This window comes from Cebidichthys violaceus, unplaced genomic scaffold, assembly GCF_023349555.1.
Source record: "Cebidichthys violaceus isolate CVI_PGR_0920_01 unplaced genomic scaffold, fCebVio1.0.p SCAF_33, whole genome shotgun sequence".
In the NCBI taxonomy this organism is placed as follows: domain Eukaryota; kingdom Metazoa; phylum Chordata; class Actinopteri; order Perciformes; family Stichaeidae; genus Cebidichthys; species Cebidichthys violaceus.
Genome location: NW_027176517.1, coordinates 1,187,357 through 1,255,332, shown reverse-complemented (window position 1 = coordinate 1,255,332; position 67,976 = coordinate 1,187,357). Strand labels below are relative to the sequence as shown.

The following is a 67,976-nucleotide window of genomic DNA, read 5'->3' as shown; positions in this document are numbered from 1 at the left end:
CCTCGTTTTCTCTTTCATGTGTTTTTGAGTTCCACTTTTGTCGGATGACGACTCATCATATACGAGATGACGAGAGGAAGAAATATGAACTCTTTGTGACTTTAACTTTATCAAGATATGAACTGAAAGAGGAACTCTTGCCGCTACGTTCAGACATCGAGGGTGTGTTTGTTACATTCCTTTATGAAATTTAATGCATTTGAAGTCACCCCAGCTTATTAATGCTGATACAGTGTGTGTGTGTGTGTGTGTGTGTGTGTTTACATTATGTCACAATGATCCTCTGCCCAGTGCAGGCAAATACATCAACTTCACAATCACAACAGAGATGCCATTCAATAATGCGTTGCCAACATTGCCGATCATGGCGGGTAATTGTTTCAGCGATCGTTGTTTGATTCCAGACATTTGTTTTAGCGTGAAGCCACACCTGCATGATGTCATCGCTGCAGGTGTTCCTCAGCTCCGTTTAGGTTGCGTGTGTTTTCTCAGATGGATATCTGTGGATGCATGTTTTGCATAATTATTGTGCACTTGAGTGCGTGACAGACTGAGCAGCATACTGTCGGTGCTTATCATATCGGTGCACCCTAATCACTTCCACGTGATTTTTTTTTTTGTTGTTGTCTTCGTTCGAGGCCGCTGGAGTCCCCCCGTCCCCCCCCCCTCGTGTTCGCCCCGTTAAAGCGTCCCTGCTGAAAGAGGACCCGGTCCAGTCCTGGACCTCTCAGCTTGTGTCCTTTTTAAACGGCGCCCCGGGGCTTTTACTGCCTCGGAGCTCGACCCGCTCACTCCGGTGGTCCACGAGCCTGGGAACCAGCTTCTCTGCTCACACACACACACACACACACACACACACACACACACACTGAGGTAATAAAAAAAATAATAATGCTGGAGATCGTGTTTCTTTTGTTCAGAATGATCTCCTTTCATTTGTATTTTGGTAGAAGGCAGAGCTGCAGATTGTGAGTGTGTGTTTAATTTGGCGTGGATTATTATTCTGCCTAATTGGCTTTTAACGAGGTTTCAACTCAAGTATGAAAAGAAGCCGGTCTGCTGCTTACCACCCACCCACAAGGTCCTCACAGTTAACCCCATCCAGATCTGCAGCTCTGACCCCCCCCCCCCCCCCTTATCCTTCTCAAATCTGCTTCAATGGCACAATGACAATGAATACAGTCTTTCCAAAGCAGGTTGTAACTAGTGACAGTTTTGACAGAATACAGAAAATAAAAAAATTAAATTGGTACTTTTACTCATTTTTCTATCTATTTCTTTTACCTGTTCTTCTATAAATGAAAGAAAATCTTTGAAAAGTAAATCACATAAAAAAGACATTCTTTCCTATGGGGGGGGGGGTTGTTAAAGGTATTTAAATCCACTCTGCACCTGTAAAGGGAGTATCCCTCTAGTTCAACCTCACAGATCGTCATCACACTCAATAGCTGCTGGTAATTATAAGGTGAACCCCTGTGTTCAACGAGAGGTGCAGCTCGTAACAATAGAGCTATTGTTTCATCAGCAGTAAGCAATGTCACAACATGCCATATCGATGTGGTTATAATACCGCAGGTCAATATCCCTTTACAGTTACATACCATTACAGGCGTTTCAGCAGAAGTGTTTACCGTTGTCAGTGAGGCAGTGTGCCAGCAGCTCTGATTTAGGAGAGATGACTTCACGTGATCCTGATGGTGACGGTAATGAAGGCTATGAAGGTAATGAAGGTAATGAAGGCTCTGGCTTGTAATGGAAATCTGTGGTCACGGGTGACTTACAGTACGACCAAAACAAATGTGTGGAGCAGCGGAGAAGCTGGACGTCACACAGGCAGGAAACGACGACGAGCCTTTTTATCACAGTTTACTGATACAAAAAGACAAATTGTTGTTGTTGCATGAGCGCTGCCTCCCTCTGCGGCTAAACTGTTATCTTATCAAAACAAAGGATTCTTTGAATATTTACATGCAGGGAAAACACCCTCAGGCAATTGTGTGTGTGTGTGTGTGTGTGTGTGTGTGTGTGTGTGTGTGTGTGTGTGTGTGTGTGTGTGTGTGTGTGTGTGTGTGTGTGTGTGTGTGTGATAGGAAGGAAAATATTTCCCACTAAGTCTTCGGCGAGTGCGCCCGGGGGGGAAATTCAAAACACTCGTGCCGTTTGTTCTGAGCAGCGCTCCCTGCCAACTGTCGCTGCAGCGAGCAGAAAGTGCTTTTGTTTTCTGGGTCTTTGTGGAGCGCTAGGAGCGCTGCAGCGCGTTCCTGTACGGGAGTGCACAGACAGACACACAGTGTGTGTGTGTGTGTGTGTGTGTGTGTGTGTGTGTGTGTGTGTGTGTGTGTGTGTTTTATATTTAGGAAAGAGAACGTCAATGAGAATGACAGAACATTACTTTTTTTCATAGCACACACATCAGATCACACTGGCTCTATTGTTCAGAGGGATGAATCGTTTAACCCCGTCTCACCACACTGCTGGATCGACTTCGTAGTCTGTTTTTTAATGTGTGTGTGTGTGCGTGTTTATGATGTGCTGTGTGTGTGCAGGTGCATGTTTTCATAACTCTGAATGTTTATGCATGCTCATACAGCTGAAACGCTGGAAATTCACGGCGCTGGTTGCCAAGGCCTTTGGCCAGCAGCAGCAGATGAAATATTAAGTGGTTCCGCTGATTTATGCAGCATTACTGAGAGTTTGACGGAGGTTTTACTCCACCGTGATGAAGATAGAATGAGGTTCCTGGATGCAACTTGCTGGTACAACACATCCACCACATGCACTGAACACACGGCCGCCCACCTGTTCTTCTGCCCAGCCGCTCACCTTTTTAAAAAAATCAAGGCCCTGAATTTAGTCTGGCCTCCTTCAGAGATTACCCGCTGATCTGTTCTCTGGCTCCACAGCCCTGTAACGCCACCAGTTACCATCACTGTTGATCAGAATCTCAAGCGCATCCAGTGCCAATTGTGGCTGCCAGGGCAGGACACGGTGTGCTTTTTTTGTTTTACTGTAAAGAATAAAGGTGTGAAGGGCGTAGTGGCATCAGGGCTCGTAGAAACATCTGGAATTTCATGCAGGTCATCGACGTTCGTGTCCAACAACCTGTTTTCTTAACTTCAACTGCAACCTTTCCCCAAAATGTACCAATCGGGTTTCGATTGGCCAACCTTAACCGCACCTTAACCATACTGTAGTCGCCATGAACTGATCGTTTTAGAGGTTATTTCATTGATCGTGACAGCTTGTTGAGGACGAGGAAATACAATGGCTGCTTTGCTAGAAACGATGCCGGTATTTTGGAGCTACTGTCTGAAAACCTTTCATGAATAAAGTGTATCTGTCTAAAACACAGAGGTCTTTTCTTTGGTCAGGTGGCTCGTTCTGTAGTTCTCTCCCTCTCGACCCTCAACTCCGTCCGGCTTTCTCGGGGAGGAAGCGGGCTGTCCTCCCGAGACGAAGACTTCCTTCAGTGACTCCCCCACTGCAGCTCCACAGGAAGAGCCGGAGCAGAAGTGTGAGGGCAGAGTTAGTGCACCCTCAGGCACCGGCACAGGGATGGATCCATTTAGTTTGAAAAGGGGTTGGGGGGGATGGGATTTACAGAATGAGATACGGGTGAGTGAAGATAACTGAGAGGGAGAACGTGTGAGAGATGGATGAGGGGAAGGGAGGGAGGAAGAGATGGATGGACACCAGAGAAATAGGAGTTCCTGGTTTGTACTGCGGTAGATAACATCATAATAGTGACTCACCTGCTGACTATGCAAATGTTCCTGCCGTTGAGGAGCAGATTCTCCTGAACTCCAGCGTCTCACTCCTCGCTGCGTTGCCTTAAACTGTATTTTTTTCCGTTGTCGTCTGCCAGATATCTTGTTGTTCGGCTCAAAGTGTCGAATTGCCCTGAAGTGCGTCGAAGTGTAAAGCGTTACTGGCGTGAGTGGAGTTGTCACAGTCACATGAACAGTTTGTATACAGGTGAAGGCACACTTGGCGGCCGAGTGTTTAAAGTTTCACTGTGTCACTGTGTGTCCGTGTAGCTGTTCCACATTAACTCTACACGGCTACTGTTCCATTCTGACTTTCCGTGGTGTATTTCGTGGACTTTGAGGACCTTTGACACACATAGTATTGCCATGTGTAAAGAATTTGCAAAGGTCAGCGTGAACCACTGAAAATGGCCGAACTTCACCACCGCTTTATTATCCTCGTTCCCTCTGGGTGTCTGACTGTGGAACCATGTGGACCAACAGCCTCAAGACTGCAGAGTCCTGCTGAAAAGCTCCAATACAAACATCTCTCTCTGTCTCTGTCTGTCTCTCTGTCTCTGTCTGTCTCTCTCTCTGTCTCTTTCTCTCTCTCTCTCTCTTTGTCTCTTTCTCTCTGTCTGTGTGTGTGTGTGTGTGTGTGTGTGTGTGTGTGTGTGTGTGTGTGTCTCTCTCTTTCTGTCTCTCTGTCTCTTTCTCTTTCTTTCTCTTGTCTCTCTCTCTCTCTCTCTCTCTCTCTCTCTCTCTCTCTCTCTCTCTCTCTCTCTCATAGCCAGAGGGGTGAGGCATCTGTTTCCTATGCTCAACATGTTGGAGGCACTGCGTTCAATACACACTCTACTGTTTACACTGCTCCTGTCTTATCTTACACATTGGACACACTACAGGAACATTTCAGAAACACACACCTCTGTTGGGTTCAGAGAGAGAGAGAGAGAGAGAGAGAGGTGTGTGTGTGTGTGTGTGTGTGTGTGTGTGTGTGTGTGTGTGTGTGTGTGTGTGTGTGTGTGTGTGTGTGTGTGTGTGTGTGTGTGTGTGTGTGTGTGTGTGTGTGAGAGACCGTGGAGTGACCATGTGCAGTGTTTTGATGACACCGACTGGTTTTCAGTGTCATTTGGCCCTGAATCTTTGTGTTAATGTCCAGATGTTATCGCGTCAGTATCAACAGCGGCGGCGCTCTCATCTGATCTGGTTTCCCTGCTGATAACACCAGCGAGGTGTGTGTGTGTGTGTGTGTGTGTGTGTGTGTGGAAAAAAATCAAATGACCAAAATACATAAGAAAGACTCAGTAATTCAATTTAAAAAAGACTGTTTTGGGCAAGTAATTTCACTAAAACAGTTTTATGTGTTTCCTGACTAAAGTATCTATTTTAGGAATATGTAAATTAGTAACAAAAACTGGAATGGAACTGCCAAAATCAACGCTGGTGTGTTTGCTTCCAGTCATCTGTGTGACGGTTGTAACTGATCTCGAACACTCAGAGTGGATTAGATGGCTGATTTCCCAGGTGTGCCTCGCTCATCTCGACGCGTTGCCCTCCTCGGCTCATTTTTCACGTCACAACTTGTCCTCCTCTGAAACCTTCCAGTTTTCCCTCTTTTTGTCCCCGCGGCCCTCGCCGTCTTTCTGGTTTCTGTATCGCTCCATGATGTTCTAATGACGTCGTAGAAGCGGCAGCAGCAGGCGATCTCAGATAGCTGCTTTGAAAGTGAATTCCCACAGGAAAGGTGTGTGTGTGTGTGTACCTGTGTGTTTCAGGAAGCGGCGAGTGCGCTTCACGGCTCCCTCTGCTCCTGCTGCGGTGGTCAGATAACGTTAATGAATCAATAGTCAGCGGGAAGGGATTTTTATCTGCTTCTACAATATTATGTTGTGTCCACTTCATGTTTTGTGAAAGTGATGAATGTGCAGTTTCCCAGCTGTCCCCAAAGACCCCGACCGTCTCACGGCCGTCATGTTTCTCTGCCCGTCACCCGGTGCTCTATCAGTGTTGTCTCAGCATAGGACCACAGCGCTGATTCAGGATGAGTCTGCGAAACACACATTTTCATCCCTTTAATGTCTGCGTGGGGGGGGGGGTCAAAACAAAGTCTGGTTCTTCATGTAAATCTGTACTTTGTGTCCACTCAGCACTCCGACACCCAGGAAACTCAAGTTGTCTTCAATAGGAATAAAGTCAGAAAGAATGATGACATCTCTTTGTCGTCCAGTGTCCATTGATGCCCGTGTAAGATCTGCCCCTTAACAGACTGCCTAATCAATCCAGCGTGGCCCTCGTTTGGCCGGCAGCCCGCGGAGGCCCCGTGGCCCCTGCACCTCCATGAATACGCTCACAGCTTTCTTAAATATGTGACAAAACCACCGTTAAAAGTTTACAGACCTGGCGTTCTGTGCGCACCCTGCTGTCACCAGGGGGAGGAGTCACCCGTCCACCTGCAGTGGAGGAAGGGGAGAGGACGTAGTTCCACCAAAAAGTCAAACGGGTTTAGTCGTTCACACACAGACACACACACACACACACACACACACACACACACACACACACACACACACCTGCTCTTGATTGTCCAATTTGTAAGCGATGTAGCGGCCGCAGGGGAGCATAACAACGGTAAACAGGCTGATAGCATCTCATATGAGATCACTGCGTCTGGAACCGAATCCTAAGCAGAGAGACTGAGCCCAGCGCACGCGCACACACACACACACACACACACACACACACACACACACACACACCCTGTGAAGAGGAAAGCAGGCATCGGTGTGAGTGACAGACGAGCAGCAGCGCAGCGTCTATGAGCCTTCACAGTGTAAACGGAGTCTTCCTCTAGCGGTCCTGATCCTGGTCTCAGCCTCGGGGTCAGGGGTCATGTGTCACTGGGTCAAAGTTCAAACTTAACCCATGAAGGAAGTCTGGAAATTCACTCCACAAAGAAAGCTTGAGCTGACCCCCGTACGGTTTACCCGCTGTCCTCTGCTCCTGGTTTCTCACTTAAACTCTTCTTCTACTTCCTCTCTTCTCTTTTGTTCCACAAACAAACAGGCATCACTCATCTCTTCATCTGATCTCTTGATTCCAGTTTCCCATGGCGTTATCTCTTTTCAGTTTTTGTGGAAAGACTAAAAATATTACAACTCCCATCATCTGTCTCCTGCTATCAGACTCACTGCTGCAGCCAATCGCATCACTGACACCAGCCATCGCTGATAACGAAACATGCGCACAGTTTGCTTCCTGTGTTTTGTGTGTGTGTGTGTGTGTGTGTGTGTGTGTGTGTGTGTGTGTGTGTGTGTGTGTGTGTGTGTGTGTGTGTGTGTGTGTGTGTGTGTGTGTGTGTGTGTGTGGCGTTATCTGCACTTTACACAAACTCCAGGCTCCATTTCAGGGAGGAGGAAAATGATGAATGCAGAATTGATTTATAATTGACTGATTGATTGAACATAATACACTAAATAAGCTATTTCCCCCTCACTTCTTCTGAAAAATTTAACCAAAATTCCCAGAGTTGTTGTTGTTCCATGTGAATCATACTGAGGTACTGATTTAAAGGTAAAATAAGATAAGTTATGGCTCCAACTCCCAACTATTTTCAACATCACTTAACCGGTCAGTTTGGCTTTTTCCTCTCCTTGATTAAATTAAAGTACAGAGCCGAAGAAACAGCCTGAAACCCCAAAATGTTCAATTTACAATATAATACTAAAAATCTTCACAGAGATCCTTGAAAGGCTGGAATGTTTATTCTCTCCATAAACAATATTAGCAGTTAGTGTTGACAACATTGCTGATTGACTCCTCGACCCTGTTCCCTGTCCTCTCCCATCGGAGTCCAGCGCTCCCCCTTTGAAACTCTCCCTCTCTAGGAGGCGCGTCTTCTGATTCTGCAGGCAGTTTGTGGTGCAAGGTGAGAGATGTGTCGATAGCATCAGTGGGTTCGTTAAGTCCAGACTTCATGTGGCTCTCCTCTTCCTCCTCCTGCTCCTCCTCCTCCTTCTCTGCTGTTTGTTTTCCTTCCTGCTTGTTCAAAGAGGGCAAAATAAATAAAGTGCTTTTCTGGCCCTGCATCACTCATCCGCCCGCTATTGATACCCTGTCTCCGACAGCCGAGGATGTGTGCGTGTGTGTGTGTGTGTGTGTGTGTGTGTGTGTGTGTGTGTGTGTACATACATGCATGTGGGATTATACTGGGTTACAGTACAGTTAAATAAAGTCCAGAGACGTGTATTTAAAAAGCCTTTCACGTCCTCTTTAGCCCCTGTGTGCTGCCTATTCATAACCCAGCTATGACATATTGGCATAGCTACTATATTTAACTTGACTTCTAACTTAACTGGTCTGCATGTGTGTGTTCCTGACCCCCACCCCCACCCCCAAAAATGGTAACACACCCACGGCAAATGAGAGGGCTCCTTTGAGAAATGTGTTTCTCATGTTCTCACGGTGTAAAAATGACGCTATCGCCGAGCTCCAAGAATCAGCAGCTCTGTCCACGCTACGTGGAGCCGAGCCCGACCGTGTGTGTGTGTGTGTGTGTGTGTGTGTGTGTGTGTGTGTGTGTGTGTGTGTGTGTGTGTGTGTGTGTGTGTGTGTGTGTGTGTGTGTGTGTGTGTGTGTGTGTGTGTGTGTGTGCGGTTTAGCTTTGCAGCGTGTGTTTTAACGTTAAATGGTGAATGACAGTCTTTATGAGACTCTGGTGAAAACATGGAAAGACTGTTTACTGAGGACTCACTGTTCACGCAGCCCAGAGGTCACAGTCGAGTTGAAGCGTGTGTGAATCGGTGGACTTCCCCGTAGCATGCAGCTATGTTTAGATGTCCAAACACGCCGATCGTATCAAAGGAGCGGGTGCAGGCTTGATTGATCGCATGAACATTAGCTCGACTTGGGCCGGGGGAATGTTGTGTTTTTTTAATATATATCTGTCTCTGTGTTTCCTCTAATGTTGTCATCAGCAGAAGGGTACAGTTGAAAGCCATTTGTCTGATGAAGACATGGAGGATCCAACACGATGACATGGTGACCGCTTGTTATCAGAGATTTCATAAAATACTGAAGGAAAAGCCCCAAAATCAAATCATGTCTCTGCTGCAGATGTTAATAAAGCTTTCAGTATTTGAATGAAAAGAAACCAAAGTCAGTTCACTCCTTTATGTTTCTCTCTCAGACTAAAACCTCCGTGTTTGAGGTTTATTCATAAACAACAGTTTAAAGACTTTGCGCTGCGCTAACAAAGCTACATTCCTACGGTCGAATGCAAACAGGCGGAGAGATTTTTCTGCTGTTGACAGAAGTTCCAACCAGTGCATCCTTTCTGTTTGTGTTCCTAATCCCCTAAACATCACGCACAATTGAAAGGAAAACAAAAGTGCTGCAAGATCTAGTTTTGGAGCTTTGAGGATGGTGCTTTGTGTGTGTGTGTGTGTGTGTGTGTGTGTGTGTGTGTGTGTGTGTGTGTGTGTGTGTGTGTGTGTGTGCGTGTGCGTGTGCGTGTGTGTCCTCTGCTCAGGTTGGAGTTGGGCACCGTGACGCTGTGATTTATTTGAGTGAGGTGTTGAAGGTCCCTCGTGGAGAGCGTGATAAGTGTATCAGCGCTTTAATATATCGGTAGCTTGTAACTTAAGAACATGGTTTTTTTTTTTAGTTCAGCAATAGATTAACAAATCAGAATTCATAGGTCCACCCAGCTGGGAGAATCCGGGTGTAGCTCTCTGTACAGATATGATGGTACCAGACCTGGCAACCGCACTGTGTGGAAAGCTGCTGCTCCCAGCTGCCAAGACATGGTTCCAGCCTGTAACTAAAACCAGAAATTGTCATAATGTTTGTGTTTGTTCACAGATTAAACAAAGGCTCTGTTAGGAATGAGCCTTGCTGAGACTGATTGTGTCGTCTTGTGAGTAAAAGCCCTTTTTTTTTTTTTTTTAAATGTTCGTTGTTCCTTCTAAGTCGTCCTTCCCGTGGACACAGTCCAGGTTCAACATTGGACTCGCTGTGAGCGATGGCGATCTCCCTCGTCTGTCAGACCTCGCGACCTCTTCGTGGGTAACCGGTGATGTAGAGCATCCTCTGAGGTCAGCCGCCGCCGCCGCCGCCGTGAGGCACGGTCAGAGCGAAGGAGACGGCCGCTGGAGCTGCGGTCATCTGTGCGTCAACCCCCGACCATGCTACAGCAGCGTGCGTGTCTGTGTGCGTACGTCCGTTCGGGATGAAGTCACACCTTAAATATAGCCTCGTCTGTCTTCGACGTCCAGACGGTCTGTCTGACGAGGACACACGCCTGCAGTCTGTGACTCTTTTTTTTTGGGTCAAAACACAACAGGAGAGAGGAGAGCGGGAAGGAGAGGAGAGAGGAGGAGGAGGGTGGAGTGTGTGGGTGAAGGGGGGGGGGGGGTTCATAATTTCAGCCATCTCTAAAAATAGGAGGCTCAGTAACAGGAAGAAAAAAAAAAAAGCTGTTCTGCTAAAAATCACAGCTCCATAGCAGCAGGATGATGTGTGCTCCCTGAGGTGGAGCCTGGGAAAGTTAGCTGTGCATACTAGCATGTCACTCCGTGTGTGTGTGTGTGTGTGTGTGTGTGTGTGTGTGTGAATCCATGTCTGTGTGTACATGTAGACCTAAATTGAATGATTGAGGGTCTTACTTACATTTTTACGCAGAGTAGAGGTGGAAAAGCAAAGTCTCGTTTGTGCCGATAGGACCCGGTCTATCCCTGAGTTGGGTCTGGTTTGGCCCGGGCCTGCTCTAACCCAATTTGTCCCGGTCTGGTCTGGCTCAGGGTGCTGCCAAATCCACCCCTGCCCTTTACTGACTCACTACAAGACCATCAGGGATTGTGGGGATGCAGGCGGACACAGAAATGAAAGAAGAAAAAACCGCCTTGTCCTTATATGAGAAAAGAGACAAACAGAACCGAGTAAGTCACATCAAATATGTTGGAAAAGAACACTCTGCGATGAAACTCTACTCAGGAACTCCTGGAATGTCAGCCCACCGATCTCCATTTCACTGCTTCTTTAATTCCCGTGCTCTGTGGCCTCCTCTGACTGCCTGCTGAGAGGGTGCTGGCCTCCACCGCTGAACTGAGACTCACTTCATTGTTGTTGTTACGGACCGGGCTTCATAATGGACGGCAGGACTTAGTCACAGAGCCTCAGACTGAACGTCCCGGCAGGCCCAATTTGAGAAGCATGTGACTTTTGTGTTGTTATGTTGTTACGGGCGATCTCGAGGAGTGTCGCAGGAAACACTGTTTAATGCAACATCATTTCACGAAGTAGTCATGCTGGTTTCATAATGAGTATGATGTGTTGTTATTTTAAGGTCCAGTGCTCCGCTCCGCTCCTCTCATTGTTGTTACCGGGTCATTTTCTCTCCTTCTTTTTCCAGCGCAGATAGTCACCCCGCGGTGTGTTCAGGGTCTTCAGCTGATCATCATAGAGACACTTTGTGAAAATAATAAAATAAAAGGTGTCCCAAGTTCAACACTCTTCCTGATTTAGATTCTGAAATAACAAATCAAAAGTTTTAAAGTTTTTAAAAAACACTTTGATACTCGATACGGACACATTCTGGTCGGTTCTCAAGCAGTACTGAGGTCCAGTCCTCTCCTGACCGACCCACCCGCTGCTCTGCCGTGTCGCAGTGTTTGTACTGATGTGGGTTGTGTGTCAGTGTTGTGTGTCAGTGTTGTGTGTCAGTGTTGTGTGTCAGTGTTGTGGAGTCGTTATGTGATATGCAGTTTAGAGTGGCAGGGAGGACTTATAGCGCCTGGTTTATCAAATACCATTTAGCATGTTGTTAGAATTTCAAACACCTTGTCAGAGCCGTGTGTGTGTGTGTGTGTGTGTGTGTGTGTGTCACGGCAAGAACGCTGAAAGAACAAAAGGATCCTTTGAGAGCAGACTTTCAGAGGAAGCTGTCAGACGTGTCCATTCTTCTGTGAGCCGGTGTTTGGGATTATCCTGTGCTGTGGTGGAATGCTGCTCGACACACAGACAGACACACTCACAACCCGGTGTCAGTCACCCGAGTGTAGCTCCACACACTCTCCCGACGCGCTCGCCAAACGGCCGCGAGTGGAAGTGCTCTACGCGAGGGCCGATGGCGATCGAAACTGCGGATGACAACATGCAACACCGTTTTATATCCCCTTTGGACCACATTATCGGTTTCAAAATAGGTGTTATATAATTGGAAATAAATGAATGTTGAATACGTAAGCATCCTCAGTGGGAGGAGGTTATCTGGCCTCGGTGTGGTATCTGCTCTGGGGCCGATGTCATTTCTGGAGTCGTAATTTCAATACTATTTGCCTAATCTTAGTACAAGATGGCTGCAGACGATTGCCAGTGCATCCGGGAAGCATAGCGGCCTTGATGGATGTGGGTCCTGAGAGGCGAGCCGATAACGGCAACATGTGACGTACGCGAGCGAGACCGCGTCTGAGCCCCGAGTGTGACGTCTGAATGTCTTGTATCGCGGCTCATTAATCTCCGTATCGGTGGTGTGAGTCGGGGCCGAGTCAAGGCTTCCCTCTGATCCGCGCCAAAATAAGAGCACCAAAATAAGAGCGCTCGTCGTCTTATTTTTCGGGCTTTATTATTCTTGTCTGGCAGCTGTGCTAGCATGTTGCGGAACAGTCCCGAGTACCTCTTGAGCTACTAATGATGTGGAAAAGCCGCCTCTGGTCGAGGTCTGCAGCAGGGGAAGACGTGGAACCTGCAGCTCCTCCGAAACTCCAAAACCATCAGGGCCCCGAGTCAGAAAGTGTGTGTGTGTGTGTGTGTGTGTGTGTGTGTGTGTGTGTGTGTGTGTGTGTGTGTGTGTGTGTGTGTGTGTGTGTGTGTGTGTGTGTGTGTGTGTGTGTGAGAGAAACCCTGGGGTTAATGGCATTAGCAGGCTGTGATTGGGGCTGATGGCTTTCTGCGACCATAATAGCAGCTCTATTAAGTGTTTACCTTGAGCCATTCCACATGTCAGCTGTAGTCAAGCAGCCAGAGACGGGGGGGAGGGGACGGAGGGGTCAGTCGGCTGCGGAGGAAGCAGGTCCAGATAAGTCATCGTGGTCTGGAGTGTGGTCCGATGTGTTTTCTATAACATCCGCCTCGCTGAAGACACTTGTGTGTGTGTGTGTGTGTGTGTGTGTGTGTTTACTGGGAGATGTGGCGTGTAAAGTATGACATTCTGCTACGTTCACGGTAGCAGAATGTCGGGCATAAGCAACACGGCGCAGCGGTTTTGCAGCCGTTGGTATCGCCGTGGTGAGCCTGCACTGTGTGACCCACACAGAAGTACTGAGTCAGCAGACTTTGGTTTGTACCGTGGGGGGGGGGTTTTCCCCGCAGCCTCGTAGCTTTGGCTGTACTCTATCTGTGCTCTATCCGACCGGGCATATGGAAAGGATTAGATTAAATATAATACACCGGTAGTAGTAGAAGAAGAAGAAGAAGTGGCACCACAGCTGAACACTGAAGCCATGAACACTTCTACTGTATTAGTCTGTTTTTTGGTGCGTTCTCAAAGTCGCTGATTTGTGAAGAGTTGCTTTTTGATGTAATTGTAATTGTTTTATTTTGAAAATGACTAAGGAGATGTGAAAGCTATAGACGGTATGTTACAGCAGGTTTCAGCTGGGGATGAGGTTTGATGGCATTGTATCAAGTATCTTTATTTTTTAGGTTGTTTTTTGACTCATTCTGTGTTCAGATTCTATTCTTTATTTTGTGTTTTATGACTTTTTTTACATTTTGGGAACATGTTGTCACTTTATCATCTCATTCCTTTGAATGATGTATTTTTGTAGATCAATAATCACATATTTAGATATATTACCACAACATTTAGTGCTGAAACTCAGGTTTTACTAGATGGCCAGTATGGATAATCTTCTAGCATGGTGTGTATATTTTTGTATAATAATTCCAATAGATATAATACATGTTCTCAAAGGGTTTGGATAACAAACGCAGGTGGGAATGTGTTTTTGACTAATAACAAGTCCAGACATTTTACCAACTGACCAGATCTAAAGAGGTAACGGTGTCCTGTATTCAAACGTTCTGCTCCCCATCAGAAACGTACAAAGTCACAGACGTTACATGCATCCATGTTATTTCTGCCGTCTCTGAGCTTCGGTCACCACGTTCCCCCCCCTCGTGTGTGTGTGTGTGTGTGTGTGTGTGTGTGTCAGAATATAATTCAGGTGGAGGGGTTGCGGGTGGCTGCAGGGGTCAGTGTCTGCCGTGTGTGATGGGGGTCATCCTGTGGCCATGTGAACAGGAAGGTGCGGGTTCGGCGTGAAGGGCTGAACCTCCGAGCTGTTTATCAGATAGCTAATGAAGCAGAGAGACGCGGGGAGGGGGGGAGGAGGGGCACCTGAGGGGGGGGGAGAAAGGAAGGAGAAAGGGGCCTAAAGGTAAAAAAAAAAAAAAAAAAAAAAAAAAGGAGGGAGAGAAAGAAGAGTGGGCTGAAAAGAGAGTGAGAAAAAGATGAGTTAAATGTGGGAATACCCGCAGTGGAGCCAGCACTCTCCCCTTGGCTGTTATTAGAAGAGGAATGCACCACGGTCTCCCATGATTTCACGGAGCTTTATTCCCACTACAACGAGCAGAAAAGAACACATCGTGTTATTTATCACATTTCCTGGTCGAGACGCAGTAGAGGCCGTGTCACTCAGCTCCGGCCGTAAACATTTTCTCTGGCCGCGAGAGAAGCCGAGCTGCGTTCCCGACTCCCGTCATCACAGCCGTCCGGTCTGCTGCGGGCCTCGCATTCATCAGAGGGAAGAGGGAAGGAGCCCGCTTCATTACGACTACAATGTACCAAAGCCCAAAATGTGGGAACGATCGTGAGCGCGGACTGTAATGGCGCTCCGGTCGTGGAAAATTGAACACGCTTGGGTTCATTTGCTCTGCCGTCGGCGCTGCGCCGAGGTGCTGTTATTGGCTCGTGCGGCGGTGTGAGAATCTGGTGCGTTCATCAGGGGCCACGGGGTGAAGGGGGTCAGGCTCAGGGGAGCCATCAGCGTTGAGCGGTCAGCTGACCCTGAACGATCCTGAGATAGGATGGCCTCGCGCCCCCCCCCCCCCGAGGAGGAGCATTCCTTGCTGCTAGTGTGTGTGTGTGTGTGTGTGTGTCAGAGCAGGCATCCACTTATACTATACCACAATCAGCACACACACGGTACTTAAATGTCGCCAAAGCATAATCCCCCTCCCCCCCCTCCCTGTATTCCTGCTCCCCAGAGGATAAACATGTAACATCTACACTTCCCTTTGTAACGCCAACGCGTTAAGTGTCTAGTGGCCGTATTGACCCATGTCATGGTCCCAAGAAGGTCATTTTTTTATTATCTTCTAACCCTCCATCTGGTCCCGCTGTGAGGTCAAAGTGTCCCCCGTTGACCAATACCACGGTTCATGAGAAGGCAACCCAGAAACCAGCGTTAAAATTGCTCTGTATATTTATGGCGTTCATAGCATTCATGCTAATATTTTGGCTCCTGCACCGCTATATGGCACCACTTGTAATATCTATATCTAATGGGCAGTTTGCATTGCAACACATTCATGCTCTCAAGTGGATAAACCCTTTGTAGAATCTGTTCAGTGCATTTTATTGTGTGTGTGATGTTTGAAGCTTCTGGGAAGTTTGTTTTTTATTGGGGGGGTTTTTCTGTGTGTTTCTGCAAAAGACACACCTATGAGGACCGCTGCAGAGGGAACCCATAATCTGCTAAATGTGCAGAGGGAGACAGCCAGTCTCTGCTCTGTCCAACTGCATCACATAAAACATCCTGATGGAGCCGGATGGAACACATACACACACATGGAAAACACACACACATACACACACACACACACACAGTATTCAATGCAAACCAAGTAGAGCACATAAACTGCGCTGATGTGATCCTCTGAGAGCGAGACAGGCAAAGTGTTTAAGTAACCTCCGTAGAGACGGAGAGGAAACCAGCTCCATACCTGTCCACCGTCCCGCTGCAGAGGACAGACAGCAGCGGAGCGTCTGGACTCAATGACAGCAGAGCTGAAGGTGAAAGGTGTTGATGTTCACCCAAACTGTGAGCATTGAAAACCATGCTCGCTATTGTTGGTTCTTTATGGAGACATTTATGGAGACATTTTCCGTGCACCGAGGAGTTGCCGGTGTCAGTTGCTGAGACTACAGGATGCTGTAGCTGTGTCTCAACCAAAGCATCGGGACGGAGCCGTCGACGGGATCTGTCTGCGTCACGTTTAATGTTTTCAGGTTTCATGACTTATGGACTCGTCTTGTTTGAGATATTAAGGGTAGAGCTGAGGAGCTACACTATGTTGACAGTTTAAACACTAATCCATTGAAAGTAAACACATGTTGGTTTCTCTGTCGCTGTTCTTGTAGCTCAGATAGTTAACCAGAAAATATTTAAGAACTTAAATCTATCAGCAGAATCAATAAGTCTAAACATAACCTCATTTACTGTATGTAGCACTTCAAACATGCATGTGCTGCTGTGAGCATTTGACTGTCTGTCTTCCTGTCTCTCTGACTGTCTGTCTCTGTGTCTGTCTCTGTCTTCCTGTCTGTCTCTGTCTTCCTGTCTGTCTGTGTCTGTCTCTGTCTCTATGTTTTGTCTGTCTCTGTGTCTCTATGTCTGTCTCTGTGTCTGTCTCCGTGTCTGTGTCTGTGTCTGTCTCTATGTCTGTGTCTGTCTGACTGTCTCTCTGTGTCTGTTTCTGTCTCTGTGTCTCTCTGTCTCACTGTCTCTCTGTGTCTGTCTCTGTCTCACTGTGTCTGTCTGTGTCTGTCTCTGTCTCTCTCTGTGTCTCTGTGTCTGTCTGACTGTGTCTCCGTGTCTGTCTCTGTGTCTGTCTGACTGTCTCTCTGTCTCTGTGTCCCCTCCGAGTCTCTTCTAATCAGACTAGACGTGCCAGAGGTCAGCGGCTCTGACCTGCTGGCTCTGGTTCACCATAAATATTCTGGAGCCAGGGACAGACGTCCTCGCTGGCCGTTCAATGTAGCGCTGCAGACGATCACGGGATAATGATAATACTGCCTGCCTGCAGCGGCCAGTTACAAATACAAGTCACAACTTGACGCTGCTCTGCTTTTATTTCTGGAAGTTTGTTCTCTCCTTAACTTGTTTTATGAACTGTTGGTGTCCTTTAAAGCGGTGAGTGTTTGCGTGCATAGGTGCATGCTGTGTGTGCTTTGTGTGGGCCCGTGGGAGCCCTCTGTCCTCCGTTCCCACGGTATTTGTCCCACGAGTCCCCTGCGGTGACGTCAGGACAGAGGTACGCGCGAATGCCCCGCTCAGAGGTCGCAGGTTCACTTCCTGTCTGTCAGGACCGCACTGGGCAGGGTCCGGTGTGGAGCTGTCTTTACGATCGCTCAGCGGTTTAACCTCTCTGTCCCTGTCTCTGTCTCCGTCTCTTTCAGGCCATGTGGCTGATGCTGCAGGAGGAGCAGCCGGAGGATTACGTCATAGCGACAGGGGAGGTGCACAGCGTGAGGGAGTTTGTGGAGAAGGCCTTCCAACATGTGGGGAAGACCATTGTGTGAGTGTCCACAGATACTGTTCCAGACATCTACATCGATGTTTAGGCTTCCTTGCCTCTAAACGTATGCTATGCTTTGGTACTGTTTAAAGTCAGCACCAGATTTAAATATTCTATGAGACAAATTGTAACATGATTGAGACAATGTATTGTGGGATGTATAGATTTTCTTGGACTGAGAAACCAGCAGGATGGTCATCAGTGAAGCCATCAATGTAACAGGTTCCACGTCTGAAAGAGGCTATATTTTAGAAAACGACCTCCTGATCAATGCCACAGCTCAGTCCCCTCCTCTGTCTCACCTCTCATTCACCTCCTCCTTGTGTCCTGGAAGACACTGGCACATTGGGGAAGGTGTGTGTGTGTGTGTGTGTGTGTGTGTGTGTGTGTGTGTGTGTGTGTGTGTGTGAGACTGGTGGCATGTTTTGTCTGCACGAGACGTTAAAGAAACAAACTGCACGAGGAATAATCAGCGAGACGGAGGGAAGGAAAGCTGAACCTTCCAGCAGATGTGGGGAAAGTGTTCTGAAATGTGTGTCTCTCCAGGTGGGAGGGGAAGGATGAGAATGAGATCGGCCGTTGCCAGGAGACGGGAGTGGTCCATGTGAAAGTGGACTCTAAATACTACCGTCCCACCGAAGTGGTAAGTTCGATTTTTTTTCTCCCCAAATGTGAGTTCAGTGAGCCTCGCTCACTTACAGACCACCATGATCTTCACACGTTACTCCTTCCTTTTGTTCGTTTCTAGGAAACAAAGCGGTTCTTCCTCACGACTTGAGCCAACGCCAAGCTGTCACTTAATCACTGATAACTTGAGAACCACACTGGTGGTTTTAGCCGTATGTTACACATCATTATTGCCTACATTTCTTTGTCTCTGGAGCACTTGTTTCTTTCTGATCTGTTGCCCGCTGTGCCGTTTATCAGGCAGACTTGCAGACCACATCAACAAAACCACACTTCTATAATAATATGTAGTTCTGTATGGTTCTATAGAATCATGAAACGGCGTAGCGCGTATTGTTCCATACACCTGACCTTAACATGAATGTTGCATGTTTTCTCTGCATGCATCTGATTGCCGGTCATTGTGTCTGGGACCGTACCCTCGTCAGCCCCCGGACCGCTTATTGTATGCTTTTAAACCAGCCAGTCCGCCTCTTTAAGAGTAATGTGGGCTGCATCCTGCCAGTCGCTGCTAAACGGGGGGGGGTTCGTGTTCAGGCGAGCAACCTTGAAGCTTTCTACTTTAATAGCGATGGTGTGTGTTGAACTGTGCTTTGAAAGCACTGGAGGAAAGTCTCTTTTTTTGAATCGTGTGCCTGTGCTTAATAGCGGCGGTGAGCATCCAAAACCCCCCCCCTCCAAAAAATGAGCCATCATGTTCTCCCTCCGCCTCTCCCGTGGCGTGAAGTGTCTCTGATATTTGGGAGGTCTGTCTCTCATCGCCGTGGCCCTGGGGTATTGTGGCTGCTCCCCTGGGGAGGGTGTAGGGTTACCCCGGGGTGTTGTGGCCGAAGATTAGCTGTCAGGTTCTCGGTTTAAGGCCAGGAGCCCCCCCCCCCCTCTGCTGAGCTTTGGCCCGGCGAGATTAGAGCTGAGATCCAGTTGAGTGATGGCGGAGGATTAGCGAAGGACGCCCTGCTGACTGACTGCCGAGGCGATGGAAGCGCCGGTCGCACACCTGGACCCGTGTTCTTTGTGTGTGTGTGTGTCGGCTCATTCACTCAAGGTCTTAACCAAGAATCCGCACTGAAAACTACTCCGGACCCTGGTCCAATGGTGACTTATCAGAGGAACCGTTTGGTGTCTTTCACAAGAGCTTTTGTGATCCAAGAACAAAATGGACAATCCACTCTTTAGTGCTGATGCCTGCCTCACCTAATCAAGCAGCCCAGTCCATCATTGAAGCTGCAACATCTGCTTACAGACTTAAGCAGCTGATAGAATTTGTTAAGACAGCTTTGAAGTGGTTTGTGTGGAGATTTATGGTGACTTTGATGGATGCCAAATGACCTATTTTAACAATATTTTAGAGAGTTAAAGACCAGAAGGGATGAAACCTCTGTACAACAGCCTCGCTGCTGGTGTTTTGTGCTTTGTTTCTAAGATTTTGCTCCTTCATATGGTAAAACTGAGTGTTGTCCTTAGTTTGTTAGAGCTATAATAATCTTTTTTTTGTTAGTTTGCGCTTCACTGTCCAGGTTTCAGTGAATTAGCTATTAGCTGTTAGTTTCTATCACCATTGTCTGTGTGGCTCAGAGGTGAAGACTGCAGGGATAACGAGAGCGAAACGGTTGAATTGCAGCAGACGGTTTCTCTGCTCTGCCTCACTGTCTCTTCATTTCTGTGGTAGACTGAAGAGTGTTTAACCTCTGACCCCTTCAGACAGGAAGTGACTGACACCGGGCTCACAGCTCAGCATTGTGGCTCTCCTGAAGTGGAAATACCTGTCATCGTGTGTGTGTGTGTGTGTGTGTGTGTGTGTGTGTGTGTGTGTGTGTGTGTGTGTGTGTGTGTGTGTGTGTGCATTAAGAATCCAGCTTACTCGTACCTTTTTGGTTTTGCTGTTTGCTGTGTTGGTGCAAGAGAATGTGCGTGCGTGTGTGTGTGTGTGTGTGTGTGTGTGTGTGGGGGGCTGTACATAAGAAGAGTGAGTCCTCAGGCTGTGTGCTAATATATATGTAATTCATCATTATCCCTGTCAGTGTGTGTGTGTTTGACATGAGCTCATTTATCTCCCCAGCCCATTGGGACAGGGGCGAGCAACCCGGGCGGGGCAAGAGGGGGTTAAATATGCAGGTGTGCTTCACATGTGGTGTGTGTGTGTGTGTGTGTGTGTGTGTGTGTGTGTGTGTGTGTGTATAACCGTGCACTTGTCTCGTGTTTGTTTGGGAAACAAAGCCTCGAGGCTGCAGAGGTGATGGTGAGTTTTTACGGCTGTGGTTGTGGAAGCTGTTGACTGGATGCGAAACACCCTCATTAAATAGAAAATAAAATAAACCATTTTGTGCAGAACGTCGACACGCGGAAGCAAAAGACGTCGGTTGTTGAAGCTGTTGTTGTAAAGCTACAGCTAACAGCTCCAACCGCCGCGGCCGCCGCTTGGGTTCCATTGAATGGGCCTTGTCGAGCTGTCGGTCACACTTGTCAGCCTCTGGGTTTCTGCCAGCGCTGAGGTTTGACTCAGGTGAGCGGCCTCTACATGATCTCTGCAAAGGTGTGTCACCGCGTATGCTGTGTTGTGATTCGTTTTGGTTGCCAGGTGACATGCGCTGCCTCGGCCAAAGATATTTCGAGAGAGATCAGAGGGTTTTTTTTCGTCTGGTTCTCACGGTTGTGTTTAGACCTTGTTGAGAGATTTACACGGCTGGAACTACAGCAATGCTAACGTTGACAATAGGTACGTGAATTAGTCCGGCAATACCCATGAATTAGGTGGAGCAGCCTTGTGCTTCAGGGTGTGTGTGCGTACGTGTGCTGTTCTGCCGGTATATGCCAGAAAGAAATAAAGTGCAGTCATAGGGTCACTGCAGTCATGTTGCACTGCACAGTGCATGAAGTTGGGAGATTTTAGGGATTTGCGATAGAGGCCAACATGTCCTGTTTAATCCCGACAGGTCAAACACCAAGAATGCTGAATTCTACATTTCGTAATGCAGGTTTCTGTGTGAGCTCCTCCTCAGACGAAAGCAGGGTGAAAACTACAACTCCCAACATTAACACTGTTTCCATCGATACTGTCTGTGTCATAAACCTTATATCCGTGTCCACATTGGGTCTCTAGTAATGTGTGGTGCAATGCGACGCTTCCATTAGCTCGCACTTCTTTACAAATGGTGCACTGAGGCCGTTGCGAGGCGGAGAAACAAACAGCTGGATGTTCTGTTTATCATGTTTCTGTTTGGTTTGACTCCTGATGTTTCAAGCTGCAGTCAAACGTTGCTTCATTTTGCTACTTCAGGTACAAATACTTGTGAAATCTCAGATCATTTCCACAGTCGTAAATACTTCTTGACGTTTCTCTCTTTTCATTCCTTCAAATTTTAGCCTGAAGTATTTATTGCAGATCCTAATTTGTCCCAGTTAGCTTTGGACGCACTGATTGTTCATTATTTCTTTTTAGCTTTGGACTGCGGTGATCTACGTTTGTGCACAAGTCAGCATGTGCATGCATTGGTGTGTGCACACTTGCCATTTGCCATACTTCCAAGTTCACGTGTCGCTGCAGGGGATTAACTGCTGCAGGTTGAGTGACAGCGCTGCGGTTTGTGTCCGACCTCTCATGCGGTGGAGGAGGAGCAGGAGCGGTGATGAATGGGAAGTTGTCTGTCACTCTGTCTTCATCGCTCTCGGTCCTATCGGCGTTGCACAGAACTCCTCCGCTGTCATTCTCTCGGCCCACCTCCTCGCCCTTTTGCACTCAGCGTCTCGGTCGCGGTGAAGCAGCGAGCGCTGGTCGGAGACGCAGGAATGCCCTTCCAGGCGAGATTATCCTGCTGTCAGAAGAAGCAGACAGACGGATGCCCCCTTTATCACCTACCACCTACGCACTCTGTGGAGACCTGAATCCAAAAGTCACGACTTAGATCAAAATCATAAATCAACCGAAACTAATAATAGTATTCTTGTTTCGATCATTTTTTAAGAAAGTTACATTTACGTTTATTTTTGTCTAGTCATCATCTTTTTTTACTTAATCAAAAACAAAATGTTTGAACGTAGAAGGAAATGCACATCATTATGTCCCATCGTGACATCTTCAAATAAGAAGTTTGACAAATTACTCCAAAAGATTAATCGATTGTCAAAATAGTTTTGCGCCCGTCGATTAATCAACTACCTCAGCGCAAGATCGCCCACGCTGACATCACGGCGGCTCCCAGTAGCACGAGTTGGAGGCGATTGATTGACGCGGAGGAGTTGCTGTCAGATTGTTCCCATGTATCAGAACCAGTCTTTGTTACAGTCACGTAGCAGCATTCACAGCGCTGCAGTCATGCCCCGTCCATCATCCTTTTGTTTCAAACGTGCAAGTTTATTCTTGTGCGGCACAGACGAGTGTGTAAAGCGGGTGTGCTGCATACCGTGTGTGTGTGTGTGTGTGTGTGTGTGTGTGTGAGTGTGTGTGTGTGTGTGTGTGTGTGTGTGTGTGTGTGTGTGTGTGTGTGTGTGTGTGTGTGTGTGTGTGAGTGTGTGTGTGTGTGTGTGTGTGTGTGTGTGTGTGTGTGTGTGTGTGTGTGTGTGTGAGTGTGTGCTGCACATAATGCAGTTTGCTGTTTCAGAGTTTTTGTTTTTAGTTTCCTTAAATGCATAAATGAAGGAGTTCGTACAGAAACTAGTAAGAAATGTTAATTGTGGGTTGTGAGAAGCTGCCAGGCCTGTTTTTTTTAAATTTTTTTGTCATTTAGACTCCAGGTAAGAATCAAAAGCTCCCTCCTCACCCCTGAACAATGGCCCCGTTGACACGCCACGCCTCGGCATCTGTCAACCGTCTGTCTGCGAGGACGTGCAGCGCGTCTCGCCTCCGAGCTTCCTCCTTGCTCGGGATGGCTGTCATTCCAGCGGCGAGATGTGCGCAACCAATTCCACCAAAACACTCTGCTTCACGTTCTCCTACGTCACCGGCCCGTCGTCATCGGGAGGAGGAGCTCGCACAATAGCTCCAGTCATCCAGCGCGATAAAGGCAACGGGTGTTGTGGAAAGTATTTTTTATTAACAAATCAGTTGAGGTCATCAACGTGACGAAGACAAACCGGACTGATCCGGTTGCTTAATTATGTTTTTGCGTTGACGAGCTTCATTATGCTATTCCACACATACGATTCCACCCTTGGATACCGCAGGTAGATCTCATCGCCCTGCGATGCTGAATGCATTCCTTGTGCCTTTGTGGTGGAAGTGTTGCGACCTGCCTTCGCTACTTCAGTTAGTGATGTCATGAGTTTGCTTTGGTTGCTCAAACACATCACAGGCGATGCATGAACTGAGCAACAGCCGGACACGGGAAACCAAAGCCTTGTTCGCGAGCGGTGGCTTATTGAAGAGCTAAGTTAGAGGCTATCACAGAGTGAGCACAGGGCCCTGAGCACAGACGTGCATGAGCACAGACGTGCATGAGCACAGACGTGCATGAGCACAGACATCATTACTGAGCAACTAGCTAGTCTGGCTCACGGTGAAGATGCATGACTCAGTGTCATACAAGCACAGTTCAAAATAGTGTGCGTTAATATTAAAATATGAAATCAAAAGGAACAAACAAGCATGAAAGCTACACGTCTTATTCCAGTAATTATGCACTCTTTGTGTGTACTGCTCAGCCCATATAACTGTATTGTCACACACCCAAAACAGACGTGCACTCTTTAAATAGCATTGTGAATACGGTAAGCCGCATTGTCTCAGTGCTGCTATTTATAACAAAGAAAAGTAAGTCAATGAGCGTCCCGACCTGATCCTGTTTTCAGATGGAGCTGCGCTGTCTTTGTCCAGAGGACTTAGAAGAACACAATATGTGAGAGTGTGTCTGAGTGAAACTCTTTTCAACCTGAACCAGGCACTGTGTTTTAACTTGTAGTCCAGGTCTCAGGACTCGAGAGGTTTAATAAAATGTGTCGGACTAAAACGTGACAAGTGTGTAGAAAATCACACGACGCCTTGAACATTTCCAAAATGCTGTTATTGTGCAGCCATGAGAACATGGCGGGTTATATAACTCATTCGGTGCAAGCATCATATAGTTTCAATGAAGTGTTACAACTAGAGACATAATATATGCGATGTTGTCAGACAATGTGGAAAAGAGCTGTATTTTCTAGCGTCAAGGCTGCTTAAGAAGGAAAGTCAACGGGGGGAAAATCTGAGTTCAAGAGTTTAGAGCCACATGATATATTTAGCAGGTCTGCTAGCTGGTACCAGGCTGGATACACACTATAGATGGAGCTTAATTGTAGAACAACAAGCCTTAGTTTCATCACTCACTTTAACAAAAGAAGAACAGATAGCAAACCTGGCAGACTAGAACTGTGTCTTTACCCGTTTAAAAAAAACCTAAACTCGTATGTTGCATTGCAGCTGTAGGATTATGCAATCCGTTGCTCAATGGCGTTGGCACAACAAAGCAGCGGAGGAACGGCGTGCATCCAAAAAAGTGCTGCTTCCCTATCTGACGACAAGCTGAGGGGGAGCGGGTCCAGCTCGACGCGGTCGTGATGGAGGACGGAAGGGATATAAATACGCAGCAATATTAATCTATATTACCATGGAAACCAAGTGACAAAGAGCTCCTTAACACAACGTGACAAAGACCAAATGACAGATGAAGGGAGGTAGAGCGGGGACCTTGAACGGCAGTAGTCGGTTTAAGGTAAGAGGAGCAAAAGGTTTTGTAACCGTTCCAAATGGCTGAGGTCAAAGGTGAGCAGAGAGTGGCTTTAGTCATTCAAATGGAGATAACAGGGGGGGGGGGGGGGTTACAGACCATGCGACAAGCACTTTGTTGAAGCAGAGTGACACCTTTATAGTCCAAACGGTGTCTTTTGTAGCAGCAGACATTAGGTGCTTGGTTCTTAGGCCTCGCTGGAGAAGCAGAGCCGGTGTTGGGTTTCATTTGACTCCGTGCTGGCGGTCCAGACCTCATAAATCCACTCCCAGAATCCTTTAGTGCCGTTCTCCGTGCACAGAATGAGGTTTTACGGTTTCTTCGATTGGAGGAGGACGAGGCGAGCTCCGTCGTATAGCTGCTGTCCGGCGACTTAGTTTTTCAGCAGGTATCGTATAACCCCAAATAAATCCACACCGTTTATTTACCGCTCTGACTTTTCTCAGCACATAGCACCGCCGCCGGTGCACGACTCGTGCAGACGCAGAAAGATTGCAGCAACCACAGTGTCAGATCCTGCTGCGGAGCAAATTCTTTATCCTAACAATGAGAAAAACAGGAATGGCCCCACACACACACACACACACACACACACACACACACACACACACACACACACACACACACACACACACACACATAACGGCTCCTTGCAGGCAGTAACTCATACACTCCTGAGCCTGTGCCCCAGAGAAGATTTTAACAGTTGGCCTGCTTTGTTGCGTAATATCTGCTATTTAATGAAGCCTGAAATATCGTGGCTTTTTTACAGTTTCTCAGTATTCGGTTGGACTGCTCTTCAGACATCCAGTTGAGATGTTTTTGAAATCACAAGATGCTCTTCATCTTATCGGCTCTTTCATATTCTACTTCTTCAAGTCTTATTTTCATTCTTGTGGCCATTTTATTCCTTTTGGGTTAATAAACAGCATTTTAACCACCAGGTTTATTATAAAGATGCGGCAGCTTGGCGCCGCTGCAAGACAAAGCTCTGCAATGAAGAACACGCAGACGTCCCCATTAAAGAGACAATATCTCACCTGTAACCCACACCTGCCGACCTTCCTCTCATAAAAAGACAGCATGTAGTCTGGGTAATTATGATGAATCAACACTCTCAGCTTCACTGTGAATAGTGCTGAATCCCAAAAAAGCAAAAAGCAATCCAAATATTCATCATTAATGCAGTGACGTTTTGGGGGAAATGTCCTCCCAGAGTCACTAGTTTGCTGAAGCTGAAGCTGAAGCCTGAAACGTCCCTGCAGGGATACGTCAGTCCATTGGAGCTGCTTCTTGTCAAACGTTCAGCTCCTGTGGTGATGCTACTTGTACCCCTTCCATTGTAGATCGCACAGTTTTTGCCTTTTATTTTAACCTCCAAACGAGAAGTCTAAAGCGATAACTACACTATCATCATCACCGGAAGAAAAGATGGACAAAAATGACACCGACCGAGATCTCGTGACTTGCTAAATATGTTGAACCTGACGAGACGGACCTGATAGACTGAGGTGTTCACCTTTCATCATGCGGCTGGGTGTTTGGATTTGGACGGTGTGGGCCCGTCTGCTCGCTCGGTACGGGACAGCGAGGAATGAGCGGCTATTATTATCCTGCTTTATGTCTCTGGCAGTGCAGCGGTGTCGGTCAGGGGCCGGTCAGGACCGCCGGCTCTCCGATGGTGCCTCGCCTCGGGGGGGGCCGAGGCAGCGAGACCTCTGACTGAACCGCAGCCGTTTGGATGGAAGCGCTGAGGCAGCAAAGTTCAGCCCATTTCACTGGGTGGAGTGTATATACACACAGTGCTATAGGTCTTAAAACGAGAGGAGGCGGCGGCCGGGCCTCCGGGCCGGAGTATGACTTTATTATCACGCGAAACATCGTCCCAAAGCTCCGATTCACGCGTCATTGTCCATTATGTTGTTTTATTCCGCTCTTGCTTCTCAGCCGCAGTAGTTAGCGCCAGCATCTGTGATCAATTTGTGCGATTTATGTGTCAGGAATTAGTCTGTGTTTTAAAAGGAGCGTGTGTGTGTGTGTGTGTGTGTGTGTGTGTGTGTGTGTGTGTGTGTGCGTGCGTGCGTGTGTGCGTGTGCGTGTTTCGCCGTGTCGTATTGGGTGTTGGCGAACAGACTGAGCTCCAGGATTCTTCAGATTCCTCTTGCTAGGAGCCAGTGATAAGGGGAAATGTGAGGTAAGGAGAGGCCTTAGTGTTCTGACAGGTAGCAGCGTTGATGGATTGAGGTGAATGTTTGAACACCAGACAGACATGAAGGAGCAAATGGCTTTTATGAGCAGGAAGATTTATCCATCGAACAAGCTTTTGTGGAGCTCCGCCGGCTGAATTTATGGCACTTGACACACGAAACGGCTATCGGTGCAGAGTTTGGATGCTTGGCAGAGGTCCACGGCACTTTCACACAAAGGGAGCATGAAATATTAGCATTATTTTAAAAGGGTTCCGTGTATCAGGGAGGAATTGGGTGTCCTTTTTCCAAGACGGTTCCCAGTCAAGCCGTTCCCTTTTTTTCCCCCTCACCTGGAGTTCTGCCGTCTGGAAGCACCGCTAACAGCCGGCCGCTCTGCCGCTGGGCATGGAGAGCGATAAAAGACACGGTTGGAGAAAATGGTCGCACATTTTTACGCATAGTTTCTATTTTCCCAGTGTCCATTACAGCGTTTCAACCGGCAGTTATACCAATGTATACGGCTGAATAGATCTACCAAGAGAGCTTTTTATGCTCCGAAATTCAATCGTTATTTACGTCCAATCCCTCTTCTCCTTTGCGCGGGATTGAATATTTCCACCCACCTAGTCGTTGTGTGGGGATTGGAAACGAAAATTGCATTTACACCTGTGTGGTCATGCACTATGGTTGAACCGCTGGTTAACAATAAAGACAAATGGAAGTGAAGTGGGCTTCATGTGTTCGGCAGTATGTCTGTACTCACATTTCCATAGGCCTGCTTATCTGATGAGCGCCTCTTCCATCGTTCAACTGTCCCTCTCTCTCTCTCTCTCTCTCTCCACTCAGTGCAAGTTAACGGCGCTTCATTAACGCGACATTTTGTGGAAGCGATCGGCTGTCAGATTAAGCCGTTGCTCCCTTGTCTGATTGAGAGTCGATCTGTAATTAACAGGGATTATGAAGCCGTGACGTGATCAGCAGCAGGCTGGTGTTGAGGGAGAGCTCGTGTTAGCTTTGGTAGGTGTGGTTTTCTGTGATGTAGAAGCTGTGATTTAAAGCACCACTCTGCTGTCAGCCATGTGTGCATCATGGGTTGGAAGGAGCCGCTGGTGACGGGAGTGTTTTTCACTCTTAATTCCCTCTTAACTCAGAGACACGGGACTCTCCTCATCGCTGTAGGTTGTGATGTTTCAATTTGACCATCTTTCATTATTTCAGCTTGGTCTCTGAGAAATCATGGTTCTGGGTCCTTTAGAAGACGAGAACAAAACACCCAGAAATGGGAAAAACGACCCAAACAGTGCAGAGACGAAAGGAAAAAGACACAGCGTTACAAAGTGTGCAGCGGAGCAAACCAAAAACTGACAAAGTGATGAGTAGCGTTTTTAATAGAAGTAACAACGTTGCACCGACGGCTCTCGAGGATCTTAAAAGTTCCGCTTTACAGAACCCTCCGGGCCCAGATGAAGTTTATGTCTAATTGTGCAGAATACGAGCGGCACTTTTCCTCGTGGAACTCTGGGTGCCCAAAATATATCCTGCTACGTTGCGTTATTATTGTAAAATGGTTGGTTTCCTTTGCAGGAGGTCGGCGCTGCCTCCCAGTAACCCGATCCTCTGCAGCACTAAACTACAGACTCTAACTGGGGCGTAGCAGAGACACACCAACACAATGACACAAAGAGGCCAGCGGCGTTTTTAAACATGTTTTTAACCCATGTCCACGTCTTTGTGCGAGCGGCCCCTGACATCAGAGGACTGTCCGTCAAGGGGACACTAAAAAGGCTGTGTGGGTGGGTGAGGGAGGAGGAGGGAGGAGGAGGGGGGGGGGGAGTGTGGGAGAGGAGACGGAGGGTTTCCGACGGATACCACTCCCTCGCCACGCGTGAACTGATGTGAATTTAGGTGACGGGAGGCTCTAACCCCTGGGAAAGGATCTGTAAGGGGGAGAAAAGGGACAGAGAGGGCTGAAAAATGGGATTGACCTTTGACCCTGCGAGTGTGTAATGTGATCCTGCTATCTCTGTTGTGGAGGGAGAGGGGTGTGGAGGAGGTCACCAGGGGGAAAAGGGAAGGTAGCAGCTACGCCGCGCTGCTGATTAGAACTTCCTGTGGTCAGCCACAGAGCTGCAAGCTCGGAAACACACACACACACACACACACACACACATTTCAGACAAACAGTACCTTGAAATGAGTGTAGAAAACCATTACACTGCAGTCAGAATCACAACATATTTCATGTCAAAAGAAAACCTTTTTACGCGCCAAATATTGTGTAATCTGGGAAAATTTGCAAAGCCGAGCCAATAAGGCCGCCGCAAACTATCTGACCTTCAGACTAGTGCAGGACTTTTAAACTGCACTGCAGAAGTTTAGGATTTAAACATGAGTTGCTTCTGCTGCTTCACAGCCGACGACGAGGAGCTTCACTAGAGGTTCGGGTCGTGAGCCTCTGGCAGTGAACCTGAAAACATTCTGAGATCGACTCCACTAGTCACAAGACATCTCTACAAGTGTCTTTTTTTTCTTAATTCATTCTAGCGCAGCAACGTCACCAGCAGTCACATTCACATCAGTGAGAGACTTCACACTCTTTCCATCCTGCCACCCCCGTACATGGATTCATTTTAAACATGAATAGTTTATTTTCTCTCTTTGACATTTTAATGTTTTAAGGAGATATGAAAATGCGAGGGAGCTTATCTATGGAGAACACTGACTCTAAAGAGAGAGAGCGTCGCTGATATCGACAGCGAGCATAAGGACACGGCGGAGTTGCGTCGTCACTGACCTGTGAGGATTTGAATATGAGGAGAACGAGTGTCTCCTCTTCCCGTCTGACGTCGAGGAGAGGGAGGGAGCTCCGCTCCTGTTGTCTTAAAGTTAAGACTAGAAGCTGAATGTCTCCACTAGTGTCACGTTCGTTTCTATTGATTCAATGAAACTCAAAATCAAAGGGCGTTTATGAACGTATTTTAAGAAAAAAAAGATCTTCAATAGACAAATACAACCACGCTGCAGGCCAGCAGCGATTGTTCAAGCGTGTCAATCTTCCTGCATGCTGATTAACCTCATTGTTTACCTCTTCAGGAAGCGCATACCTCCATCGACCGTTACTAGTCTGAGGGGAGAGGTTGGCCTCTCAGGGGCAGAAACGTGGCTCCGCCGTGATTTATTGTTTAATTGAGCTATAATTAATGCAAATAAAAAAAAAACCCGGCCGCAACTCAACCTCCCGGGGCTGATGAGAATGCAAACTACCTGAGAGTGTTCCACTCCGCCTGACCTGTGCTGAAAGAAACTGAGAGGAGAGCGCTGGGCTTCTTAACCCGAGCAGTTCGTGCAGGAGCTTTAGTCTGCTTGTAGGAGAAAGAGAGATATTGTGTGTGTGTGTGTGTGTGTGTGTGTGTGTGTGTGTGTGTGTGTGTGTGTGTGTGTGTGTGTGTGTGTGTGTGTGTCTGGCAGTTTGGTATTTCCTGAAGGAGTTTCCTCCTACCGTCAGAGCGGAACCACCCTGGGGCCCTCAGCAGTCCAACACACAGACTGACCCGGCACTGCTGCCAGAGAGAAACGGGAGAGACACGGCAGCAGTGTGGAGCCACGCTAGATATGAAGGTGTACGAGTATAAAGGAGCATTGATAAAGACGGTGACACACAGTGGTGCAGGCTGTTATTAAGGCAGGAACGCCGAGCCGAGCCGGCGTCTCCGGTTGTGCTTCGGGCTGTAGGCGGCCATCCGGCGGTCTGAGAGTTGTTCCTGTGACGCCCGCGTTTGCATACTGCGCAGGTTATTTGCACCGCGGTGTGATGGATAGGTGCGTCTCCGGCACCTTTGCTGCGATACGTTGGTGCGGAGATAGCGAGGGGAGCACCGAGGATTGCGGGGCCAGGATTCCTGCGTAATCAGCGCCGGGTCTGACGAGAGAAACCTGCCAGACGAGGTGCAGAGAGAAGAGAGGGAGAGGGCCTCGTTGACAGGGTGAGGGAGGAGAAGGGCGAGCGAACGTCAGCCTGCGTCTTTGCCCCCCGGTCCCAGCTGGGCTCGATTACCCAGAGTTCTCCACTTCGGGGAACATGGCCGTCGGACTGTCAGACGGGAGAGAAAGGGAGGGTCCGGGCAGGGGTTCAGACCTCAACCCCCTGAGCTGAACCGGGACCAGCGCTCGCCTCCATCGCTCTGGCATTCTTTTAAATGATGCTGCTGGGCTGTAAAGTGAGGATTATGAGTCAGAGAATAAAAATAAATCATTCTCCAGTTTAATTCCGAAAGGTTACATCTGCTTCTGCATGCAGCATTTTTCAACATCAGTGTTTGGACTACATTTCCCATAAAGCCTGCTGCTTCCTACCCCAATAAGAATGCTGCAACATGCTCCCCGTGTTCAGGCGACATGGATAATATCTACTCTAAGTAAATACCAAATGAAATGTTGCAACACTCAGCGAATTACGACGCAGAATCGATTTAAATGTCCGTTTGAAGTGGGAGTGTCCAAGTAAATACTGGAAAAATCAAACATGTCAGTTTGAGAAACCAGCTCGTAAAATGTATAAAAGCGACATCTACTTGAGATGACGTCATCCCTCCGGTGTCTTCATTGTGATCAGCGACAGAAGGAGAGAACGTAAGCGGAGCTGGGAGAGTTTGAGAATGACAGGAAAGGCAGGAAGGAAAGAAGGAAAGTGAGCGAGGGATGGAGGTTGTAGCACCGGCTCAGAGCGAGTCGCTGAGGTTTTAATGTGCGTCTCTGTGTGTGTGTGTGTGTGTGTGTGTGTGTGTGTGTGTGTGTGTGTGTGTGTGTGTGTGTGTGTGTGTGTGTGTGTGTGTGTGTGTGTGTGTGTGTGTGCGTGCGTGCGTGCGTGTGTGTCCCATAGAGCGGTGTGTTTATAAATCACAGAGTCGGGCAGTGTGTGTCTTGCAGGGCCGGTGTTTCCTGCAGTGTAATCTGAGTCTCTGGTGGAATGTGTGAACCACATCCGACTCCACTCCACTCGAGCCCCCGACTCACTCAATATCCCACTGTAAACAAGCCGGCTCTGCCAGGGTTTGTGGAGCCGGACAGGTAGATTCACTACCACCCCCCCCCCCCCCCCCCCCCCCCAAAAAAAAAAAAAAAAGAATACAGAATACAGGAAATGCTTCAAAATAAAAGCACATCGGTCAGCGAAAGTCAGTGCTGGAAGGTGATATCGACCTGTGACTTTACTTCACTGCGTTTTGGGCAATGGACCTCCAGCTCTATGACTTTTTCATTGTGTGTGTGTGTGTGTGTGTGTGTGTGTGTGTGTGTGTGTGTGTGTGTGTGTGAGAGAGAGAGAGGTTTAGACTAAGAGGTTAATTGTAGTGTGACCTCTCTAATGTCTTTCCCTGGCTTCTTATCTTGATTGGGTAATTAATTCTGGGGCTGCTCCCTTCAGTCGCCCCAGTATTCACACACTAATATGACGCACACACACACACACACACACACACACACACACCCTCCTGAACTCAGGAGCCCCCACATTCCTGTAACCCTAAGGCTGCTCCGTCGCATTACTTTTCCTTTCCCTCTCTCCCCTCTTTCCTCCCTTTCTCTCTCTCTCTCTCCCACTCTCTGGCTCTTGCTCAATTTATTTCTGTTTCTCACTCAATCATTCTCAGAGCTCGCTCGCTTGTCGTACTGTGCCCCCCCCCCCCCCCCCCCCCCACACACACACACACACACACACACACACACACACACACACACACACACACACCTCCCTCCTCTGCTGCTGCAGCTGTGGTGGAGGAAACATTTATATATTCTACTTATATAGCGGCACCACAATGTAAAAAAAAACGCTCCATTTTAAGTCAAAAAAAGTCCCGCATCAAAAATGTGAAGAGTTGCACCGACTTCACTAAAGTGGATTGAATTGGGCAATAAACACGAGCCGACAATTAGACCGGTCGTAAACAAGTGCAGGTAGATTATCTAAACCACGGTATTTGATGGTAAGACAGAAAGGGAGCGCTCCCACAATGTCTCTAATCACACCTCATACACAATAAAACACAGTGGCAATTACAGCGGTTCGACTGTTAAATCAGTCTGTAATTTACGGTTCCAACAAACCTAACCGCAACTTACCATTTCACTACCTCTGTTCTCTCACCCGAAGTTTGGCTAATCGGACCTACAATTTGCCTGATCTTGTGACGGCTTGTCTTTCTTTTGTCCGCCTGACCTATTTTATATTATGTGTGTTGTTAGTTTAATCAAGTACACTTCAAATACTCAGAGAGAGAGAGAGAGAGAGAGAGAGAGAGAGAGAGAGAGAGAGACTCTCCCTGTTTGGGCACGAGGAGAACGGCAGATTATTGGGGCTGATAAAATGAGGAATGCTGCTCGCAGAGGAAGCAGCGTGGTGGAGGAGACGGAGCCTATAGAGGACTGTTCCCTCCTCCTCCTCCTCCCCATATGAAGGGAAGGACGCGGGGGATTGAAATCCATTGACCCAGGACCGGTGGGCATGCCCATTCAAGCCTCCTCCTTTCTCCCGTTTGCCCTCTTTGTACCTGCTGCTTCTACCTGATTTCTATTCAATAAGGAATAGAACTCAAGACCCTTTAGTAATGTCACTGCAGGAAAAGAGAGACTTTCCAGAGGAGAAAATGTCCCCAGGATGCTCGTCTGGGAGAAGTGTGTCGGCTAGAGGAAAGAGAGAAATGTGCGTTCATAACATTTAATCTGTTAGTGAGTTTAAAAACACGTTTTTTAAATATGAAGCAGCGTGTTTGATCATTTTCTAGGATTCTTAAAGGCTGAATGTGTTGCTAAAAGTATTAAGTTGCATTAATGTAACTGTCTCACGGTCCCCTGACCTTCAACATCATCAACAAAAATATTAGATACAAAAGAAGAATGGAGAGTTATCAGAACCCAAACCTACTATATTTTGAATTTATGATAAATATTGAATATGTCACTGTCTTTGGTCACGTCTTCCACGTGATGCTCGGTGCGTTCGGAGCGTGTGAATGTGCAGAACAACGCGTTCCTCTTAACGCCGAGCGACACAGAGGATGAGCGATTGCTGCGAGGAGGGAGGAGGCAGGAGGCAGGAGGCTGCTCGTCACGTTAGCGTGTTCACAGAACAGCTGAGGTTAAAGGAGCGAGAGACTAATAAATAGTGTGTCGGGAGCTGAGAGCTGCAGACGGCAGGTTTTTGTGTGGAACCGCCTCGCTTGACCCTCGACACCGCCGAGAGCTCAGCCAAGGCCTGAATCAGACCACATATGTATCGTGTGTGTGTGTGTGTGTGTGTGTGTGTGTGTGTGTGTGTGTGTGTGTGTGTGTGTGTGTGTGTGTGTGTGTGTGTGTGTGTGTGTGTGTGTGTCCCCGTCCTTCAACCCTCTGTATATCTCTCCCGCACATCTAACATCTACATCACAATATTTGTCCACATTTTCTCTCCTGGATTTTGAAAAATAATTCTAATCGCCGTTCCTTATCTCGCAATCGCGATATGATTTGCGATATTTGAGGGAACGGTCATTTTTACGGCTCTACGCCAAACAAAGATGATTATCTTCAGTGTGTAGAACATGTGTAGGCCAAGACGTTTCTGCAGCGTCACAATGTTTAATTCAAAATGGTATTTCCACACATATTTCACCTTTTAACGAGATGTTATTGAGAATGTCAGGAGGAATTATTACATTATTATTATTATGATATTTAGATTCATGGTGCAGCTTTATCCTGAGTTCATGTGAATGAACACAGAGCCAGGTTTGTGAAGCTGGAGATCAGGTTGAAATGTGCTAATCCAGATGTTCAACATTTTAGAGAAAACGAACATATTTTTGTAGTTTTTTTGTGTTTTGTGTAGTTCACTGACATGTTGCCTCTCAGCCACGGCTTTACTAGTGTCCACTGAACCTCAGTCAGACAGTCAAACAGGTCCAGAGAACTCCAGTGATGTGAACCAGTGGACTCAGTCAGACCAGCAGACCTGTCTGAGAATGGTCTCAGTCACAAAGACACAAAAGTGTTACTCATATATAACATCAATAAATATATCTGCTGTGTCTTTGAACAGCGCCACCTGAAGCCAAGTTGTGCAAGAAGACGAGTACAAAATAGCATTATGTCCATTATAACACACACACACACACACACACACACACACACACACACACACACACACACACACACACACACGTGGAGCGCTGCTCCACCTAAACCATATTATACAAACGCACAAACAGACTAAACACACACATTTCACTTTTCACTGGAAATGACTTAACTGCACAGTTTCATTTTGACCTCAGTGGAAGTGAGCAGTCACCTGAGCCCCCCCCCCACACACACACACACACACACAACACTTCTCTTCCCTCCCCCCTCTCTCACCCTCCCTCCCTCCCTCCTTGTCTCACTCTCTCAGTCTGCAACTTTCTGCTGACTCCAGGAATTATGATCTGTTTCCCGTCCGCAGGAATAATAGAATACAGGAGGAGGAGGAGGAGGGGGGGGGGGGGTCGGCAACAGCTTAGTGGAACAGTAGTGAGGAGTCCAGCTCCACTGTGGTTACACTGTGTGTGTGTGTGTGTGTGTGTGTGTGTGTGTGTGTGTGTGTGTGTGTGTGTGTGTGTGTGTGTGTGTGTGTGTGTGTGTGTGTGTCCGCAAATGCGTTTGTATCCAGATGTGCAAACGTGTGATATTTTCCTCTTCATTTCCATAAACTTCACACATTAGGAGACTCTCCTCGGACACACATGCAGGAGCTCCACTCAGAGGCTTGATTAACGGCCGTGGACGGACGGCCTCCTCCCGTTATCTTGACAGTGAACGTATGCGAAGGCTCTCCGGCTGCGGATCTCTCTCGCTGCCGGAGAGCCTTCTGGCCACTTAACGCTATCGGCAGTTTAGATCCAGCCGCTCGAGTGTGTTTGGAGTGTGTGTGGAGTGTGTCCTCAGCCGCGTAAATATTTATCACACGGCTCCCCCAGGAATTTTAATGAGCGCTGATGGAGACCAATCAACACGGCGGAGCGCAGAGGAGGCGAGGAGGCGAGGAGACGGAGTGTAGTGGCAGTTTGTGATGTTTTGGCTTCATAAATATCACAAGTTCACTGTTTTCCTGTGGAGATTCACACTTTCCTGCTTTTATGCTAATTGTTTCCTGTGTGTGTGTGTGTGTGTGTGTGTGTGTGTGTGTGTGTGTGTGTGTGTGTGTGTGTGTGTGTGTGTGTGTGTGTGGTGTCCTGCATTTGTCTAACTGTAAATTGAGACTCTTTAAAGGCTGCCATATGTCTCTCTCTCTTTGTGTGTGTGTGTGTGTGTCTCGTGTATATTGTATGTGTGTGTGTCGTGTATATTGTGTGTGTGTGTTTGTTGTGTATATTGTGTGTGTGTGTGTGTGTGTGTGTGTAGTGTATTGTGTGTGTAGTGTACATACTCATCAGGGTGACAGGGCCACCCTTTAGAGGTCACTCAACACATTGTGTGCAGGCCAAGCTGCATGGGGAGTCAGGGAAGGAAACCTGAGCTATAACTCACACAGCTCTCTCTCACACACACACACACACACACACACACACACACACACACACACACACACACACACACACTGGACCTGACCTTTGACATCTGGCTGGGAGTGGCTAATAACTTTCTTGGATTCCCAAAGACGCAGCATCTCACAATTCATCTAAATGTATTTCAGTGGTGCTTTATTAAAAAGAATACACATGAAATGTGTGATTTGTGTTGCCAAAGTATGTTCACACACAGACAGACACACACACACACACACACACACACACACACACACAGAGACACGAACGGTTAAACTTTCCGACCCCAATCATCGCAAATCAAAATCAAACCCAAAGGACTTCGTTTAAAATTTCAGTGAGATGCCAGGATATCTTAAAACGCCAAATAAATCAGGCTGAACGTAGGATGATTCCATTTGATGGAACGATGAAGAGCTAGTTGTTGTCCTGCCTCCATAATGCACATGCATGTTGCCGGTGCAATCCAGAAATATAGACGCAGTCCCCTGTGTTTAGAATAAGACACACCACCACACAAGTCTCTTGTTTCCTCCTCCAGATGGATCTGGGGTTCTTCTGGGCTTTAGAGTAAGTTGAGGCGATGCTGGTGGAGGTGCGTTAGAAATTGACCAGTGACAGATTTGTGGCTCTGAGTCTGAACGAATGAAGCTCACTCTTTTTGCTTTCCTTTGTGTCTGCTGGGAGTGTGTCCCGACCTGCATGCACTCATACCGGCTCACACACCTGGTGGCAGAGAGAACGCAGCCGCCTCCTCGTCCCTCCTTCACGTCCCCGTCGCCACGCCGTCATAACGTCATCCTGTGTATAAAAAGCTCAGGATAAGGGTCAGAACCTCTGGGTCTGGTCTGAACATCTGGGTCTGCCGGGGACATGGAGACCGTGGGCTCTCTGCCGCTGTATCTGATCTTCTTTGAAGTCTCTGTATTCACAGCCTCCATGTCCACTACTGTACAAATACCAGAGACGCCACTGGACTTCCAAAACCACATCACAGTCTCCCAGTGTGTGAGAGAGAGAGAGAGAGAGAGAGAGAGAGAGAGAGAGAGAGAGAGAGAGAGAGAGAGAGAGAGAGAGAGAGAGATGTGATTCTAGTAGGAAGAAAGTCATATTAAGGACATATTAATGTCTTCTTCTACCTTTCTCGACATACATGTGCTCTGTGTGTGTGTGTGTGTGTGTGTGTGCGCGCTCACACGCCGCTACATGTGTGTGTGTGTGTGTGTGTGCGCTCACACGCCGCTACATGTGTGTGTGTGTGTGTGCCCTCATGTGTGTGGAGGTCAGCCCCGGTGTGCCGTGTGATTTATTGGAAGGCCTTGCAGTGATACCAGAATTCCTTTGCGTTAAATGCCTTCCCTGAGTGCCTTTTACTGCCTGTGTGCTTTATGAAGCGTGATCGCACTCTATTCGTCTCTCACTCTTACATTTCTAGAGATTATTTTTTATGGCGTCTCGTCTTTATTAGAGTGGAGCGTGTCAGGAAAAATGGGAGAGCGATGGGACCATGTGGTTGGCGAGCGTGTGCTGAAGTTTTCACGTCTGAGCGTGAGATTCAGGGTTATGGCAATAACTAAGGTCAACCCTGGTCATATTCAGCACGGCCAAAACAAGATCCTTTTCACATAATACTTGTTGTTAATATTGTAATTGAACAAGTGATCAGTGCCGTTGTATTTCACGTGAGGGTACAGTTATTGATTTATCTTGGCGAAAATAACGAGGAGTTCACATTTCACCGTCCGCTAAAGATGTAGATTCACCCTAAAATATGGACTTAAAATGCCGAGAACATGTTTCAACTCCCCAACATCACCAGGCTCCTCGAGGTCGTCGGTTGAGGAGCAGATGTCGGTGGAGCAGAGGCACCACTGCAGCTCTGTCCCCGGTTACGACCGCTCAGAGGGCCGTAAAAAAGTCTCCTGGTTGATTCGTCAAGTTCTACCAATTAGCAAGTAATTCAACACAAACTGATTTATTGGCAAATAAATTCACGCTATTCTGTACGTGACGACGGTAAAAGATGACGCGATTACCTGAGAGCATTGCTGTGAAACGGCCAATCAGAACGTCGGGTTGTGTTTTGAGTTTGGGCGTCTGGCTCATGCATTGAAATCTAACCTCTGAAATGTTTCTAATGCTCGCAGGGTGAGGGACGCGTCTTGTCACGGCTAATCTTCGGCTCTCTGCTTGTTGTTATTACCGCCGCTGCGTAGTTTCAGACGTGGGCAGAGCGCTGCTTTAAACAGGATATACCAAAGAACGTAGGGTTTGGTTCAAAATCGGATCCATATGACGATTATATTGTGCCCCCGCATCTGTTCGTAGTTTGCGTTGAATTATTTGCTACATGCTGTGTTTGGGGTGAGTTCACTCTTGTTAGCAGTTTTGGAAGCGGCTTTTATTCCGGCGAGCAGCGCTCTGCAGACGGATCTGTGAGGGTGAGATCGTCTGTCACCTGCAGAAGTCCTGCGTTGAGAAAGACCAGGCGCCCCGGATTAGCTTCCCGGATGCTGAACCGTGTGGTCGTGCGCTAAGACGGCAGACTTAGCGCACGAGAGTCTGATTTCAACAGATGTTCTCCTACCGAGAGTCGGATGGAGATCTCAGAGACTCTGACGAAGATGACGATGATGACGATAATACAAGGTAGCACGCTTCCTGTTAGCGCTGCGTATCATTTTTAATGTTTAAAGAATATATGCTTGTTTTTGAACAGTGTGCCAGACTCCTCACTGTTTAATGTCCCAATCACAGGAACTTTACATGAATACAAAATCTGGAAATAATCAAGGAGAAGAAAACGAGATTCGCCAAGCATGACGTGAACTTCCAGTGCGTAACGTTCTGGTTGACGAATTCAAAGCGTTGAAAGGTTAGAGGTTAAAGGTTAGTCTTTTGGCATCAACTGTAGACGGCACATGAGAGGTGGAGGTAGTCACGGCGACGTTACCCGTCGATCACCCGTCTGCCGTTTTATTAAATCTAGAGTACGGCCATCTTGGTTTTTGGCCGGCGCCATCTTGGTTTTGTCAATCGCCAAGTCAAAGCTGCGACATATAAAGTATTCTGCTTCATGGTCTGTTGTGCTCTAAATGGGAATGAAGTGAGAAGTAGGGAGATGTTCTCACAGACTTCTGTACAACCAGCTGATTTGCCCGTTTGCAGCTCTTCCTCGTGGCGTCGCTCTTCACACCTGGAGGTTGCCGCCTGGCGTTTACCTCACAGCTTGGAGTTTATTTCAGTTCATTGGATTTACATATGCCGACAGAAGCTCAACAAAAGGCTGCTTCAGTCTTTTTCTTCTCACGACTCTGCAGCATGTTTTCCTTTCCTTTTTCTGGCATTGGCGTCTGACAGGCTCGTACCAGATAAGACCCGCCCTCTTTGCGTTCAGCAACCAATCAACGAGGGACATAGAAGCACAAAAAAAAACACATTTATTTTCTCTAGAAAAAAAATGCATTTGTGCGTCACACTTGACTTCAGTGTTCGTGACGAGACCGGTCGATGTTTCTTTTATGCCAGCTTGAAAATGTTCCCCGTTACAAACCCTAATCAACATAATTATGAAACAAGTGGATTATTTAATATAATTGTGGAGTAAGTCGCCCTATAATAATTACCTTCAGCCCCGTGATTAACTACGTCTCGTTGCTGCAGGTAATTAGTCTGAAAATGTTTCCAGTTTCGGGCTTCAGAGCCAGAACTGCATGTGAGTAATGTACAGAGCCGCTTGTGCTGCCGGCCCGGTAGCTTTCATCCGCGGCGCTGCATGTGCGCCCTGTGATGTCGAAGACACAAAACACCCTGAACCCTGCCTTTGTGTGTAATCAGAAGACTGTGATCCAGCCTCCCTGAGATGTGGGTCCCTGCTCTGTGAACAGGCTGAACTGTGAGCGGTGCTCTGTAATAAGATCACCCAGAAAAAGACACAAGAGGTCCAACGTCAGACAGAACACACGGCTCTCTTCTCCCACTGCACTGTGGACTCCTGGGCTGGTACTCATGAGATGGTCAAAGCACATTGGTTCCAAATAATGGAAGTGTTATGACACAGAACCCCAACATGCGCCTCCGCTTTGTGGCACCCGTGTGTGGGGGGGGACCCTTTTCCTGTTTCAACATGATGATGGACTATAGGTCAGGTCCATACATACAGAACAGAAAGCCTTTCTTTTCATTGTACAGGTTGCAATGGAATCAGGAGCGCTAGTCCTGATCAGTGCAATTAAGACACATGAAACATGAACCCATCGCCGACAAGACAGGCTCTAAAATAATCAGTCAAATGAATAATTACTAGAGTATGAATATAATTATTGCACAATAGGAGGATGCATTGTTTTTCTTCCATTTTGCTCCACAACATTGTGTACGGGCATTAGATTAGATTAGATGAAATAATCTTTATTTTCCACTTGGAAATGTGTCTTTTCCCGAGTACAGCAAAGGTACACACACACACACACACACACACACACACACATATGTAACACAACACACCATTAAGACGTACAGACATTCACTTTACAGCATCAGAATCACAGGAAGCTTAAGCCGACCGATCACCGCTCTGTGGGTTTCCAGGCGGTATCTCTGTAGCCGCTCTGTGCGTGTGCTGCGTAGCTTCCCTGTAGCTCCTCAACGCTCACGTATAAATCAACTTAAATGCTCTTGCGGCTGAATTGAAGTGAATTCCTGCAGTCGGGCTCCAAACCCGTGAAGAAAGAGTTCCCAGAAGTGCGTAGGCCGTTAGAGCAGCAGTTGACGTCCACGGTTTTGGGAATGAGATGCTCAGCGATCTCACGTGAGCAAAACGCCCGGGTGTCCACATACTTTTGGCGATATAGTTTATATAAATACAACCTCCATGCAGAGGGAAAACAACAAAGAAAGAAAGGGGAAGACCACCACGCGTTTCGTGAGAAAGCACCAAAGCCACGACTGTTAAAGATTACAAGAACAAAAAAAACAAAAAAAAAGCTTTAAAAGAAAGAAAAATAGAAGTCTTTGTTGACTTTTCAACGCGGGGGTTTTCTCGGAGCAGTCGTTCACTTTGGAATCAGCTGCAGGATTAAGGAACATACAGCGTCAGACGAGATTCATCAGGTTTTATTAGACCCCTCGAGGACAACATGAGAGTCTCTGATACACACTGAACACGAGAGAGAGAGAGAGACAGAGAGAGAGAGACGGAGAGAGAGACGGAGAGAGAGATGGAGAGAGAGAGAGGTTTCTCTTTTTTCCGGTCTCTTTGGTGGTCTCATGAAGGGTCTCGCTGGATCTTGAACCCTGTGCAAAACACAACAGGGGGGGAAATGAGTTAGGGGTGGAGGACGGGGGGAAGGGGGGGTGAGTGGGGGTTCCTGGGCTGGGGGGTTACACCACCAGAGTCCCACAATTCATCATCCTCTGGCACCGACGGGGGCCGTCTGGACAGATCGGTGGTGGGGAGCCGAGAGGGGCGATTGATGGCCAGCGAGACTCTGTGACCTCCCTTTCTCCCCGAGAGAGGGGAGATGCTGTGAGTGTGTGAGTGAGTGAGTGAGAGAGAGAGAGAGAGAGAGAGAGAGAGAGAATCACCTTCCATCCTCTGCACCCTGTTGCAGACGTCAGGTTTGGACATTGAGTTGAATCCAGTCTGTCTTTATCTGAGGACGACACATCAGCTGCTGCAGGGTTCTCCTCCCCGTCGACATCACATCACACATGACGGATGATTTGTTTTTCTCTCCCCCCTCTCTCTCCCCCTCTCCCTCCCTCCCTTCTTTCCTTTTAACAGGAGTACCTGCAAGGCGACAGCACCAAAGCATATCAGAGGTTGGGTTGGAAGCCAAAGGTCGCTTTTGAGGTGCGTGTGATGAGCTGGATGGATCAAACCAATATGATATTAATGAGGATATTTTTAGTCCAGTCAGGGAATGATTTGATGAAATATACTGTAATCGAGCCACAGAAAGGACAATGTCCAAAGATAACAATAATATGTTTGAAGGCCTATAAGGACCAAGTGTCTGAGTCTGTGTTTCTCTTTGTATCTACATCAGGTGGGCGGGGTTATCGGAGTGGGTGGGCGGGGTTATCAGAGTGGGCGGGGTAGATGGAGGATGTGAAATCACTGTAAAGTGAGTGCAGTTGTTGTGCTAAGACTACATGAGGTCCATCAGGTCAGGAAGCAGCAGAGTCCAGACCTCCTGTTGTGTCCTGAGTCCGTCTGATACGAGAAGGAATATGAAACCACTTCCTTTATGGGAAAGATTTTTAATAAAATGAAATGATAAAACATCGTTTCAACACATCTGAAAATATGACAAAAGTATGCAAAATAAATCAACCTGTTATTATCCATGTTCAACTTTATTTAAGTACAAATCGGACCAAACAGCTCCAGCAGAGACTCAAATAACTATTATAGTTTTATTACATCTATTTATGAGCGTTAATGTGGAGCAGACTTCAGTAACTAATCACTCCTACTGTAGTGAGTGTTGTTCTAACTGTTGGTACGATGACAGACGAGAGCATCGCCTCAATAACCTTATGATATAAGATCAGAAACATTTTGAACGAAATCAAAACGGACCCGAAATCTGAGCTGACACTGAAATATACAGAATATGGAGCTTTATTAATATCCAGCAGTAATCATCATTCTTCAAACACATTTAGTCTGAAAGTCGATCATATAATAGTGAATTATTGCTGGTACTGAATGAACAGCAGGCTCAATATAAACCAGCGTAGATAACGAAGCGCTTTGATCACCTCTGCCGAGTTCCTCTCACTAGAGCTGAACCACAGTTTAGACTTAAAGTTGCTCTCCTCATGACTGGACTGACCGCTGACTCCTCTGCAGGAGCTGGTGAAGGAGATGGTGGATGCCGACATCCAGCTGATGAAGAACAACCCGAATGCCTGAGTCCAAATCGGTGGTCGTTCCACCCGGAACCGTTCTAGCACTCCGGTGTTCTACCAACAGAGGGAGGAACCTGTTGTACTTTTGACCTTCATGACTTTTCCAAATGAAGTGACTGTGTGCTTTCTTCTTTACGGGGGATTTACCAAAACCTGTTATTGTTTGTGTCCATTTCTAACGTTTGTCATTTTGATTTTGTTTTGCTGTCACATAACAGGGATGCCTTTTTTTATTATTATTTCCACGCTGATCATGTCATTATGTACATAGATGGCACCGGTTGAGGGTTTATTTATGTCTTTGCTTCTTGTGATCGTGGCTTCGTTGATTTAGACGTCAGAGGACGAAAAACTACAGAATGTATAGATTTAAGAATTCATATTTTATCTTGGAGAATCAACGGGCATATTTGTGATGAACGAATGAGCTGTTTGGTACAATAAAGACTGGTCTTTACATGTCGTCCTAATGTGTTTTCTGACGCTACCAAGCCTGTGATAAATGATGTTCATATTAATATTAAGATAGAGGTTTCCAGTTAGTGTCTTTTGTGTGTTTTTGTGTGTTTGTCTTTTCTCTTTAGGCCTCCCCAGGGCAGCAAGCAGCACATCCTCGTCCAGGAAATGCAGGTATGTCTGTCAGATAAATGCGTGTGCGTGTGTGTGTGTGTGTGCGTGCATATGTGTTGCCCGGGTTGTGCAGAGGTCGGCTGGCTCCGCTCCTGTCGCGCTCCGGCTCTCTCTCCGGGTTTTTTTTTTTATTAGCGAGCACACTGCGCTCTTTTATTCGACAGGAAGTGCGTCTCTCCCCGGGCCCGACGCGCAGAGCTCCGCTCTCAAACGCCTCTTGTCCGTCCAGACTGTCTGTCTGTCTGCTGATTAAGAGGGCGCAGTGAGCGCGCGGAGCCCGAATCTGCTCTGGTCCTGATGATAGTCGATACGTGTGAAAACACAGCTGCTATTTAAACCTCCACATGCGTATTCTTTTCAAACAAACACATATGTTTGCTTCCATTTGTGAATTCTGAATTTACTCTTAATTCCAGATTATATCTTTAAACTGCTGTGAGGTGATAACCACGTGAGTCTTACTAACCTTTAGAGTTTCATCAGTCGTGTTTGCAAAAATAAGTCCGTGACTGTAATTAGAAATGTAGTAATTTCCTCACGTTGTATCGAATTAATATAATGCACTTTATAATAATTATCATGCGTCGTGTTTAATAGCTCGTCTCGGGCCCAACATTCCGCAAAAATTTCAGCTAGCGAGATTTGGGGGAATTTACGAGTAGTGGAATATTTTTTCAGATCTTTAATTTAGGCCGATTAAAGCACAATAACAATGTATAAATAAGGCTAATATCTGGAAAATATGAAAAAATAAAGCTTATTGTGCTGCACAATGGCCCCTGTTAGTGTTTGTGTATATGTATATATTTACAGTATGTATATATATATATATATATATATATATATATATATATAGTTTTTAAATAATTTATATCTAAAATGTTAATCTGTAAAGTAATGCAAGCTGTCAGAAAAATGGATTGAAAATGACCGTATTAACACAATAAAGGAGCAGAAAGTATGAGTACTTCAGTGAATATACTAGAGCGTATTTCCCACCGCTGGTTTTATTTTTGAGCGGCTTGACGTTCAACTTGTGCGGAGGCCTGCGGGTCTCAGTGAGCGGTCCGGGTCTAGGGCGGGATCGCCTCTTCTGTCCGTCTCTGGGACAACACCTACGGGACATTTAAATGTCTCGCGGTGATCGTCCCGGACTCTGGATTGGAAACAGATGTGGCTCTTGAGCTTGTTTTGGGGCGCTTCGAAACCGCGCTGAGAGCAGAGAGAAACACACGCGCACACACACACACACACACACACACAGCCCGGAGCCTCTCGCAGGTGCACCGCGTACCGCTCAACAACAATTAGGGGAGCCTTGTGATCCGGTTCACTGTTGGCACTCAAAGAAAGCAAAGATTTCTGGACCACGAATGTAAAGCAATAAAAGAAAACATGTCGTGCAGCTAAACAAACACTTTAAGGGATGAAACGATTCCAACGCTCAGCTTAAGCTCATGAGTCCATAAGATAAGAATATTATGTGTTTCATGTAGAATGATGGACAATGAGTAGCTCTACTTCAGGGGAAATGTCTCACATCAAGTTCATGTTGCTTTAATGCTCGTGAGCGCGTTATGACGTTATGACGTGTTTAACGTAAAGCACATCTTTGGATTCATCGTCATAAAATCATATCCTCACGAAACTAAATTATATTGTAATTATATATTATGTATAACGTAATACTGTTATTTAGGCCTGCTGGATAGCAACATCTATAATTTCATATAAGAGGCTAAATATCATGCTTCCTTCAAAATAAAAGACTTTTTTTCTCCTTGTTCAGCTGGTATAAAACCAGTGTAAAAGAATGAACAGAGGTCTGACTCCTCCACTGTTGATGTTAAAGCTCTTCAATGACTCGAGAGAGACGTGTCGTCACAAAATTAAAAAAGTAAAAGCTCAATAGGAGTCCAACATGTTGGAATATGTGAAAATACAAATAAGGTTTTCTTTAATTCATCAGAGGAATACATTTAATAATTGTTTTCACCTCGCTTGCGTTAACGGCCATCACACACACACACACACACACACACACACACACGGTCGTATAATTAGGCCTATACATATATTAGTTTTAAGTTGCCACAAATTGTCTGCACTTAAAGTTAAACGCCTTCAGTGTGTAATCCAATATTCTGTTTATACTGTATGAATGTCCTCATAAGGTTTTCATATCAAATACATATTTTGTCCTAATTTAAATAAGTGTTGTAGGACATTTTTAATAGATGTAAATTACATTTAATATCCGGGGATTTTCTTCAGATTTTTGGACGTAAACCATGACCGCCGATTATCCAGCCTAGGAGCTCTGCGCGTGCATGTTCTAAAATATATTTGCGTTTTTGCTTCAGCTGCAAAAATATGCTGAAAGTGAAATAGAGCACATTAATAATGTTGCTGTTATATACATCAAATACATACAAAATAATCAGCGATGCTTCCGTGGAAATAAAAGAAGCTTCTGAAGAATCTAAACTGCTCAAGAAAATAGTTCCTCCGCAGTGAAGCCACTGTGAATTCTTTGGTGTCTGACAACCGTTTACTACATGACACGTGAGCTATCGTGTTGCTCTGCGCCTCACTAAAACGCAACAGCACATCGCACTGATTGGTCTTTGTAAAGTCATCACAGTGTGAACGCAGCGGGCCCGTACACACCTGACGCCCTGAGGCCATGTGTATTTTAAATCGATGGGAAGCAATGAACATAAAAACATCTCCGACACAACGCGGCTCTTTTTTTTCTCCAATGCGCTGTCGGTGCGCCCGTCGCGAGGTAATGGCAGCAGCGTTTCCTGTCCTCTCCTCCTCTGGGAGTCTTTTCACGTGAACGCTGCAGAACCTGTAAACCGCCACAACAATGCACGAGCCCTGCGGCTCCGGGCTGCGGCCCGCGGTGCCGGTGGAGGTGCTTTAGATAAGGCAGCGACAGGCTTTCCTAAAGTGCATTGTTGACATCCTCTCTATTGACCCCCGTCACCTCCTCCCGTCTTGTCCTTACAATGAAAAATCATTCTCAGCCGTGACTCGATGTTCCTTCCTTGACCCCTGAGTGACGCATCACTCACTAAGGTGTCCGTTCAGAAGCAATAATCTAGTTTGTATTGTTAGTATTATTATTAGGCAGCTTTCTGCGCATATGCTGTGATTTTACACGTCATTTTGCGGAAGGTGCAGTGGTGCGCATTGTTTACGTTACGTTTTACGGGCTTGACTCATCTGACTGGTGGCTCTGGGGAGCGTTTGTGCGCGGGAACCTTTAGCTCATTAAAATCTCATTAAAATCTCACTCATTAAAATGTCACCAACACAGGCAGACAGACAGACAGACAGACACGAGGAGGCTCCAGGAGCTCAAACAAACACACAACTAAATTATTATTATTATTATAATACTCACGAATCATCATTATTTCTATTATTATTATTATAATAACACTCATGATAATTATATCTCATTATTATTATGAGTGTTATTATTGCTGATTTGAATGTATTCATAATAGAATATAAATATTTCATTATTACGTTCTATTAAATGGTTCACAATGATAACTTAATAATAATAAATACCTGTCGAATTTATAGTAATCTTAATACTGATATCTAGATAATAACATGCACGCAAAAAAATGGCGTAAAGATCTTCATAATCTGGGTCTATTTGTTTGTTGTTGTTTTTTTTGGGGGGGGGGGGGTGCCTCGCGTCATCAAGGAATCACAGAAATAAATAAACATCTGACAGCAGCAGTGTTTCAGTCATAACAGGTCAGTGCTGCTGTACTTCTTTCTCCTGCAGAACACAAGACACGCATCAGGCTGAACCAGATCCTTCTGGTCCCCGTCCCGTGGGGTCTGTCTGTCTCTATGTCCCCTGAAGACATGCAAAAACCAAATGCAGCTGCAGTTGTTGTTGCATCTACAACCTCCCATCATTCACAGAGCAGCAGTCCGACGGAAGCCTGCTCGGGTTGTAATGACTGATTTGTTTCGCTCACGAGGCCTTCAGTGAGCTCAAACCGCACTGCTGCCGCACGTGAGTTTATTTACCACTTCTGCATGTCAACTGTCTTCAGTCTGCAGGTCTAGCGTTTTATACTGATAGTCAAAATGAACGTGAATCCGTTTCCCCTCTTCACGTGAGGGAACCTCTGCACGGTTGGATGTGACCCCCTGATAACTTTCAGTGAATTATAAGTCAAGTCCTATGAGTCTTACTTACTGTTTAGTTCTAACTAAAGCTCTGAGAGACTCAAATGCACGTGTCGGTTAAAACGCCAATAAAACTAGGCTACACACACACACTCATTGGTTATTTACTAAAAATAAAAAGAGCGTTTCTCATGGCCTCCATTTTCAGCACGTTTAAAATAACGTCAAATGTTTTAGACCCCAAACACGTCTTGGCTTCTACTTGTTTGTCCATTTTTTATAATTAAATAAAATCAAATGGAAACTTCTTCCCCGCTGCTAATAAATCACTCGAATTAAGATCAAATAGACGGCACTTTATTACACAAACAAAAGGTAATGCCTTCAGGATAGTTTTTAACAAATAAGACAAAATGAATAAAATAAGTCAGTACAGACTACAAAGCCCCCCCCCCCCCCCCCCCCCCCCCCCCCCCCTTCTATACAAGAACTGGGACACTTATTAAAGCAATAAGAAAACTGGAAAAACTTAAAGTGTTTGGTCCTCAATATCCAACCACTCCCCTTTTTCTAAAAAATAAATTACTATATTAGGTTATAATTTACAGTATATGGTCATAACAGATGGAGTTTGAGCCATCTTCATAAACGGCTCTCAGAGTTAGAGGGAGGAACACTTACGTGTTTTCGGTGTTACACGTCTCGACAGAAAAAAAAGAGTCTCTGAATCTCTTATGTCCATTCGGAGAGAGAGCGAAAGTACAAAACAAAATGTAAAACATATATTAGAGTTATTAATTTATAAGACAACACTTTGGCGTTCAGAACTTGCTGCAGTCATAAACAAAAGCTCCCGAGGTGCGGTAGATGGACTGGCCGGATGGGAAGGCCATCTGACAGCTATTATTCCCGTTGACCGGGGAGCCGTTCAGCCCGATCCGCTGGGACTCGAACATCTCCCGCACGGAGTGGAAGTTCTGCTGCTGCGCCGGGTAACCCGGGCTCAAGTGGCTCAGGTCCCCGTACCAGGACGCGAGCCGGCCCTGGTGCGCGTGGTGGCCGTCCTGGCCCACCTGGCTCAGGTTGCTGTGTCCGAGAGGGGACGCGGTGGTCGTGGTGATGCAATAGTCGGGCAGGGCCTCCTCCACCGTGGTGGATGGCGCCAGGTGGCCTCCGGAGGACCGGTCCCCCGCGTACAGGCTCATGGCTTGCATGTTGCAGTGATAGGTCGCGTTGGAGTTGGAGGAGATGGCGTTCTGGTTGCAGGTCGTCGAGCTGTATGCGGATGTTTGGTTCGGGGAGTAGTTGAGCGACATGGAAGGGGCGATACCTGTCCGAGAGGAGGCGATGAGTGGCGGGGACAGCTCGGCCTGCGGAGACCCCCGCAGGGTGGTCATGATGTTATCCACGCTGAAGCCCTGCGCCGGGACCTGGCCGTGGTGTTGGTGGTGCTCGGGTCCATCCATGCTGAGTGACCGGGTGGAGGGCACGCTGTGCGGGCTGCCCGTTGACATGCTGCTGCTGCTGCTGTCGGGGCTCTCGGTCTTGGGCACGGCGCTCAGGGCCGGGGAAGCGGCCTGCGGCGGCGTTGAGGTCCCGTTCTCCGTCTTTATATCCTGGATCCGCACCGGATGAGAGCCCTGCACCAACGGGTCCTGCTCACTGCCCGGGGTGCGAGACGATGGGTCCTTGCCCTGTCTGTCCCGGTCGTCCTTGTCCTTCTGCACGTCCTTCTTTTTGAACCTCCTCCGGCGCCGTAGGAAGCTGCCGTTCTCAAACATGTTGTAGGAGTCCGGGTCAAGGGTCCAGTAGCTGCCCTTACCGGGCTTCTTATCGTCCCGGGGCACTTTGACAAAGCACTCGTTGAGAGACAGATTGTGCCGTATGCTGTTCTGCCAGCCCTGCTTGTTGTCCCGGTAGAACGGGAACCTCTCCATGATAAACTGATAAATCCCGTTCAGGGTGATCTTTTTCTCCGGTGAATTCTGGATGGCCATGGTGATGAGAGCGATGTAGCTGTAGGGAGGTTTGACCATGTCCTTCGGCTGGTGCTGAGGGGTGTACGGTCCGTACGCCCGGGCCATGCTGGCCGGGTACTGGTCGTGGGCCGCATGGGAGTACATGCTCATGGGCGCAGGCATCCCGGTGTATCCACCGCCGGCCCGGTAGTAGCTCTGGTCGCTGCTGATGTACGGTACAACTCCCAACGAGTTGGGGCTGGAGACGGAGTAGCGCGCCTGCATCCTGCGCAATGCGTAAAACCTCCCCAAACTGCGTCCCCTCCAGAAGCTCTCGCAACAACTTCGCCGTGTGCTCCGACTCCGTTACTGGTGTCTCTTCTTTCTGTATCGTCCGGAAGTCCTTCTTTTGTTAAGCCACAGCTCGCCACGGTGAACCGGACGGAGCGCGCGCTGCCGCAGTGAACATTTGGGAAACCGAGAAGGCTCAAAGTAAGACTGGAGGAGCGCGAGTCCACACGGCTAGGAACTTTTTTTCACCCTTAACATTTTTTCCTCCCTTTTGGCTGCTCGAGCTGCTCCTCCCCGAAAGTGTGCTCCATCATCCAATTGGAGGACGAAGTGAAGCTGTGGAAAAGCTGTATGGGCGACAAAAGTTACTACACCCTCCTCTTCCTCCTCCTCCTCCTCCTCCTCCTCCTTCTCCTCCTCCTCCTCCTCCTCCCCCCTCTCCTCATAACTCCATGGAGTTATTAAAATGCTGTTAAGGGTGTGCCTAAAATACTGAGAACAAACACTTAATTACTCAATTTGTGAGACATTTATTATCTTGTATTAATGTATCACATTGTTAGCCATAACATAACTTCTCATTAGTCTATTCTGGAAACGAGAATATTGAGTTTATTGTGAGTTTAAAAGCCTTAAAACTTCTGACCAAAATCATCGTGCCCTCCTCGACATCTCCCAAATATCACAGCTCGTATCGTAAAAGTGGAAATGAAAACGCAGCTCCTAGAATTCACAACAAACGGCCTCAAGAATATTCTGTTCTGTCTCACATCAGCCGCGTAGGCCCGGACACACTCGGCCTTCTCCTAGATGAACGGTCCAACACATTGTTCGATACCGTAACCCGGGATCGGACCAGAGGTACTGTCGATAACGAATGCAGAACGAGCTCATCACACTGCAGTCTGCGAGGAGCTCGCGTCAGCTGCTGCTGAGCCTCTGAACAAACAGACGGACATGAAAGAGCGTGGGAGCCTCCCGACAGCGACCGGTGGGCGGTGCGTGGAAACTAATTAAAGGTTAAATGAACATCATTTGGTCGAGACGGGTGAGAAAAGGTCCCCGCGGGTGCGAGCGGCTGCTGAGACTGAGGTGGGATTCACACTGAACGGCTGTTAACAGAGCCAGAGACCCCCGAGGCCCCCCGAGACCCCCATAGACCCCCCGTGACCCCCGTGACCCCCCGAGGCTCCTAGAAAGTGACGTTCCGACGTGTTGATTGCAAAGCCGCAAAACAACATCGGTGTGTTCGCAGCCATGATGGAAGGGATCGTTTAAAAACATCACAAAGATGGAGGCAATTAAGGGAAGGGTGTAGACGATCTGTCTTTTTAAGAAAATATCAATTCATATGATGTTATTATTATAGTTTTTAGTGTATTATAAAACCGACATAATTCGTATGAAAACGACAGGATGAAATAATAACCATTATTTAATGATTGTCTTTAAGTCTCCTTTTTCTGTATTTGATTAATTTCTTATCAAGAGGACGTTTCCTCTTTAACGCTCCTGTGTTCAAGACTCATGTATTTACATTGTATTAATTCAGTATTATTATGACTCATAATCATCATCATTTGGTCTTCATATCCGTGTTGAACACACTTTACTGTTAAAAAATCTATCAGAAAAAGAGCAAAATGCCGGTTTTAATTGATCGAATGAAATTATTTAAAAAGTATGAATCAGAACACAATGTGTGACTTTTATTATTTGTATCATTTATGAAAGCAAAGCCAACGTTGTTCTGTTTCATCACGGTGTCATATCACCATAGTTACAGCTTCATCATATTATTATTAAACTTCATCAAACTGTTATTTCTCTCATTGAAGTTTATGGATTTCAACAAAATGTAAATTAGTTGATAAAATCCACCGACATATTCTTTATATTCTGCAAATATATTCACATTTAAAACGTTTAAATATGTCCTGACATCTTTAATTGAACCCTGCAGTTCATTGTTAATTAACATGGAAATAACAATAACAAAAATGTAATAGAAATACCGGCCTAATGTAATAAAAGAGCTCATCTTCTTCATCTCATCTTCATCCTGGACATTTAGCAGACTGACGAAGAGAGTTAGTATTTATTTAAGAGAGGAGGAAATAAAAAGCGAACGAACAGAACCTGATGAAGCAGTGACGCTCCGTGAGAAGAGACGCTTTCTCACTTGATGATCGCGTGCTGCTCTCTGTTCTGTGAGTTGCACGTGTTGTCGGGCCTCTCGTGACGAAGCAAACGCAGAGCGGACCGTCACCGGTGAGGTCCGGTCCCGGTGAGTCTTCTTAACCGGCCACGACTGACCAGTGACCCCTGTCGACGGCATCCTGTCGGTGTGTGTGTGTGTGTGTGTGTGTGTGTGTGTGTGTGTGTGTGTGTGTGTGTGTGTGGAGGGAGAACTGACCCTTCAGGGAACCGAACCAGCGACCCGCAGGTGGGTCAATGAGACTGTGGTTGAATGCGTTTGACTAATTAGTTCATATCTGCTGCACGTGTCCCTCCATCTGTCTCTAGACCGAGACTCCACGATAATATCTGGCACCGAATACAAAACGCACATGGACTCTAGACGTCCTCACATGTAAACATGATGTATATCATATCTAGTATGACAGTGTTCATGTGTTATTAATGAACGGTCAGGAGAACTTAGGTTCGAACCAGAAACTCCCGCTGAGAAGAAGCTGAAGGTTCCCTTAATGTAGGCCTACGACACACTCACGCCCCCCAGTGGTCAGCCCCTAGAAGTGCATCATGGATGATATTTGACTTCACTCGGCCTCGACTGAAAGTAGAAATAGAACAATGTAGAATGTCCTGCGTTCAACATGCTTAAAGGTTCTTGATGTTTAGAGCATCAACAACTATTAGCTGTGTAAAGATAGAGTGGAGCAATAAGTGAGCAGAGAATGAAGTCACTCTCGTTAGTTAGCACCGTTAGCACCGTTAGCTGCCGGCTCAACCATCCCCATGTTGAGAGCCGTGTGGAGGCAATAGATGTGAGATATTAGCATCAAAGTACCAAAATTAAAAATAGTAATCATACAGAACGCCCCATTTCAAACTGAGATGTAGCCTAATATCTTATAGCCTATTATTGAATTACAGATATCGTTGTAATAATGTGCTGATGACTTTAATGTTGCAGGTGGTGAAGGTGGAGCTCACATTAATGACTTTACATGACGTTACTATACCAGAATAATGTAATGTAAAGTCATTAATGTGAAATGAATGAATGAATGTTGTTTCCGGTCTTCTTACATTCTCCAGGACGGAACTTTTGAACATCCCACAGTTAACTCGATAGTCCTGTTATAGCTGATTCTGATTCAATATTTAGAAATATAGAAAGTACAACATTTGCCTCTGAGATGTAGTAGAAATAGCAAAACATGTCTGTCTGTCTGTCTGTCTGTCTGTCTGTCTGTCTGTCTGTTGTCTGTCTGTCTGTCTGTCTGTTGTATGTCTGTCTGTTGTATGTCTGTCTGTCTGTCTGTCTGTTGTATGTCTGTCTGTTGTCTGTCTGTCTGTTGTCTGTCTGTCTGTCTGTTGTATGTCTGTCTGTCTGTCTGTCTGTCTGTTGTATGTCTGTCTGTTGTCTGTCTGTCTGTTGTCTGTCTGTCTGTCTGTCTGTCTGTCTGTCTGTCTGTCTGTTGTCTGTCTGTCTGTCTGTCTGTCTGTCTGTCTGTCTGTTGTATGTCTGTCTGTCTGTCTGTCTGTCTGTTGTATGTCTGTCTGTTGTATGTCTGTCTGTCTGTCTGTCTGTTGTATGTCTGTCTGTTGTATGTCTGTCGTTGTAAGTAATGTAACATCCGCTTTATTTCTGGTGTTTTCTAGGTATCACCATCATCATCACCATCATCATCATCATCATCATCATCACTGGACGCACATGTTGCAGCAGCCTCACCAGCTTGTGAGTCATTTCCGTACACAGCTCACATTAAGTAGTAGAACAGCGCCCTCTGCTGCTACGTTGATGCACATGCAATAACGGGGAGGTGAAGAAGGGAAACCTTCATTTTAAAAGCTGATTTTAGTTCGATAAGGTCCACAATTCTATGAGGAATGTCCATAAATAAATAAGTGTATTTGAATTCTGTATTTGTACTGGTGACCTCACGTTGTGGGTCTTTTTCTATGAAGTCTTTCTCCTGAGGGATCGAGAACCAAATTGTTTTGCAGGCACTTCAGTGTGTCATCGACCGTGTTTATATTAAGTGCCTAATTAAACACAGACAGATTTCCAAAATATTCCGGGACCTCAAAGTCGTGCGCTCAAAGAGCACATTGGAGTTGGTTTTCAAATAAATAGCTGCCAATCATCCATGTGCAATACATTAATCTTGCTCCGGCTGTGACTGGTTTGGAGAGGGTGAAGCTGCTCTCGAGGCCACAGAGCTCCTCACAGTGTGGCAGTTTTCCCCCTTCTTCTTCTTTTACCCCTAAAACTCAACATTTAAGAGCAGTCGGACAAATGTGCAGAGCTTCTCTGAACATCCAAATAAGGCCATGGGAAGTGACTGCAGACAACGTCTCCTGAAGATGAAGCTGTTTCTCATTCAGCTGCACTGATGAGTGGCACGACGACACACAAGCGGTCTCATCCATCTTTATGTGCACGCCATTTCAAATTTAATCAAGTTACTGGACATTTTTGACTTTAGTGTAAAAAAAAGAAGTTGTGTCAGCATGTCCCGCAGGATTTTGTAACGTGTAAATAAAGTTTTTCATATTTCCGTTGTAGAAAACAAGTGGAAACAGAAGATGCATCAACATAAAACAAGATATTAGATAATGGACAATGTCTCTAAAATGCTACTGGGCATTCACACCCGGTAAGCAAACGTTTAATCACCGGGAGATACATTTAGTTAGTCTCAAACTGCTGCTGACCTCTGCCCTCCTCTTTTTGTTCCTGTCTTTCCTGTCTCTTCTGTGAAGCAGCCTCATCTTTCAGAAGAACCGTGATCAGCTGTTCACACCTCATTAGCCTCTGAAGCAGCTGAAGACGGTTCATTTATTTACATCACGTGATGTCAGTGATCAGGTGGGCTGCTAGGCAAGTGTCCATTTCTACCCTTGAATGTCCCCCCTCCCTGTATTTTATATCTGTTCAGGTGAGATATCTCTAATAAGCCCTCAATGCAACCGTTCCTTTCTGATTCCACAAGAAGCGACAGTAGCAGACCATCCGTCTCACGGCCCAGTTCATCTGTATCCTCATGTGACTCAATCTGCTGAGACAAGTTTCAGATTTCTCCAGGATGCTTGAAGGTTTCCATCTCAGTTCTGCAGATTAAAATCTGGAGAGTTCTTTTCTTATACCAGTTTCCAGATGTGCAAAGATCCGGGTTTTCACTGTCTGTGAACTGGAAAAGGAGATGCTTCAGTATTAGTTATAGCGACTAGACAAAAAGCTATTAGTACTCTAGAGAGAGACAGGGAACCATCGTAAGCATACAACAAGGAGCTGTGGATAAGAAACGTCTTAAAATACAACAACCTGAGGAAGCTTTAAAAAAACACCGAAGGCTCTAAAGAAGCCAGCTCAGCAAAGAAGCGGAAGAAAAGCAGGATCAAGAGAAGCCTGAGTAACAATAGATGCGTACAGTCGGGTCAGGTACTTGGTTGAAGCGTGGAGGTGCTGGTGAGGGGGAGCTGCCTGTGCGGTGGGACAGATTCACGAGAGGCGTGCCGAAACGCAGCAGGGACTCAAAGTGACTCCAGAGCAGCTACAGGAGGAGCAGTGAAACCTGCAGGAGATGGCGGATGCTTCTACTTCATCTGGACTGAAGGTCTGCAATTTGGGAAGGAAGCCCAGTCTGAGCAGGGCCAGTCTGAACGTGAACATGTCCGATGCGTCTTCTTCACCCCCTGCACAGACTGGCCCTACTTCTTCTGATGCTTTATTAGTCCCGTCCCTTCATCTTCGCTGTCTGAGCTGTCTGCTCTCTGAAGAGGATCTTTGGAGGTAGCCGTGGACTCCACAGGCCTCTCGCCCGGAACCTTTTTCTTCTTCTCGCGAAGGCAGGAGGACACATATGTCCCCAGGTTGCACAGTTGGAAGGCTTTAGCGTCTCAAAGTCAATTTGGATCTCCTGCCGGGTTTGAGTTTTTGAGGGAGGGCTCCCTGGACCGGATGATACGCACTACACGGCCAAGCTTCTCCCCAGGAACCTTGTTGATGTCCAAGAGGCCTCTTCTCCGCGTTCCTTTCCCCCTGTAGCTGATGACTCAGGCTGCCCCCAGATCGCCTCCAAGACTGGGAACCGGCGGCTGGTTGGAGGGCATCCCTTCCTATTTATTGAGTTTCTTCTTGGGTTCAACCTCCTTGTTGTTATTGTTACTGGTCTTGGTCTTCTTAGAGAGCTGTGGAACAGGTGCTTCCCGTATCTCATCTACAGACATGCTTAACTGACTTCTATCTAAGGAACTTATGAACACGTTTCTGGTAAACACAAGATTTAAATGGTGCTTTTGTTTGATTCTTTGTGGAGAATCTCTGTTGAGGCCATGATTGCATCATAGGTGGAGGACCAACATCATTTCAAACTCGGGACAAGTTCTGACCAGAGTTCTTGTTTTGCCCTCCACACAGCTGTTCATGGGTCCTTAGGAGCGACACCTGCACAACTTAATGTTATCCGGATGTGTTCATGTGTAATGAGTAACAAGATGCATTTTATTCAGAGCTACAACAGGCTGGGTCACATTTGTAATTGAGCGCAAATTTGCAAAAAGCTGTGGACCCGTGACTGTGTCTGAGTGGAATCCACCAGGGTGGGTTGGGTCCAGCTTGTGGCCCAGCCTGTGGTCCACATTAAAGAAACAGCGAGCCTTTGAGCGGTACATTTGTCTGGCATCTAACCGAGAGTTACAATGAGACGTCCCTCGTGTTTGTCCAGTAGACTACAAAGAAGTCGGGGACTTTGTTTAGCTGGGAATAAGAAAAATGTCAGAATTTTCTTTTCAAGGAAGTTACCGGTTAGTCTGCTAACTTGCATGTTTTCATGATTGCCTGAGTTTGATTCAGAGTGTTTGAGGATCTTCTGACCTTCTCTCTCTCACTCTCATTTGTACATCGAAATACGTTTGACATATAATATCTTAACATTCATTTGCACTTCATATTGTATCATAACGTTCCAAGATACCACACAATCTGTATGTTGATGGCAAGTTTAACAAACTCTAATCATTCTGAATTTGCTCAGAGATATTTGAAGTTCAACACAAACTTATCTCGAAGACATTTCATGTGTGCTCAGTGCTGCTCCCGGGGAAGGGTTGCCCGCACCGGGACCTGTCCATCACCATTGATGATACCGTGGTGACGCCAACTCGGACTGCGAGGAACCTGGGTGTGACCCTGGATGACCAACTGTCATTCTCAGCAAACATTTCATCCGTTACACGCTCCTGCAGATTCCTGCTCTACAACATCAGGAGGATTCGTCCCTTCCTCACTGACGAGACGGAGCAGGTTCTCATCCAGGCTCTTGTCATCTCCCGCCTGGACTACTGCAACTCTCTACTCGCCGGAGCCCCGGCGTCGGCCATCAGACCTCTGGAGCTTGTCCAGAAAGCCGCAGCTCACCTGGTGTTCAATCGCCCCAAGTTCTCCCACACAACTTCCTTTCTCCGTTCTCTACACTGGCTACCTGTAAGAGCTCGCATCCAGTTTAAGACTCTGGTGCTAGAATACAGGGCAGTGAAAGGAACAGCTCCTTCCTATCTCCAGGCCACGGTCAAGCCTTACACCCCCGCCCGACCACTTCGCTCTGCTGCCTCGGGGCGATCGGTCGCCCCGTCGCTCAGAGGTCCTGGCGGCCGATCGACCCGGTCACAGCTGTTTTCTGTCCTGGCCCCACAGTGGTGGAATGAACTTCCCACTGACGTCAGGACAGCAGAGTCGCTGCCCATCTTTCGGCGCAGGCTGAAAACCCACCTCTTCAGGAAGTGCTACCCTGAGCCTTCCACTTAGCACTTATTGTATTCATACTAGCTTGTTGCACTTATTGTATTCGTATTACTTATAGCACTAACTGTTTCTCTTGGTTCTGTACTTTGGCTCTGAGTTATGCTCTGCTTCATGCTCTTAGATGCTTGTTTGGAAAAGGAAATGTACTTATGACTTCTGGTGACTAGTAGTTCTTTTGATTACCAATGTTGATGCACTTATTGTAAGTCGCTTTGGATAAAAGCGTCTGCTAAATGACTGTAATGTAATGTAATGTAATGCTGCTGTAGAGGTGTGTACTTCAGAGAAGACATATATATTATGATATACACATATATCTGTGTTACATTAAATGGGGTTCAGCAGGTGAACTTCATCATTGGCTGAGACAGAGCTGATTTTGCATCTGTGTCTCCACTTTGTGCATCCCTCATAATATCCTCCTGCTGCAGACACGATCTCTGTGTGGTGAAGTCAGCCACTAGATGGCGCTGTACTCCACCGCATTGAAAGTTTAAAAAAATCTTCTCATGGAAAATCCAGCAGCTGCAAAAAGGCCACTCTTTCATGTGACTTCTCATCATGGAGGGCTGCATTGAGGAGGAGATTAGAAGGGACTTTGTTGTCTCCTCAAAGACATTGTTCTCTTTGAGATGTGACTGCTCTTTCTTCTCTCTGTTACCAATTCCACGGGACATTTGTTGGACCGCAAAGTGTTCAAAACCCACCGTGTTTTTCTGACTGGTTCTGGATCTGAAGCTTGCTTATAAGCAGTTATGACGTTTAAAGATCCCCTGTATCGTCTGTCCTTATTCTCTTATTCATCAGTGGACCACATGAGGATGTGTCCACATGCGGCTTGTTGGGCAGTTCAAATTTGGTTCTCATTTGTAATCCCTGAGAAATGTTCAAACTGGTTGAATTCTGTTTATTCCACCAGACAACTATACTTTTAAGTTACACGACAAAAAGAGATTCTCAAAGTGCTGTGCTCCAGATAAAACCCACGACGCGACAAATAAACACTGAGGGAACAGATATTAAACATCCTGGAGAAAACAGTTTCTGAGACGTTTGCATTCAAGAGTGACTCGACGGGGCATTTTAAGGAACCGTCATTATGTCAGGGGCCTTATAAGGAGCTGCCACTGCCAAGTCTCTATCTGCATATTTGAGTCATGGGGGATGCTGCGTTTGAGTCACGACCAGAAGCCATGTAGACAAAACCTAAGAGGGGCAGCGCAAGTGCAAGCCGCCTCAGTCTGCGTTCTGTTTGTGTGACGAGGCAGAGAGAGTCCGATCTGTTTACCGCACTCTAAAAATACAGAGTTGTTGCATTTCCACAGACGTCGTGTCTTTGTTTATACGGCGTCTTGAAAATGTTGGCAGCCCCGGACGTCCACATGGAAAGGAGCGGCCTCAGGAGGCGCAGAGACGTTCGGCTGTCGTAGACACGCTGCTGCATGGTGGCTGAAACATGCAACATGTGGAGCTATTCAAACATGGGAATGATCAGGGTTCCTAAGAAGCCTCTTCTTCCTTCTGCGTTGTCATCTTACTTTCAAAGGGCGTGAATCTGTCGAGCCTCACACCTCGTGTCAGCTCTAATGATCACGTGTTCTCATCCCTCTGTTAGAGATAGTCAGTACATTTACTCAAGCAGTATTTTGAGGTGCATATTCTTTACTTGAGTATTTCTATTTATAACTCAACTCCTCTTCACTGATTATGACAGCTGTAGTTACTTTGGAGATATAATAAAAGACAAGATGACCCGATTCATTGCTTGAAGCTGCCCAACATGACGTACATCGAGTCCACTTTGACGTCACGCATTTTAATAATGCACATGTAGTGACGATCCTATAGTATAAGAGTGTATAATCACAGGGGCCATTCTGATGTATGAAGAAAAGTATAGGAGTCAAATGTGCTGTAATACTTTTGTAATTTCACTAATATTTAAATGTGTCACTTTTACTCGTAGTGGAGATACAGAAGCACGAGTTGAAGCTTTATTTGAATACAGTGGCATCGCTACGTTTAGTTTAGTAAAAGGATCTGAACGTCTTCCACCGCTGCTCCGCCTCCATTATCATCACACCTGCAAACCAGAAGAGAATCTGTTGAAAAGCAGAGATTTCCCTCTTGGAGCACTTTGAGTTACTGACCGAAGACTGAAAGCTTTCTGTGACTGAGAAACTAAATTCAAAGCAGACGTTCATGTGGAAGCTACATGTTGTCATACCTTTGTTATGATTACAGACAATAATACTAATTCAGAACCTGACCATCAGAGGTGGAAGAAGTCATTTACTTAAGAATACTAATATAAAAATGCTCTTTAATAAGAAGTATACGTTTTTATTTCCTGTACTTACAAATGAAGAAGTATTAACAGCAACTATCTACAGTTAAAGTACTATGTACGGCCCCTGTTTATTAATGTACTATAATAAGTGCAGCATCAACATGTCAGAATAATCTCAATGTTGCAGCTGTTTGCAAGCGATATCTGTTGAATCTATAGTCATGCTTTGAATATTATAAAGTGATCATAGGCTTGGCATGTTCATTATTACTCTGCATATTAACTCCAGCAGCCAAACAAGTGAGTACAAGTATAAAGCAGCATTACTTGAAGTACTCGGTTAAAGTACACGTATTGTATATTGAGTAAATGGTCTTTCCACCACTGCTGTGAATGTGTAAACGGCCAGAAAGCAATATTCAAGATGGAATCATGTGTTTATGCCACATGCAAAGCTCAACGTCAACGCTGCTTTAGTGCGAAGTCCAGAACCCTTCTACTAGGATGTGCATGAAGAGACAGAAATCTGTAATGTAGCCTAAAATATATATCAGCTTTATTGAAACCTTTTACAGGACAAACAGTTGGCAAAAGGGTTATACAATAAGTGCAAGGTGTGGTTACTCTAATAGGATAGAACATAGTTACATGGAGTATAATTAGTTTGCACGTGGTACAAGAGCAAACGCATTAGAAGTCGTGTTTCTGAAGCTTCTTTTGAAGAAGAAAACGCTTGTCAGGGTTCATATCGGCTGAGTGTGTTTTGATTTCATTCTATTTTAAGGCCTCTGGGGTTTCTTCATTCATTTCCTTCAATGCATAGTTTTCTCAAGTCCAACCAAGAAAGCTACTTCGGCTGCATGTTGGAGGCAAACGTGTGAACGCGGACGCCACGATACATCCAAAAAAAAAAATGTCCGCGTGCTTGTTCTCTTGTGACGGAGCTGCAGTTTCACTGTGACCGTCGCGCGCGGTGACTGGGGGGGGGGGGGGGGGGGGGGCTTGCGGGCTCACATCACGCACGGTTTGATGTCCTGACAGACGCTCTGGGGGTGGTGGTGGTGGTGATGGTGATAGTAGGATCCGCCGGCGGAGGGGTGGAAGGACGAGATGCCGTTGAAGTTTAACACAAAGTCTTTCCGGTCGCACACCGAGGAGTGGCTCTGGTAGCGTGGAATCCCCACTGCAGAAAGAAAACACACGCGTGTCAATGAGGAGGTGCAGACATTAATATCCAATCGGCCTAATAGTTTCATATTGAGCATGTTAAACCACGTTTTTGCGATATTGTGTGAGTGTGTGTGTGTGTGTGTGTGTGTGTGTGTGTGTGTGTGTGTGTGTGGTAAATATGGTTCGTTGTGAACAGAAATTAATGTTTTTACATCTTCAAAATAAAGCCTGAGATCCACGTTCATGTGTGCTTTTAACATGAATATAATTGAGTGGTGCAGACGGACACGGCCTTGTGTTGCATACATAATTATTGTTTATAAAAAGATGGGCAATCCTCCCTCATTGCTTCACATTTTTACAGATTAATTTGCAGTTATATAAATTGCAATAATAGCAAGAAATAACTTCTTTATTTATTTTAAATATTTGTTAGAGCTTTGCCTTCCTTTGACTGTATATTTTTTAATCAAATTGAATGCTTTTATTTTGATTTCTGACTAATCACAGTAATCTTATCTGGGATACTTCTGTCCTCTTGGAGAGACCAAAAACCTGCAAACATATTTAAATGAGGCCGTCATTCCGTGTCTGTAAGTGAGCCTCTATTTCCAGAAAGAGAAAAATAAATAGGGAGGCTGTGGCTCCGTCAGGGTCATAAGGACTCCAGATGTGACTGTGTTTTCCAGGGGAAGACAGCAGGCTTTATCCTCCGGGCCACAGCTCGCTGCCCTGCGCCCGTTTTCACAGACAACACACAAGCCTCTCTGCCTGACAGTACGGTTACCGGGCCCGCGCTGTGCAGTCCGACACATTCACCCTCCGCGCAGGCTCAATTAAGGCGCTGCGTAAAGTTTAACAAGGCCTGCCGTCTCGTGTGGATACGCGCTGGTTGAAATCCTCCGCCGGTGTGGTCCGAGCTGCAAACCCTTTGTTTAGTTAACCTCTGGGACCCTTTAGGCTCCAGCATGGGTACCTCGCCTCGGTGGAATCCCCTGACTTTAGTAAAGCCTCGCTGTGTTATGCTAAAGCAAATGAGCGTGAACTGGGGAGGTGAATTAAGAACGCGATCACAAAAAAAAGAGAAAATTGCTGTTTATCTTAATCTATTTATTAGCACTTGCACAGATGTGGTTTAGAAAAGCCCGCAGACTGTGGATTCACACATTAGCCCTGAGAATCTGACTTATTATTATTAAAACATTTTGAATGATTATTTTTGCTGGACCAAGCTTAGGCCAGGTTTTATTATTTAACATTGAATGCAACTTTATTATTATATATAGAGTTGAACAATTGCGAAAATTATTTTGTCTCCCACAGTTTAGTAAACACTAAGACGGAAATAATTTAGGGAAAAATGCAATAAAATCAATTTAATTTACGAGTCATACTTGATGTTTTTTTTCTGATATGTAAACTCATATTTTATATTTGTTTGCCTTTAAAATAAAAACGAATATATATATATATATATATGTATATATTATTTATATATATATATTTATATATAATATATATATATATTTATATATAATATATATATATATATTTATATATATATGTGTGTATATATATAATATATATATACATATATATATATATATATATGTATATATTATTTATATATATATATATATATATATATATATATATATATATACATAATATATAATTTGAGTTTTCACTCCTTCAAAACATTTAGAATTTGTCGCAGGCCTCTGCTGCACTTTGAAACATAAGTGTTGCCTCTGATTGAGATGAGACATGCTGTGAGGATCGTTATCATGTGATGCTGTGAGGATCGTTATCATGTGATTTTATTAATTTCTCTGATATTTGGTGGGGTTCGTCATCCCCAGTATGGAGCATGCGTGAGCTGGTGGTACCTGATATGTCGGTGCTGTGGCTGTCCCTGCCGTTCTGGTGAAGATAGCTCTGCTCCAGGGAATAAGGCGACATGCCGGAGTGTAAACCAGAGGATGCGGGGCTGCTGGAGGTTAGAGGCTGCTGTTTGATGTAGGGGGACCCGCCGGAGGACGCCCAGTGTGCGGATGTACTGGCGTACGGGGAGTGGCCGTCCAGCGCGCTGGCCATGGCTGGAGAGGACGGCACGGGGCTGCTGCTGCTGTCCGGTCCGTACTCCCCGTTCGACGGCACAGGACAGCTCGCCATGTACGTGGAACCGGGGCTCGGGGACATGTGGGGTACGTGGTGGCCGCCGCTCAGCCCGTCGTATCCCCCGGCCATTGAATTACTCATCATGTCCAAGTTGTAGCTGTTGCTGTGACAGGCGAGAGTGGCTGATGGAGCTTGAAAGTCAAAACTCTGCGGGAGGATGGAGGTGCCGAAGCCAATGCCGTTCATCATCCGATACATGGGCTTCAGAGCTTGACATTTTCTTCTGAAGCCTCTGGGTCTGCGACGAAACGAGCCTTCCTCGAACATGAACTCACTGCCCGGATCGATGGTCCAGTAGTGGCCTTTCCCCGGCCGGCCCAGCCCTTTGGGCAGCTTGATGAAGCACTCGTTCAGCGAAAGATTGTGCCGGACGGAGTTCTTCCAGCCCTGATATGAGCCCCTGAAGAACGGGAAGCGAGCTTGGAGGAACTGGTAGATCTCACTGAGTGTCAGTCGCTTGGTGGGGGAGCTCTGTATTGCCATAACGATGAGAGCGATGTAGGAGTACGGCGGCTTTTCCGGTCGCCGTAAACCGGAGCCCGTCTTCTTTCCTTTAATGGCGGTGGACGAACTTTCTGTGGCGGCTTGTTGGCTCAGCATGGCGGGGTGCAGGGCGCCGGACGCCGGGCTGGATCTCAGAGGAGGCGGAGGGTCCAGCTGCTGCTGAGGGGTCTCGGTCGTCATGTCAGCTCTGACGTACGACTGGCGAGTGAAGAGAGGGAGGGAGAAAAGACGAGCTCCGAGATGTTTTAAAGGAGAAATAGATTGGGATCCAGCGGTCAGTGTCCTTGCAAGCTTGCGTTACACCGCCAGTGGTCCTCAGAATCCCAGTGCAAAATGGAGTGAAATCTGTCTCCCGTTACGCACGACTCTCCCGTTACGCACGGTGCTTCCTTGACGCATGCAGAACGCACGGCGAGTACGCACTGACAGAGAGAGGAAGAGGAAGAGAAAGGGAGGGGGGGGAGGGGGGGTAGCTGGTTATTCACTGGAGACTTAGTGTCCAGGGTTTTAGAACGACACAGGGGGCTCCACTGGGTGTCACAGCGGCGCTAAGTGGTGCTGCGTGGCGCGCCGGGTGGCCATCGACCGCCTTAATAATCCCTCAAGTGGAGGAAACGCGAAAAACCCCCTCGACCTATTGCGCGCAACAGTCCAGCCAAACAAAGCTCGACCACCTATCATTTCATAAAGCTTTCTTCCCTCCACGAGAGCCCCCCTCCCCGCCCCACACACACACACACACACACACACACACACACACACACACACACACACACACACACCCCACCCCTTCTCCTCATCCGCACTCTGCGCCTGCAAATCTCCCTGTAATCAGTGACGAATAGAGACCCCCCCCCCTCCCCCCCCCCCCCCCCCCCCCCACACACACACACACACACACACACACACACACACCCTCCCTTCCTCCACTCTCTTGCCAAATCTGGCCCAAGTCCACTTACCGTTCTCAGCAGTGTTAAAGCCCCTCATTTTATCCTCTCCTCGCCTTCTTCCTCCCCCTCCCACCCCCTCTCTGTCCAAGTTCGGACTATACACGCAATTAAGCCATCTATCAAACCTCCCCCAGACGTCCCAATCAACAGCGCCACACGCCAGACGCACACGTTTAAAAAAACGAGTGTTTCCACCCTCTCCGGTCCTGCATGTATGAAGTTGTGATTTCAGCCACAGATCATACATTTTCCTGACACCAGTAAACCACCACAGTATGTGCAAAAAGGTTCGACTTGCAAAGTGAAGCCATGACGACACATCACATTCACTCGGGCCTACGTGTGATATCTGCGGCATGATGATACCCAAACGCATCGCTGCGAAGCAACAACAAAAAAAAGAAACAACGCACCGTCTCGTATTATTTGTATTATTTTGCTCATAATTTCCTCCCAAACTGGTCCAGAGGATAACAAAAACAAACTGTCGCGGTGCCGGGCTGGGGCGAGGAGTGTGAGAGATGGAGAGGTGGTGGTCTTCACCGTGCGTGTGTAAGCGGGGGGTTGCTCTGAGTAAATGACTTTGACATGAGTGGAAGCAGGCTTTTTCCATCAAGCCCGGCCCTGGATACCACACACAGCGCGCCAGTGTCAGCTTACCGCCCCGGGCCAGAGCCGGTCCCATGGGCCCCGCGTTCATTAGAGAGAGAAAAGCGAAATTAGGCGAACGGGCGTCGACAGTTTCCTCCCCTATGGAGACATCACACACAGATTTGTCCAACATGATGGAGTTATATATCCCATAAAGGTAGTATCAACATCCGTGTTGTGACGAAGCGGAGATCATTGAAGAAGAAAAAAAAACATAGCTTTCTGTAGCTGTCACTAAACCGAGATTTCTTTTTTGTGGTTGTGTTGTTCATGCTTGTCACGATGTCTTTTTTATAATTTATATATGTTCTCGTGCATAGATACTATTTCAGCCTAGTGTAAGGTACGTTTGATTAAACAAACCACAACACCGTGAAGACTTTGCAGGAAAAAAGAAAATAACACAGTCATTGGGATCCATACATTTTATTTCACACACTCAAACCCTGCGTCTGTGCACGTGTGGTGCCGACACGACCTTCTTAAGTTTAGATATAGCCTGGAGGCTTTTCCAAACAATAACCAGCAACAACAACCTTTGCACTTTGCACAACAAAGGATATGCGGATAAAATCATTTTCCACCATGACACACACACACACACACACACACACACACACACACACACACACACACACACACACACACAGAGTTTGGAGGAGCTTAACGGCCCCAGATATTTCCTGCGACATCAAAACTTATGACCCCCGTTGAGATCAGGATGCCTCGGCTCGCAGAGGGAATCTTTGTTCTGCGAGCGCTTTGAAGACGGCGCTCCGGCTGCTTTTACGCACCGAGATTATATGAGCTCCTAATTTAGCCTTTTTGGAAATATGATGTGATCGGCGGCCACCACGAAAGCCGTTCAGAGTTGTATTTTGATAGAGCAGTTTGCCTTTGGAGTGCAGTCTCGGCTGGAGGCCCGTATGAGCCTGTTGCCGACACAATAAGGCCTTCTGTTTGTTTTCATGTTGAGGCTGAAATATATTGTTCATCCCCCGTGAAATATGAGGTAGCTGTGATTTGGAGAGAGTTTGTATCGAGCTGTCTGACCGCAGGTAACCTATTGCAGGACATTTTAAAATACAATGCGGACGGCCTCCGATTATATTACATTTAAATGGAAATAAACAAAATCATAAGAATTCTCTATTTGTGATTAAAAAATACAAGTATTTAGAAACAAGTTTTTCCCAAATAGTCAAAAGCACAACGTTTGTACATAATAATAATTAGGGTTGTCTTAAATGTTTTTTACTCTCCTTATATATTATATAGGCCTGTAATAAACGTGATTCATTGAATAAAACAATAACAAACCGCTCATTTGAACGGTAATCTAATATTCTTTCGGCCGCTCCGTCTGTGTTTCCTGCCGCGGTGCCGGGAGCTTTGGAGCTGCCTCTCCGGGAATCTGGGAGGTCAGGCGCGGTTCAGTTTGCCGGAGTGACAGACTGTTTGGACTTCCTAACATTGTGCCTGCCTTAACGTTTGGTTTCATAACACCGTGGGCCTTATTTGCACAGCAGCCAGCCCTGGAACAGGCCCGAGTTCCTGCTCCTGCCGATGCGGACCGGGGTCGAGACAGGCACCAGTTGAAATGCACATGCAGAGAAAGGCGGTTTACAAATATGAAGGATGCGCGTCACGACTACACGGACGTGAACAATGAGGGGATACCGGGAGCGTTGGAGCCACGTGACCGCCCCCGCACACAGGTATGCTGTTCCGGCGTTTCACCTGCAGGTTGCAGCATTGTCCCTGAAAACAGGAGCAGGTCTCACCTGTCACCTGTCAGACTGCGCGGTG

At 46.7% G+C, this 67,976-nt stretch overlaps 3 protein-coding genes across 3 annotated transcripts; 1 reads left to right on the top strand and 2 right to left on the bottom strand.

Annotated features, from left to right (window-relative positions):
- The first annotated feature begins 17,212 nt into the window (after positions 1-17,212).
- On the top strand, positions 17,213-43,833 carry gmds (GDP-mannose 4,6-dehydratase). The gene is made up of 4 exons (XM_068725122.1): positions 17,213-17,327; positions 17,874-17,970; positions 42,244-42,312; positions 43,318-43,833. Exons 1-4 carry the CDS (start codon positions 17,221-17,223, stop codon positions 43,378-43,380), a joined length of 336 nt encoding a protein of 111 aa, XP_068581223.1. The 5' UTR covers positions 17,213-17,220; the 3' UTR covers positions 43,381-43,833.
- Positions 43,834-48,666: 4,833 nt separating this feature from the next.
- On the bottom strand, positions 48,667-50,732 carry LOC137883523 (forkhead box C1-A-like). The gene has a single exon (XM_068725044.1). It carries the CDS (start codon positions 50,411-50,413, stop codon positions 48,992-48,994), a length of 1,422 nt encoding a protein of 473 aa, XP_068581145.1. The 5' UTR covers positions 50,414-50,732; the 3' UTR covers positions 48,667-48,991.
- A 10,961-nt stretch (positions 50,733-61,693) lies between these two features.
- Positions 61,694-64,952, bottom strand: LOC137883527 (forkhead box protein F2-like). Its single transcript, XM_068725049.1, has 2 exons — positions 63,768-64,952; positions 61,694-61,891 (listed from the first exon to the last, which is right to left on the bottom strand). The coding sequence occupies exons 1-2, from the start codon at positions 64,741-64,743 to the stop codon at positions 61,719-61,721; spliced, it is 1,149 nt and encodes a 382-aa protein (XP_068581150.1). The 5' UTR covers positions 64,744-64,952; the 3' UTR covers positions 61,694-61,718.
- Between the last annotated feature and the right edge of the window lie 3,024 nt (positions 64,953-67,976).

Coding starts and splice junctions, on each gene's coding strand:
- gmds (XM_068725122.1), top strand. CDS start 17,221: ATGCTGCAGGAGGAGCAGCCGGAGGATTACGTCATAGCGACAGGGGAG. Junction 17,971..42,243: donor ACTACCGTCCCACCGAAGTG/GTAAGTTCGATT, acceptor TCCTTTTAACAG/GAGTACCTGCAAGGCGACAG. Junction 42,313..43,317: donor AGCCAAAGGTCGCTTTTGAG/GTGCGTGTGATG, acceptor ACTCCTCTGCAG/GAGCTGGTGAAGGAGATGGT.
- LOC137883527 (XM_068725049.1), bottom strand. CDS start 64,743: ATGACGACCGAGACCCCTCAGCAGCAGCTGGACCCTCCGCCTCCTCTG. Junction 61,892..63,767: donor CCACAGCACCGACATATCAG/GTACCACCAGCT, acceptor TTCTTTCTGCAG/TGGGGATTCCACGCTACCAG.
- LOC137883523 (XM_068725044.1), bottom strand. CDS start 50,413: ATGCAGGCGCGCTACTCCGTCTCCAGCCCCAACTCGTTGGGAGTTGTA.